This window comes from Rattus norvegicus, chromosome 1 (genome assembly GCF_021556685.1).
Source record: "Rattus norvegicus strain SHRSP/BbbUtx chromosome 1, alternate assembly SHRSP_T2T, whole genome shotgun sequence".
In the NCBI taxonomy this organism is placed as follows: Eukaryota; Metazoa; Chordata; class Mammalia; order Rodentia; family Muridae; genus Rattus; species Rattus norvegicus.
Window position 1 is genome coordinate 63,733,860 of NC_141534.1, and position 72,089 is coordinate 63,805,948.

General features: G+C 43.6%; 2 pseudogenes; both read right to left on the minus strand.

Annotated features, from left to right (window-relative positions):
• Positions 1-2,947: 2,947 nt before the first annotated feature.
• On the minus strand, positions 2,948-4,457 carry LOC148007124 (sperm motility kinase Y pseudogene; annotated as a pseudogene).
• A 12,316-nt stretch (positions 4,458-16,773) lies between these two features.
• On the minus strand, positions 16,774-43,339 carry LOC148007125 (sperm motility kinase Y pseudogene; annotated as a pseudogene).
• Between the last annotated feature and the right edge of the window lie 28,750 nt (positions 43,340-72,089).

Here is a 72,089-nt window from a genome sequence, read left to right on the forward strand (position 1 = left end):
CCCACACTGTCCTCTGCAGAAGTTTCACAGGGCTGCTGCTTTAGTCTCTCTGTTGCGCTATGGGGGTCCAAAGTCAAGTTTCTTAGGTCCCTAGGTGTCCCTGAAAAGGCTTTAGAACAAGGAAGAGGTGAAGAAATCAGGAAATAAACTCCTGCAGTACTTCATGACTACCACTGGAGGGCTCTACACCTTTCTGGTCCTAGTGTGCCACTCAGCAAGCCCTCTCACTCACTCTAAGGTTCTGAGCCTGATGGAGAGGACTCCTGCTAAACCCAGTGTTCCCAAGAAACTGGCTGTACCGGCAGGGCTAACTGTAGAGGATTCTCCACGACCCTGAGAACACAATTTGGAAATCTCAGGTAGGCAGGGTGTGTGGGGGAGCAACCAGGGCTGGATGGAGACCTTACCCAGAATTTGATCTCTAGCCCTGCATTCTGATTAGCATGAACTACACTCCTGTGAAGGTCTCTGGGTGGTTCCCGAAATTAGGTGGAGGAAGAGGAGGAGAAAGAGGAGGAGGAGGAGGAGGAGAAGGAGAAGGAGGAAGAAGAAGAGGAGGAGAAGGAGGGGGAGGAGGAGGAAGAGGAAAAAACAAGTAAGCAAGGACAAGACAGGCACGTGGCCCGTACTCACTGCAGTGGCCCATCGTATCCTAGGTGTTTTCCTGCCCTAACTGTGAAGCAGGAACCAAACACCACTCCTCATGGGACTGTCTGAGATGAGGCCAGCTGTGGGTCTGAACTGTCAGCAAGGACAGTAGCTGTCTGTGCCATACATCGAAGCATAGTGTCCCACATAAGCCCATCTCACAAATGATGCCATCTCCTCCCCAGAGTGGCTCAAGTAAGGGTTAGGAGTGCCTCATGAATGCCAAGCTCTCCCCTACTCCTGCGGACCCATGAATGGTGCCTTCTCAGGGCCCATCTATCCTGAGCCCAGGGAGCAGCCAGAGGGCATATTCATGCGATTTCATACTCAGGTCAATCTGCTATCCTGTACCCCATGAGTCGGGACTGAAACTCAGTGCTCAAGACCACTTGTTTTTTTCTGGACAAGACTTTCAGAATGTGGTCACACACAGTGTTAGTGACACATTGCATGCCCATGACTGGCATTCATTGTAGCCCTGAGCACCCAGGGATTCAGATCAGCATTGGCCAGATCAGACTCTTTGCTACCTGGTCCTATAGCTCACCTCCACTGTAGTTCCATGTGTCCTGACTGCTGCAGCTGCACCAGAAGCTACCAGATGTCTTCCCACAGAATCGTACTGTAATGTGGGCTCATCCACAGACATCTCACACTCTCCCTGCTGGGAGTTAGGTTGGATGCCTCCTGTGTGAGAGCTGCCTTGCCTTGTGGAGCAGAGAGAGAAGCAGTGGAGGAGATGTTGTCTGTTGCTCTTATTGTCCTCAGTGCCCAGGGCTTCCCTGCGGTTTGGGTTCAGATCCAGCTCCAGTGAATCACTGATTAAATTCAGCCCATAGAAGCTGCAAACACCATGGGGCACAGGGTAGACCAGGAATGAGGGGCAACCAAGCAATCCAGGACCCTGTGTGGACCAGGGAAGCCAATAATCCAGGTCACCTCTCAGGCAGGATGCAAGGCCAGGAGCTCTGTGTGCCCAGACAGACGTAGATGGGACCCTGACTCCCACAAAATGCTCCTTCAGAACTATTACATCATCAGCTTTGAGAAAGTCGTCCTCATTAAGAACTTTCCGCACAGCTTGCACTGCCATCTAACTCTGTCTTCCAGGGGTGATCCTCTTCAGGAATATTGACATGTCTTCTATGAATGGTTAATATTCTGATAATTTGTTTCATAAACATTGCTCAGCATAGTATCTGTCTCCAAAAGAAGTCATTCAGCAATTATCCCAGGACAGGGAAGCAAAGTCCTCCTCCTCTTCCTCCTCCTCCTACCCCTCCTCCTCCTCCTCCTCCTTCTTCTCCTCCTATTCCACTTCTCCTATTCCTTCTCCTCCAGATTTTTCTCCTCCTCCTCCTGCTCTGCCTCCTCCTCCTGCTCTGCCTACTCCTCCTCCTCCTCCTCTTCCTCCTCTTCCTCCTTCTGCTACTGCTAATGCTGCTGGTGCTATTGCTGTTACTCCTGTTGGTGCTGTAGCTTCTTCTGGTGTCTTTTCATTGGCCATGTGTCTGAAATCACCACCTGTTTACACACAGGATATGACAGAATTTCAAGATGGCACTGTGAAAGAAAAAAAGTATTTATTCTAAGCAAAAAAAATATGAGGTAGAATACTTAGATTACCATTTGCAGCTTTGATTGCTTTATTATTTTATTACTTCTTCTCTTCTACTTCTCAGTTAAGATTTTTGAAAGAAATCATTTAGAAATGTTACCAATCAGTAGGCCTTAGGAACAAAAAAAATCAGTATGCAAAAAACTATGCATGCATCCAGGATTCTGACCATCAACAATAACCCACAAACTAGGTTGTTGATACTTATTCAATGACAAACCTTGTTATTAATTTTAAGGTTTAATGGAATGGGACGTCACATTTGAAAAGATAAGACTCTGTTCTGCAGCACTTGGAATTGATGACCACATGTGCTAGGACCAGTAGCCCATGGAAGAGTCCAAGATCCCATGAACCTCTAGTCCTCACCCTGTGGGAGCTATTGGCCTAAGGGGGAGCTGGGGTCCATCTGAAGGGATGGGTCAACAAGACAACTCTGTAGAGTGGGGAACTCATCATTCATATTGGGTCCCTGCTGGGAAGAGGAGAAATCAAGAAGAGGCAGGAGGCTTGGTGTTGGGGAAACCTCATAAAGAACTTAGAGAAGATACAAGGTAAGAATTGTTGGGAAAATGGAAACCAGAGACAGAGGAAGGAGGAGCATAGAGCAAACTGGAAAGGACAAAGCACAAAGATACCTGGGCTATGCCTGCTGCTTGTTCTCTGGACTCTCCCTGTGGCTCATTTCTCGGGTGAGATGCTGTTCTGCCCCAGGCGAGGTTTCTTTCTCCTTGGCAAGCAGCAACAAAGATTAATCAGGGCATTTGCTATATTCATGGTCCACACCTTAAAACCTCTGTGCCGGACCCTGCTGGAGATGGGCTTATCCTCTAATGGGGCTCTGTGGGAGAGTAGATTATCTTCTTTTATTTCCTTGTTGCTACTCTTCTCACTGAAGATGCTTGTTGTTTGAATGCATGGGACACTCATGGCACATTTGTGATAGTGGTAGTGCCCTGAGAGGACCAGGCACAGTTGACCTTCTTCCTCCTTTTGGATGAGCCTTCTGGCCATACTGATATACTTGACTGTGGGAGAATGACACCTGCAAGGTGCCAAGGACTGGCAGGCTTCCACTCCTCTTTCTTTGTAATCTAAAAGCACCTGCAGGATCAAGGCTAGGAAATGGGGCTGCAATGGGACGCACTTGCTGTGCCTGGGCTGTGCAGCCATACCCCGGGAGGGCCTGCTGTTGTAGGAAGTAATAAGTTGCCATTTCCTCATTATATTTTCTTTTTATTAGGGAGTATTTTATTACAGAGGCTTGAAATCCCATGCATTTCATCGCACCCAAAATTTCAGGGTCTGGCCTGAGGGGAAGCAGTTCTTCACAACGACCTGTGAACCCCTTCCCGTGTTCTTTGAACCAGGCATGTTTCACCACCTCACTGGCTGTTGGTCTATACATTGGATTTACTGTTAGTAATTGAGTAAGGAGGTTCTCCAGTTCTTCTGAAACCCCACAGGGGGTAGGATACACCCCTGCAACAACTTGTATTTGTAATTCTTGGATGATCACTGAATCAAATGGAAGCTTTCCCACTACCATATAATACAAGACCACTCCTATTGTCCACATGTCATTCTTCATCCCGTCATACAGAAGTCCAAGGAAGAGTTCCGGGGAACCAAAAGAGTACGCACCGCAGTGCTGGTTTAGCATATGTCCAGGTTGTGTTTCGGTGCTAAGCTGAAAGTCGATGACTTTGACCTTTTTGTTTTTATTGATCATTATATTGTCCACTTTCAGGTCTCGGTGAACAATCCCCTTTCCATGGCAGTAGCTCACTGCTGACAATATCTGTTCAAATATTTGCTGGGCCTCATCCTCCTCTATGTGCCCTGACTCTCTGATGTACTGGTAGAGTTGTTGGCCTTCCACTAGCTCCATTATGAGGTATATTCTAGTTTTGTTTTCAATGACTTGTAAGAGAGAAACAATGTTGGGGTGGTTGATCTTTCTCATTATGTTTGCTTCTGTCATGGCTGGCTGGAACCACTGCTTGTTCTTTCGGAGAACTTTGACCGCCACTGGGGTTCCTGTGAGCTGGTGGTGGGCCAGGAGGACCTTGGCATGGCTTCCTTTTCCAATAGTCTTCAGTACTTTATATTGGGAATGAAAGGTTCCCTCCTGAGAGATACTGGGATCGGGCCTAGGAGGGGGTAACTCCTTCTCAATCTCTGTAGGCATTTTATCAGTACTAATGCTACCTAAAAATAACAAAAAAAATGGAATCAAATAATGAAAAAGATGGAGCAATTCAGGAACTAAAATTACACATGTGGAACCTAAAAGAAACAAACGAAACAAAAAGAAAAAAAATAAAAACAAAGAAAAGACTAGACTAGAAAAATAGAATAAAATTATGAAAAGGGGGAAAATATGAAGAATCATAAGTAAAAGCCACCCAAATAACCAACCCCAAAAGAGAAAGCCAAGAGCACACACATACTAAATGCAATGATGAAAATAAAAATCGTCACACTACAATAGGATTGGGCAGCCAAAGCTGATCAATACTGTGAATGGATGTAGTTTGAAGAAAAAGGTCAGATGAAAGAAACGGGAGGAGAAACAATTAGTATAAGACAAAACAAAGAAATGTAAAAAGCCAACACTTAAGGGAAACTCCATTGAATTTCAGGACCTAGTGATCCACAAAACTCCACAACTCTCCAGAGCAAAATACTGAAAATTAAAATTAAACAACCACAAGGAATAAGGCAGTTAAATATCAGTGAACAGTAAACCTTAAACAAAGTCTGAAGAGTCAAAATGTCACAAAGGGCAAATTTGTATCAAGACTAAGCCAATGATTGCTTGTACTCAATAAATAGAGAAACAGGAATAATGTAAAAGGATGAAACCGCAGGACATTGAAAATGGAGATAGAGTGAATCATCCGACTGCACAAATGTATATAATCAAAGCAGTAATATAGCATGTGAGAACATAAAAACCCCACCAAAAAATGAAACCAGCAATCCATAATGAAGAAAGATAGAAAGAAAGAAAAATCAAAACCACAATAAGGAAATAGCCAGTGGTCTTGAGAATATATGGCCTAATTCTATCTCTTAAACACAGAAAAAAAAAATCAAACCATAAATGAGCAGGCAGCCGTCTACGTAGGCCTTTAATCTGATATTATGGGGTTGGCATATCAAAATCCTGGGAGCCACTGGTCAGCCAACACAGGTACTTGGGCAGCTCCAGGCCAGTGAGAGAGCCTGTCTTGAAAATGAGGTTGATGACCTACCTTAGGAACAGGAGCCCGGGCTGACTTCTGGCCTCTACACTCGCTTGCACTGAGGTGAAGGTAATATAGATACAAGAAGGGGCAAAAGGGGATGGGAACGTGTGTACACACACACACACACACACACACACACACACACACACACACACAGGCACACACAGAAGCACACACAGAAATACACAAAAGTGTACTTATACTCACACAGACAAACTCTTACAAACACCCAGATTCACACAAAACCCAATCACATATGAACAGGTACACACATACTTACACACAAGCACACCAATAAAAACGCACATCACAGACACACACAAACATACACACAGGGACACACACATGCACAAGAAAACGTACACACATACAAACACATACACACAAACCTGTAAACTCACACACTCCTACATATACTGACAAACACGGGCGAAAGTGTACACACAGTCACACACAAGCAAATCTGTCAACACACATCATCCTACACACATAGACACATACACATATACACAGTACAGTAAAATCCGATACAACCACACACAGCTCACTAGATAAAACCAAGTCGCAGAGGGCTCCACTCCACACCTACTCTCAAAGCACTCAAAGAAATCCAGGCCTGGCTACAGCTTAACATCTGTTGGCTGGACCTCCTCACAGTCGCTCCTCATGAGGTCACAATAGGACCTGTCATGACATGGTTGGGAAGGGCTTCAAGGCTCTGGCTTCTGTGGGCTATGGAGAGACTAGGCTTTTAGAAATCAAAGCCTGTAAGATGTTTACCTCTCCTCAGTTCTCTGTTTTGAATATTTGCTGTGCCCCCTGCTTTAAAGTCCTCATGTCTATGCTCGCTGTGTCACTTTTTCTTTGAATTCTGAATGATTAGCCTCAAACTGATGGTACAGATTTTAAAAAATGAAAAAAGACAAAGCTGTGTTTCTAAACTGACCCATCAAGATGACACTGTTCTCATAAATCCTCAGAAAGGCTCTAGGTTATCATCAAACACCTGAGACAAAGCTGCAGGGATAGGCAGAGCACTTGCCTCCCAAGGGTGAGGACTTGAGTTTGAATCCCCAAAACCCCCATCAATGTTGGATGCATCAGCAAAGCCCACAAGCTCAGCATCTGTGGTGTGGGGAGGGGTTGGGGCTTGAAGACAGGTGGTCTGACATGCAGGCGTGAGGACCTGACCAGAGGATGGCCTCTGACAGGACATGGGGTAGTGGTATGCATGGACACCTAGGCACATAAGGGGGTATGCATACACATGCAGACACTTCCTCTCACACAGAGGTTGGCATGATGTATAGAAAACCAAGTCCATCCTGAGTGTAGGGCTCACTTTAAATATTAAGGTCCAGTGATGGAACAGGCGTGTATGAGGAAAAGGAGCTCTGTGCAACTTGGGACCAGAAGGAACAGAGTGGCTGTGCTGACACAGTTGAAATAAATTCTCAATCACAGTCTGTGAGAGCCAGGTCACAGGACCCAGGCAGCTGTGTTATTTGTGAGCAGCCAGTGCAGCCAGAAGCTAACTATTGAGCACTGACTGGCCCAAGCCCAGAAAGGGTCTCTGTTTCTCAGAGTGCTGGGGGCAGAGCAGTATGTAGCGCTTTCCTTCTGAAGACTCTTCTGGGGTTTTGAATCCCCTGGAGAGGACCCTCATGGCTGCAGACACTAAGCCTGGGAGGAAAGATCCTCATCTGTTGAGTTCATTGAAAGACCTGAGAGCAGAAAAGGAAAGAAACAGGAAAATGTGCCACCTCTGCTCACTGTGGTTCAGCTTCTGCCTTTGCAGCTGAGCTCAGGTGCCCTGGAGTCCTCCCTAGCCTGAGTCAGTGATCTCAAGTTCAAGTCCCTACTTCCTGGTTTGTAGTATCAAACACAGCACAGTTTCAGGCAAGAAAAGCTGTGAACACCATCTAGACATTGCTGTCTACATTTGGGGGGACTGTTGAGCCCCAAAGGGAGCAAGGGCTACAAGGTCAGGTATTACAATAATGGCCAAGGTTGGAATCCAAGTCCCAATCTCCCTTTGCTATGGGCAGAGGGTAGGCCTGGCAATTGGTTCTTGCTGTGTACATGGGGAGAATCAAAGGGACTTATGGGATCGCTGGCACAGACCGGCCCAAGCATGGCTTAGGGAGCCTCACACCAACTCAATATTTGATGTGTTCCCAGCTTTGTCTACCAACCTCAGCTCTGTGCCATTTTCCCTGCCTCGTGCAAGGGACTCTAAATATCTTCCTATAGAAGGCGATCAAGGAGGAGTTGCACAAGGAGAGGTGGCGCTCTGTTGGGAGGTTCACATGGGCTAACATATTAGAGGGCCACAGTCCCAGGACTGATACTGGGTGGACACTCTCCTCTGACATCCAACACAGAGATCTTTGACAGAGATCAAGAGAAGGCTTCTCTGAATAGCTGTGCAGAGCACCTCCGATTCATGGACTCAGGACTGACACCCATAGGATGCTTTTGAGGAGCCGATTGTGATTCAAGGGCTCATCTGCCTGGGTCCATGTGCCTCTAGAGATGAGCCCAGGACTTGGCTGTGGATGGTTATGGGGTCAGATCAGAGAATGGGAGGGGGCTTGTCCTTGGCTCCTGGGAGTAGTGCAATTTTTCTTTCCGTGCTCCTGCTTTTTTTGATTTTCTTTCCCTTGGCATAAGGAGGGACTGGAAGAAGTCTGTCTTTGGGGAGTGAGGCTGTCTGGGAAACTGCTCACTATTCTACATTATCATGCAGCTGGGGGCTTGGGGTTGTTGGCAGGATAACCTCTGCACCATTCCAGTCTGCTTCTCTCCACTTTATCCATGCATCCCTGTCCCAGGGCTGGGAGACCTGGATACAAAAGTCCCACCTGTAGCTTCCATCCAGGGATGGAGTCCCTCAGTGAATGGATTCCAGATGGTTCTCTGTAAAGCAGCATCGAACAGGGTAGTTACTGAACATGTAGGTACATGGAGCAGGATACTGCACTGCACCCACCCACATTTCATATAAAACCAATCCTCATGCTCAGGTACTAATTGGTTCTATTTACACCTTTCATCATTTTTGCTATTCACTGTACTGTGAAGGGTGAATTTTTATTGTTTCACTTCTGCAAAGAGACAGAGTTTAGCATTGGAGACTCCCTATAGCCTGGCTGGAAGGGAGGCCTTAACACCCATGTGTCCTTTCAGGAAAAAGCTCTTTCATAGGATGCCTCCCTGAGTCCCAGGATGTGTGGAGGGCTCTGGGCCCTATCCAGGGTTGACCTCAATATATTAACTGGAGCAGAGGCTTCTCTCTGATAGAACAGTACCACCCTCCTGCAAGATGTCTATGATGGTTTGTATATGCTTAGCTCAGGGAGTGGCAATATTAGGAGGCGTGGTCTTGTTAAAGTAGGTGTGTCACTGTGGGCATGGGATTTAAAACCCTTTTCCTATCCACATGCAAGCCAATCTTCCCCAAGCAGGCTTCAGATGAATATGTAGACCTCCCACATACTCTGGCACCATGACTGCCTGGATGCTGCCATGCTCCCAGCTTGATGATACTGGACTGAGTCTCTGAACCTGCAATCCTGTGTCCATTAATGTTGTCCTCATAAGAGCTGCATTGGTCATGGTGTGTCTGTTCTCAGCAGTAAACCCCTAACTGAGACAATGTCGATGTTCCCTGCTTCAGCTTCCTGGCTATAGAAGCTTCACACATGAGCGGCATTCTCTTGGGATATGGGCCTAATAGGCTCTAGGCTGTCTGCTTGATCTGAGAGTGCTAGGACATCCTGCTCCTATGGGCATTGTTACTGTTCCCATGCAATACTGTGAAAACATCAGCAGGCTCCTGCTTTCTTACCCCCCTGAACACAATGCTGCCTTTTCCAGGATTGGATCCAACAGCTCTCAGAACCTCCTCAGGAACTATGTGTTTCCCAAGGATTACCTGCACTTGCTTACACACCCCTATCCTGTGTTCTGAAAACTTTTCAAAGCCCATTCTTCTGAGACTGGTGAGTTCAGGACAGTAGTCCCAAGTGTCTTGTCCTACGCTGACAGTTCATTCTCATGAGGCATCACCTGCCCTTGACAGAGGATTTTTCCAAGGGGCATTGGATGTGCAGGAGAATTGTGTGTGCTGACTCCTGTCAGACCAGCACAGGATAGCATCAAGGCCCCATTTGCTCTTGATTTTGGAACTCATGGTCTTGGCACTGTCTTGTTGGTATTTAGGTCCCTGTCAGTCCCTAATTGAATTTAAGCATGGGAACCCAGGGCAGTTGTCTACAAAGATATTCCTAGTATGGACCACATCTTCACCGTGCCATACGTAAAGCACAACAAAACACCAGGCAGGCAGAGAACCCTCAGGGGCTGGAACTGGCATGTTCAAACACTCTGGCTTGACCTTGGCCAGCAGAGATTCAGAGAACATCTTCTATGTAGGAAGATCTCCTTCCTCCTCTCAGAGTTTAGGACATCTAGAGGTAGGCTAAGGTGCTGGCACACATGTGAGCAGGGTCAGCACTCTGGGCTTGTTCAGTGTCAAAGCCTCCCTGCCACCCCTGTATCACAGTCACAGCAGCCCATCTCATGAGAATTCTAGGGGTGCTGATATCCTGGATGAATAATCCATGTTCTGCTGCTAGTTTCTTTGCTTCCACATGGACAACTGAGAGAAGGGATTGATTAAATGTAGGTGAGGAAGCCCTGCAAACATCTACTTGGTGTTACTAAAGACAATGGGTTCTGACTGGCAAGATCTTTGAATTAGATTTTGAAAAATGCCACCTCGGGACAGTTAGTAGGTACTCTCAGGAAAGTGCAGCATGGTGGGCACAATGGGACAGGATCCCTGAGGCTGGTGCAGTGGGACAGGGTCGTTGGGGCAGGTAAAACTAAGTAGGAACCCTGAGCCAGGAACAACCGGGCAGGGACCCTTGTTCAGTTACAACAGAGCAGGGATCCTGGGGGAGATGCAATGGGGCAGGAGTCCTGGGGAAGGGATCTTGTAGTAGTGGCCCTGTGGCATGTGCAACTGACAGGGACCCTGGGGCAGGTGCACTGTGACGTGCACCCAAGCTGGAATGTTCAGACAGGTGTATGTTTGCTTCATGCAGCTGCTGTCTGAAGTAGAGGACACTGGCAACTGCCCCAGAGGGGATTTTGGGAAGTCCTTCCAAGAATCCCTCAGCTCCTAACTGAGAAACTATACATTCCACAGATGGGCCTTTATTTAGAGGAGCAGATTCTAAGGGGGCTCCCTTCAATGAACAGCCAAAGAAAGCAGAAATGTAGAACAAGCAATTGCAGCAGCCATGTCCAAGGTGTTTAGCTCAGAAAAGTAGGACTGGAAGAAACTGATTAAGTCAAATCACTTATCTGTCTATCCATCCATCCATCCATCCATCCATCCATTTCCCTGAGGGAAGTCAGCTTTTCTTTCTGAGAAGGTCAAAGCAGCGCTCCCTTGTGGTGACAATGAGGATTGCAGGCAGTGAGATAAGTGGGTATTTATTTATTTATTTATTTGTTTGTTTATTTATTTATTTATTTATGTATTTACTTATTGCATGATCTGTGATAGACTGCCACTTGTGTCCAGTCCCCATCTGCATCACCTGTACAACAAACCCAGTCTCAGTGTGACACAGAAGAGGCCTAACTGGAAAGTATGTCCTCTCTCTAAGGGACACTGTACGATAACATACTCTGGACTGCAGGTCAGACAAGGCCTGTGTTTAGGAGACTTGTGGACAGATGAATGTCTGTGAGTCTGGACTTAGACTCTGTGGAGGGCTCAGGTCACCTGACTGTCCTGAAGCTTCCCACTGTGATTTATTTCCCTCCTACAGAGCCAGACACCTGAGCAACTGCATTTCCTGGTTATCCCCTAATCCTCTTACACTGTGTAGAGTGTTCAATCTCAGGGAAGGCCTGGGAATCTGAGAGACACCACTGAGCCCCCTGGGCCTGGCTGACTCAACCTGAGGCTACTCTGTGTGTCTTCATTTTGCTCACCCTCCAGAGACCTCAAAAGGCAGCAGTGAGCTTGCTGAGAGGTCAGGAACCTCCATATTGGCCCAAGAGCAACTGTCCTTCTTACAGGTTAATCCACAGAGCTTGTAATTCTGATTGGTGAGACAGTCTGGAAGAGTGAAAGATGTCACCTCCCAAAGACAAGTGCTGTGCTAGTGGACACTGAGGAACTTCAGGGATCAAACCCTTCTACATTCTTCTCCACCCTCTCTTGTTCTTCCTTGAGATGTTTCCTGCAGATCTAAAAGATCCAGGCAATCCATGACATGGTTTTGAACATTTTCTCGACACTTTATTCATTGCCTGATAACTAAGACAGGGTAAAATGTATTTATTTAATTATTTATTTATTTATTTATTTATTCATTCTTTCATTCATTCAATCATTCGTTATACATACGTACAGGGTAGCTGTATTTAGAAAGACCAGAGAGGGCATCAGATGTCATTAGAGACATTTGTGAGCCTCCATGTGTTTGCTGGGATTTGAACTCAGGACCTCTGGAAGAGCATTCAGTGCTCTTAGCCACTTACCAATCTTTCCATTTTCCAGGCTAACTTTTTTAGTTCCAATAATTTCTTCTTTATTCAGGTTACATCCTGATCCCAGTCACTCTCCCTCTTCCCTTCCCAGTCCCACCTTAAAATCCTTTCTACCATAATGCTCTCCCTTCTCTTAAGACAAGGGGAGAGTCCCTTGGGTACCACACCACCCCGGGACTTCTAGTCCCAGGTGGACCGAGCACATTCTGCCCCACAGATTTACAATCAGGCAGTCCGGGTATGGGGAACAGATCCAATGCAGGCAACACAGACAGACAGTCCTGGATCTACTTGTCAGATGACCCACATGGAGACCAACGGCAGATAGCTAACCCGGCTCTGGGGTTGGTTGCACAGGCTCTAGCATACTCCATGGTCCAAGGTATCTGACTGTAGGGGACTTCTTGTAGTGTTTTAACCCAACCAGTTTGCTTGGCACTCTCCCCCACTCTTCCACAAGACTTCCCGAGCTCCATCTGAGGATTGGCTGTGGCTTTCAGCTGCTGAGTGAAGCCTCTGGAGACAGGTGTGCTACTTTTATCTGTCTGCAAGTAAATCAGAAAGAATATCATAAATAGCGTCAGAGGTTGTGTCTGTCACATGAGACAGATCTCACTTTGTGTCAGTCATTGATTGGTTGGTCCCTCAATATCTGCTTTACCTTTATCCCTGCACACTTATTGGCAAGACAGATTTCGAGTTGAAGGTTTTGTGAATGTATTGATGTCTCCTTCCTCTTCTAGAAGTCTTTCTTGTTACAGGAGGTGGCCATTTCATTTTCATGCTCTGGTAAGCCTGCAAGGGAGGCTTTGTGTTGCGTCCAGTAGTTAAAAGCAAGACCTGGGAAGAGGAACTGCAGAGTTGTAATCTAGGACTTCCTGAAGCAGCCAGCTCTGGGTCCTTGGAGCCTAGGCAGGCTTTGCAGTCATAGAGCTCCATCCACTGCCCAAGTCCCATCCTGACACCTTCTCCATCTCTATTACAGACCATTGTAATTCTGGCATAGTCGCTCTGTCCTGGGCCCGATAGGCCATCCTACCCTGGAAGAACAGAGAGTTCAAGGACGGCCAAATTGCACTTAAGCAAACTTGTTCTCAGACTGTGTGGTTGCTCTGTCTTAGCTCTCATAACACACTTTCCTCTACGTTGCCTTAGGCTGTATCCTCCAAGCATCCCACCATGCATCAGCTCCATATCCTGACAAACCTACCTTAGGGTCCCTGATAATTCCAGATACTTTAATGTTCTCCCAGGATGGACTGTGGGCTCTTGTATGGCTCACATTGATCCTAGAAGTCCTTGGGAGCCTCCATGCCATGGCATAGGATGTCTCTAAATCCGCACTGGCCTGAAGGATTCCATCTGGCACAGGATTCTCTCCCTATTGTTGAATTTTGGCACTTATGTTTTTCAGGAATGACTCTGCATGTGGTCAACACAAACTACCCTGGAAGACCAGAGAGTTCAAGGACGGCCAACTTTCACTTAAGCAAACTTTTTCACAGACTGTGTGGGTCCCATCAGCAGAGAGTAGCCTCCACATTGCAATGATGTGCAAACTTTTGCCTTTCAGCCATGATGGACTTTAGGATCTACCCTGAGGACCCTACACAAGCCACAGGTGGGTGATGGGTAAATTGGGCATGTTATTGGGTCAGGTCTTCAGTGCAGTGCCTTAAGCTGATAGCCTTTTGGGAGGGCATATGCGTCTCTATTAACTGAACTGGTTCCACTGTTGGCCTGGACTCTGCTGTGTCTGCCGCTCATGCTCTCCTCCAAGTCTCTAACTGTCCCTAACTCTCCTTGACTGGCTGGTCAATCAGTCTTCATTCTACTCTAGAGCCATTCTACAAACATAGATCCCAGACTGTCCTCTGCCGACGTTTAACAGGGCTGATGGTTTAGTGTCCTGGGTTCCCTATGGGGTTGCAAACTCAAGTTTCTTAGGTCCCTATGTGTCTGACAAAAAGCCTTTAGAACAAGGTAGATGTGAAGAAATCAGGAAATAAACTCCTGCAGTACTTCATGTCTACCACTGGAGGGCTCTACACTTTTCTGGTCCTGGTGTGCTACTCAGCAAACCCTCTCACTGGAAGGCTCTGTGCCTGAAGCAGAGAACCTCTGCTAAACACAATGTTACCAAGAAACTGGCTGTATCTTCATGGCAGCCTGTAGAAGATTCTCCACGACCTTGAGGACCCAGTTGGGAAAACTTAGGTAGGCAGGGTGTGGGAGCCACCAGGGCTGTATGGAGACCTTACCCAGAATTTAATCTCCAGCTGTGCATTCCGATTAACATGACCCACACTCCTATGAAGGTCTCTGGGTGGCTCCTGATATGAGTTGGGGGAGGGGGGAGGACAAGGAAGCTGGGTCAAGACAGAAGCACTGTCCTTACTCACTGCGTCTGGGCTTGTTCCTGCCCTAACTGTGAAGCAGGAACCAAACACCCACTCCTCATGGGACTGTCCGTGATGAGGCCAGCTGAGGATCTGAACTGTCAGCAAGAAAGACAGGAGCTGTATGTGCCACAAACCAGAGCACAGTGTCCCGCATAAGCCCATCTCTCAAATGATGCCATCTCCTCCCCAGAGTGGCTCCAGTCTGGGTTAGGAGTGGGTCATGTATTCTGAGCTCTCTGCTACTCCTGCAAACACAGCAATGGTGCCTTCTCATGCTCATCTATACTGAGCCTAGGGATCAGCCAGAGGTCATACTCATGGGAATTCAGACTCAGTTCAATCTGCTATCCTGTAGCCCATGAGTCTGGACTCAACTTTACTGGTCAAGGCCAGTGGTTTATTTCCTGTACAAGACTTTGAGAATGTTAGTGACACATTGTATGCCCTTGGCTGGCCTTCACTCTAATAGCCCTGAGTGACCATTCCAGCCTGTCCTCAGGGATTCAGATCAGCATTGGCCAGATCAGGCTCTTTGCTACCTGTTCTTATAGCTCACCTCCACTGTAGTTCATGTGTCCTGGCTGCTGCAGCTGCTCCAGAAGCTACCAGATGTCTTCCCACAGAATCCTGTAGTCCCTGTGGGCTCATCCACAGACATCTCACACTCTCCCTGCTGGGAGTTAGGCTGGATGCCTGCTGTGTGGGAGCTGCCTTGCCTTGTGGAGCAGAGTCAGAAGCAGTGGAGGAGATGTTGTCTGCTGCTCTTAATGTCCTCAGTGTCCAGGGCTTGCCTGTGGTGTGGTTGTGGTCCAGCTCCAGTTAATCACTGATATAAGTTCATCCCATAGAAGCTGCGTACCCCATGAGGCACAGGGAGGACCATAACTGAGGGGGAACCATGCAATCCAGGACCCTGTTGGTATCAGGGAATATTCCAGGACCCCTCTCACGCAGGATGCAAGGCTAGGAGCTCTGTGTGCCCTGACACAGGGGCATGGGACCGTGACTCCCATGAAATGCTCCTTCATACCTATTACATCATCAGCTTTGAGAAGGTCTTCCTCAGTAAGAACATTCCACACTGCTTGCCTCTGCCATCTTGCTCTCTTTTCCCGGGCTGCATGCCCTTAGGAACATTGACATGTCTTCTATGAAAATTAATATTCTGTTAAATCATTTTGATAAACAGTTCTCAGCATGATATCTGTGTCCAGAAGTAGTCATCAGCAATTCTCACGGGGACAGGGAATCAAAATATTCCCCCTGCTCTTCGTCCTCCTCTTTCTCCTCCTCTTCCTTCTCTTCCTCCTCCTCCTCTTCTTTCTCCTCCTCTCTTCATCTTCCTCCTCCTCCTCCTCCTACCCTCCTCGTTCTCCTCCTCCTGCTGCTGCTGTGCCTAATGCTGCTTCTGCTATTGTTGCTACTCCTGTTGCTGCTGTAGTTTCTGCTGGTGTCTTTTCCATTGCCATGTGTCTGAAATCACCTACTGTTTATACTGAGGACATGAAAGAATTTCCAGATGACACTGTGAAATAGACAAGACAATTTATTCCAAGCAAAAAAGACAGTGAGGTAGAATTCTTAGCTTACCATTTGGGGCTTTGATTTGCCTTACTATATTATAACTTCTTTTTTCTACTTCTCAGTGGAGGTCTTTGAAAGAAACCATTTAGAACTACAACCTATAAAATTCAATACATCACTAGGTCTTAGGAACAAAAAAAACCAGTATGCAAAATAATATGCATGCATGCAGGATTCTGACCATCAACTATAACCCACAAACTAGGTTGTTGATACTTATTCAATGACAAACCTTGTTAATTAGTTTTGAGGCTTAATGGAATGGGATGTTACATTTGAAAAAATAAGACTCTGCTCTGCAGCACTTGTGATTGATGACCACATGTGAAAAGATCAGTAGCCCCTGGAGGAGTCCATGAGCCCATGAACCTCTTGTCCTCACCCTGTGGGTGCTATTGGCCTAAGGGGGAGCTGGAGTCCATCTGAAGGGATGGGCCAACTAGAAAACTCTGTAGAGTGTGGAACTCATCAATCGTATTGGGTCCCTGCTGGGAGGAGAAGAAATCAAGAAGAGGGAGAAGGCTTGGTGTTGGGGAAACCTCATAAAGATCTTAGAGCAGATACAAGGTAAGAATTGTGGGGAAAATGGAAACCAGAGACAGAGGAAGGACCAGCATAGAGCAAACTGAAAAGGACAAAGCACAAAGGTACCTGGGCTATGCCTGCTGCTTGTTCTCTGGACTCTCCCTGTGGCTCATTTCTGGGGGGAGATTCTGTTCTGCCCCAGGCGAGGTTTCTTTCTCCTTGGCATGCAGCAACACAGCTTTATCAGGGCATTTGCTATATTCCTGGTCCACCCCTTAAAACCTCTGTGCCGGACCCTGCTGGGGATGGGCTTATCCTCAAGTGGGGCTCTGTGGGAGAGTGGGTTGTCTTCTTTGATTTCCTTATTGCTACTCTTCTCAGTGAAGATGCTTGTTGTTTGAATGCATGGGACACTCACGGCACATTTGTGATAGTGGTCCTGTGTAGGTGTCATCGGTAGAGGCCTGAGACGACCAGCCACAGTGGATCTTTTGCCTCCTTTTGGATGAGCATTCTGGCCATAGTGAGATACGTGACCATGGGAGGATGACACCCGCAAGGTGCCAAGGACTGGCAGGCTTCCACTCCTCTTTGGTTCTAATCTAAAAGCAGCAGCAGGATCAAGGCTAGGGAATGGTGCTGCAACGGGACTCACTTGCTGTGCCTGGGCTGTGCAGCCATCCCCCTGGAGAGCCTGCTTTTGTAGAAAGAAATAAGTTGCCATTTCCTCATTATATTTTCTTTGTTTTAAAGAGTGTTTTACTACAGAGGCTTGGAATCCAATGCTTTTCATGGCATCCAAAATGGCCAGGTCTGGTGTGAGGGGAAGCATTTCTTCATAGGGACCTATCAATCCGTTCCAGTGTTCTTTGAACCAAGGGTGTTTCATCGCCTTTCTTGCTGTTGGTCTAAAGTTGGGATTTACCCTCAGTAATTTACTAAGGAGGTCCTCCAGTTCTTTTGAAACCCCACAGGGAGCAGGATATACCCCTGCCACTACTTGTCTTTGCAGTTCTTGGATGATCACTGAATCAAATGGGAGCTTTCCCACTACCATACAGTACAAGACCACTCCTATAATCCACATATCATTCTTCGGCCCGTCATACCGATGGCCAAGGAGGAGTTCAGGGGAACCAAAGGAGTACGTGCCGCAGTGGTGGTTTAGCATTTTTCCAGGTTGAAATTGGGTGCTAAGCCCAAAGTCGATGACTTTGACCTTTTTGTTTTTATCAATCATTATATTGTCCAGTTTGAGGTCTCGGTGAACAATCCCCTTTCCATGGCAGTAGCTCACTGCTGACAATATCTGTTCAAATATTTGCCGGGCCTCATCCTCCTCTATGTGCCCTGACTCTCTGATGTACTGGTAGAGTTCTTGGCCTTCCACCAGCTCCATTATGAGGTATATTCTCGTTTCCTTTTCAATAACTTGTATGAGAGACACTATGTTGGGGTGGTTGATCTTTCTCATTATGTTTGCTTCCATCATGGCTGGCTGGAACCACTGCTTGTCCTTTCGCAGAACTTTGACAGCCACCGGGGTTCCTGTGAGCCGGTGGTGGGCCAGGAGGACTTTGGCGTTGCCCCCTTGCCCAATTGTCCCCAATACTTGGTATTGGGAATGGAAGTTGCCCTCCTCAGAGATACTGGGCTCCGGTGTAGGGGTTGGTAACTCCTCCTCAGTCTCTGTAGGCATTTTATCAGTACTAATGCTACCTAAAAATAACAAAAATGGAATCAAATAATGAAAAAGATGGAGCAATATAGGAGCTAAAATTACACTTGTGGTACCTAAAAGAAACAAACAAAAGAAAAAGAAAAAAAACAAACAAAGACAAAGTAAAAACTAGACTAGAAAAATAGAGCAAAATTATGAAAAAGTTAAGGGGAAAATATGAAGAGTCATAAGTAAAAGCCACCCAAATAACCAACCCCAAAAGAGAAAGCCAAGAGCACACACATACTAAATGCAATGATGAAAATAAAAATCGTCATACTACAATAGGATTGAGCGGCCAAAGATGGTCAAAACTATGAATAGATGTTCATTGAAGAAAAAAAAAAACAGATGAAAGAAACGAGAGGAGAAAGAATTAGTATAAGACAAAACAAACAAATATAAAAAGCCAACACTTAAGGGAAAACTCCATTGAATTTCAGGACCTAGTGATCCACAAAAATCCACAACTCTCCAGAGCAAAATACTGAAAATTAAAATTAACCAACCACAAGGAATAAGGCAGTTAAATATCAGTGAACAGTAAACCTTAAACAAAGGCCGAAGAGTCAAAGTGTCACAAAGGGCAAATTTGTGTCAAGTCTAAGCCAATGATTGCTTGTACTCAATAAATAGAGAAACAGGAATAATGTAAAAGGATGAAACCGCAGGACATTGAAAATGGAGATAGCCAGACCCGGTGAGAGAGAGACCCAACCGCCTGGTCAGGTGGGCACTCCTGAGGCTGCAGAGCGGAAGAGACCACCAACACTGCTCACCCCTGCCCACATCCCTGGCCCAAGAGGAAACTGTATAAGGCCTCTGGGCTCCCGTGGGGGAGGGCCCAGGAGCAGCAGGACACCTGCCAGAGACACCGCTGGACCCTGAAGGAAACAGACAGGATAAACAGTTCTCTGCACCCAAATCCCGTGGGAGGGAGAGCTAAACCTTCAGAGAGGCAGACAAGCCTGGGAAACCAGAAGAGACTGCTCCCTGCACACACATCTCGGACGCCAGAGGAAAAAGCCACAGACCATCTGGAACCCTGGTGCACTGAAGCCCCCGGAAGGGGTGGCACAGGTCTTCCTGGTTGCTGCCGCTGCAGAGAGCCCCTGGGCAGCACCCCACGAGCGAACCTGAGACTCGGGACCACAGGTAAGACCAAATTTTCTGCTGCAAGAAAGCTGCCTGGTGAACTCAAGACACAGGCCCACAGGAACAGCTGAAGACCTGTAGAGAGGAGAAACTACACGCCCGAAAGCAGAACACTCTGTCCCCATAACTGACTGAAAGAGAGGAAAACAGGTCTACAGCACTCCTGACACACAGGCTTATAGGACAGTCCAGCCACTGTCAGAAATAGCAGAACAAAGTAACACTAGAGATAATCTGATGGCGAGAGGCAAGCGCAGGAATCCAAGCAACAGAAACCAAGACTACATGCCATCATCGGAGCCCAATTCTCCCACCAAAACAAACATGGAATATCCAAACACACCAGAAAAGCAAGATCTAGTTTCAAAATCATATTTGATCATGATGCTGGAGGACTTCAAGAAAGACATGAAGAACTCCGTTAGAGAACAAGTAGAAGCCTACAGAGAGGAATTGCAAAAATGCCTGAAAGAATCGCAAAAATCCCTGAAAGAATTCCAGGAAAACATAAATAAACAAGTAGAAGACAATAGAGAGGAGATACAAAAATCCCTGAAAGAATTCCAGGAAAACATAAATAAACAAGTAGAAGCCCATAGAGAGGAGACACAGAAATCCCTGAAAGAATTCCAGGAAAACACAATCAAACAGTTGAAGGAATTAAAAATGGAAATAGAAGCAATCAAGAAAGAACACATGGAAACAACCCTGGATATAGAAAACCAAAAGAAGAGACAAGGAGCTGTAGATACAAGCTTCACCAACAGAATACAAGAGATGGAAGAGAGAATCTCAGGAGCAGAAGATTCCATAGAAATCATTGACTCAACTGTCAAAGATAATGTAAAGCGGAAAAAGCTACTGGTCCAAAACATACAGGAAATCCAGGACTCAATGAGAAGATCAAACCTAAGGATAATAGGTATAGAAGAGAGTGAAGACTACCAGCTCAAAGGACCAGTAAATATCTTCAACAAAATCATAGAAGAAAACTTCCCTAACCTAAAAAAAGAGATACCCATAGACATACAAGAAGCCTACAGAACTCCAAACAGATTGGACCAGAAAAGAAACACCTCCCGTCACATAATTGTCAAAACACCAAACGCACAAAATAAAGAAAGAATATTAAAAGCAGTGAGGGAAAAAGGTCAAGTAACATATAAAGGGAGACCTATCAGAATCACACCAGACTTCTCGCCAGAAACTATGAAGGCCAGAAGATCCTGGACTGATGTTATACAGACCCTAAGAGAACACAAATGCCAGCCCAGGTTACTGTATCCAGCAAAACTCTCAATTAACATTGATGGAGAAACCAAGATATTCCATGACAAAACCAAATTTACACAATATCTTTCTACAAATCCAGCACTACAAAGGATAATAAATGGTAAAGCCCAACATAAGGAGGCAAGCTATACCCTAGAAGAAGCAAGAAACTAATCGTCTTGGCAACAAAACAAAGAGAATGAAAGCACACAAACATAACCTCACATCCAAATATGAATATAACGGGAAGCAATAATCACTATTCCTTAATATCTCTCAATATCAATGGCCTCAACTCCCCAATAAAAAGACATAGATTAACAAACTGGATACGCAACGAGGACCCTGCATTCTGCTGCCTACAGGAAACACACCTCAGAGACAAAGACAGACACTACCTCAGAGTGAAAGGCTGGAAAACAACTTTCCAAGCAAATGGTCAGAAGAAGCAAGCTGGAGTAGCCATTCTAATATCAAATAAAATCAATTTCCAACTAAAAGTCATCAAAAAAGATAAGGAAGGACACTTCATATTCATCAAAGGAAAAATCAACCAAGATGAACTCTCAATCCTAAATATCTATGCCCCAAATACAAGGGCACCTACATACGTAAAAGAAACCTTACTAAAGCTCAAAACACACATTGCACCTCACACAATAAAAGTGGGAGATTTGAACACCCCACTCTCATCAATGGACAGATCATGGAAACAGAAATTAAACAGTGATGTAGACAGACTAAGAAAAGTCATGAGCCAAATGGACTTAACGGATATTTATAGAACATTCTATCCTAAAGCAAAAGGATATACCTTCTTCTCAACTCCTCATGGTACTTTCTCCAAAATTGACCATATAATTGGTCAAAAAACGGGCCTCAACAGGTAGAGAAAGATAGAAATAATCCCATATGTGCTATCGGACCACCACGGCCTAAAACTGGTCTTCAATAACAATAAGGGAAGAATGCCCACATATACGTGGAAATTGAACAATGCTCTACTCAATGATAACCTGGTCAAGGAAGAAATAAAGAAAGAAATTAAAAACTTTTTAGAATTTAATGAAAATGAAGATACAACATACTCAAACTTATGGGACACAATGAAAACTGTGCTAAGAGGAAAACTCATAGCGCTGAGTGCCTGCAGAAAGAAACAGGAAAGAGCATATGTCAGCAGCTTGACAGCACACCTAAAAGCTCTAGAACAAAAAGAAGCAAATACACCCAGGAGGAGTAGAAGGCAGGAATTAATCAAACTCAGAGATGAAATCAACCAAGTAGAAACAAAAAGGACCATAGAAAGAATCAACAGAACCAAAAGTTGGTTCTTTGAGAAAATCAACAAGATAGATAAACCCTTAGCCAGACTAACGAGAGGACACAGAGAGTGTGTCCAAATTAACAAAATCAGAAATGAAAAGGGAGACATAACTACAGATTCGGAGGAAATTCAAAAAATCATCAGATCTTACTATAAAAACCTATATTCAAAAAAATTTGAAAATCTTCAGGAAATGGACAATTTCCTAGACAGATACCAGGTATCGAGGTTAAATCAGGAACAGATAAACCAGTTAAACAACCCCATAACTCCTAAGGAAATAGAAGCAGTCATTAAAGGTCTCCCAACCAAAAAGAGCCCAGGTCCAGACGGGTTTAGTGCAGAATTCTATCAAACCTTCATAGAAGACCTCATACCAATATTATCCAAATTTGATAATTCCACAAAATTGAAACAGATGGAGCCCTACCGAATTCCTTCTACGAAGCCACAATTACTCTTATACCTAAACCACACAAAGACACAACAAAGAAAGAGAACTTCAGACCAATTTCCCTTATGAATATTGACGCAAAAATACTCAATAAAATTCTGGCAAACCGAATTCAAGAGCACATCAAAACAATCATCCACCATGATCAAGTAGGCTTCATCCCAGGCATGCAGGGATGGTTTAATATACGGAAAACCATCAACGTGATCCATCATATAAACAAACTGAAAGAACAGAACCACATGATCATTTCATTAGATGCTGAGAAAGCATTTGACAAAATTCAACACCCCTTCATGATAAAAGTCCTGGAAAGAATAGGAATTCAAGGCCCATACCTAAACATAGTAAAAGCCATATACAGCAAACCAGTTGCTAACATTAAACTAAATGGAGAGAAACTTGAAGCAATCCCACTAAAATCAGGTACTAGACAAGGCTGCCCACTCTCTCCCTACTTATTCAATATAGTTCTTGAAGTTCTAGCCAGAGCAATCAGACAACAAAAGGAGATCAAAGGGATACAGATCGGAAAAGAAGAGGTCAAAATATAACTATTTGCAGATGACATGATAGTATATCTAAGTGATCCCAAAAGTACCACCAGAGAACTACTAAAGCTGATAAACAACTTCAGCAAAGTAGCTGGGTATAAAATTAGCTCAAATAAATCAGTAGCCTTCCTCTACAAAAAGAGAAACTAGCCGAGAAAGAAATTAGGGAAACGACACCCTTCATAATAGACCCAAATAATATAAAGTACCTCGGTGTGACTTTAACCAAGCAAGTAAAAGATCTGTACAATAAGAACTTCAAGACACTGAGGAAAGAAATTGAAGAAGACCTCAGAAGATGGAAAGATCTCCCATGCTCATGGATTGGCAGGATTAATATAGTAAAAATGGCCATTTTACCAAAAGCAATCTACAGATTCAATGCAATCCCCATCAAAATACCAATCCAATTCTTCAAAGAGTTAGACAGAACAATTTGCAAATTCATCTGGAATAACAAAAAACACAGGATAGCTAAAGCTATCCTCAACAATAAAAGAACTTCAGGGGGAATCACTATCCCTGAACTCAAGCAGTATTACAGAGCAATAGTGATAAAAACTGCATGGTATTGGTACAGAGGCAGACAGATAGACCAATGGAATAGAATTGAAGACCCAGAAATGAACCCACACACCTATGGTCACTTGAACTTTGACAAAGGAGCCAATACCATCCAATGGAAAAAAGATAGCATTTTCAGCAAATGGTGCTGGTTCAACTGGAGGGCAACATGTAGAAGAATGCAGATCGATCCATGCTTATCACCCTGTACAAAGCTTAAGTCCAAGTGGATCAAGGACCTCCACATCAAACCAGACACACTCAAACTAATAGAAGAAAAACTAGGGAAGCATCTGGAACACATGGGCACTGGAAAAAATTTCCTGAACAAAACACCAATGGCTCATGCTCTAAGATTAAGAATCGACAAATGGGATCTCATAAAACTGCAAAGCTTCTGTAAGGCAAAGGACACTGTGGTTAGGACAAAACGGCAACCAACAGATTGCGAAAAGATCTTTACCAATCCTACAACAGATAGAGGCCTTATATCCAAAATATACAAAGAACTCAAGAAATTAGACCGCAGGGAAACAAATAACCCTATTAAAAATGGGATTCAGAGCTAAACAAAGAATTCACAGCTGAGGAATGCCGAATGGCTGAGAAACACCTAAAGAAATGTTCAACATCTTTAGTCATAAGGGAAATGCAAATCAAAACAACCCTGAGATTTCACCTCACACCAGTGCGATTGGCTAAGATCAAAAACTCAGGTGACAGCAGATGCTGGCGAGGATGTGGAGAAAGAGGAACACTCCTCCATTGTTGGTGGGATTGCAGACTGGTAAAACCATTCTGGAAATCAGTCTGGACGTTCCTCAGAAAATTGGACATTGAACTGCCTGAGGTTCCAGCTATACCTCTCTTGGGCATATACCCAAAAGAAGCCTCAAATATAAAAGAGACACGTGCTCCACTATGTTCATCGCAGCCTTATTTATAATAGCCAGAAGCTGGAAAGAACCCAGATGCCCTTCAACAGAGGAATGGATACAGAAAATGTGGTACATCTACACAATGGAATATTACTCAGCTATCAAAAACAACGAGTTTATGCAATTCGTAGGCAAATGGTTGGAACTGGAAAATATCATACTGAGTGAGCTATCCCAATCACAGAAAGACATACATGGTATGCACTCATTGATAAGTGGCTATTAGCCCAAATGCTTGAATTACCCTAGATCCCTAGAACAAACGAAACTCAAGACGGATGATCAAAATGTGAATGCTTCACTCCTTCTTTAAATGAGGAAAAAGAATACCCTTGGCAGGGAAGGGAGAGGCAAAGATTAAAACAGAGACTGAAGGAACACCCATTCAGAGCCTGCCCCACATGTGGCCCATACATATACAGCCACCCAATTAGACAAGATGGATGAAGCAAAGAAGTGCAGACCGACAGGAGCCGGATGTAGATCGCTCCTGAGAGACACAGCCAGAATACAGCAAATATAGAGGCGAATGCCAGCAGCAAACCACTGAACTGAGAATAGGTCCGCTATTGAAGGAATCAGAGAAAGAACTGGAAGAGCTTGAAGGGGCTCGAGACCCCAAAAGTACAACAATGCCAAGCAACCAGAGCTTCCAGGGACTAAGCCACTACCTAAAGACTATACATGGACTGACCCTGGACTCTGACCCCATAGGTAGCAATGAATATCCTAGTAAGAGCACCAGTGGAAGGGGAAGCCCTGGGTCCTGCTAAGACTGAACCCCCAGTGAACTAGTCTATGGGGGGAGGGCGGCAATGGGGGGAGGGTTGGGAGGGGAACACCCATAAGGAAGGGGAGGGGGGAGGGGAATGTTTGCCCGGAAACCTGGAAAGGGAATAACACTCGAAATGTATATAAGAAATACTCAAGTTAATAAAAAAAAAAAGAAGAAAATGGAGATAGAGTTAATCATCCGAATGCAGAACCGTAAATAATCAAAGCAGTAATATAGCATGTAAGAACATAAAAACCACTAAAAAATGAAACCAGCAATCCATAGTAAATAAATAAATAAATAAAACAAAAAACAAAACCCCAATAAGGAAATAGCCAGTGGCGTGGCAATATGTGACCTAATTCTTTCTCTTGAAGTCATCCAAAAATCAATCAATCAAGAAATAGGCAGCCAGCCATCTCCATAGGCCTTTAAACTGATATTATGGGGTTGGCATACCAAATGCCTGGGAGCGACTGGTCAGCCAGCCCAGATACTTGGGCAGCTGCAGGCCAGTGAGAGAGCCTGTCTTGAAAATAAGGTTGAGAACCTACCTCAGGAACAGCAGCCGGGGTGACTTCTGGCCTCTACACTCTCTTGCACTGAGGTGCAGGTAATATAGATACAAGGGGCAAAAGGGGATGGGCACGTGCACACACAGACACACACACACACACACACACACATACACACACAGGCACTCACACAGGCACAGGCACACACACAGGCACACACACAGAACTACACAGAAGTGAACTTATACTCACACAAACTCTTACAAACACCCAGATTCACACAAAACACGCATACTTACACACAAGCAAAGCTGGAAAAACACATGTCAGACACATACACACATACACACAGGGATACACATACGCACAAGAAGACATACACACATACAAACACATACACACATACAAACCTGTAAACTCACACACTCCTACATATACTGACAAACACACAGGCAAAAGTGTACACGCACTCACACACAGGCCAATCTGTCAACACACACTCTCTTACACACACTGATACATACACATATACACAGTACAGTAAAATTCGACACAACCACACACAGCTCACTAGATACAACCAAGTCGCAGAGGGCTCCACTCCACACCTCCTCTCAAAGCACTCAAAGAATTCCAGGCCTGGCAACAGGTTAATATGTGTTTGCTGGGCCGCCTCACAATCGCTCCTCATGAGGTCACAATAGGACCTGTCAAGACATGGTTGGGAAGGACTCTGAGACTGTGGCTTCTATGGGCTATGGAAAGACTTTATGGTGTTAGAAATAAAACCCTGTAAGATGTTTAGCTGTCCATAGTTCTCTGTTTTGAATGTTTACTCTGCATCCTGCTTTAAAGTCCTCATGTATACACTCAGGGTGTCACGTTATCTTTGAATTCTGAAGGATTAGCCTCAAACTGATGGTATAGTTTTCTTTTTTTAAAGACAAAGCTGTTTCTAAACTGACCCATCAAGAGGACACTGTTCATAAGTCCTCAGAAAGGCTCTAGGTTATCATCAAACACCAGAGACAAAGCTGCAGGACTAGGCAGAGACTTGAGTTTGAATCCCCCAAACGCCAAATGGATGCATCAGCAAAGCTCATAAGCTTTCTCTGTGGAGAAGTTAACATGGACCAACAGATTAGAGGGCCAGAGCCCCAACCCATGCTGGGTGGACACTCTCCTCTGACATCCAACACAGAGATCTTTGTACAGAGATCAGGAGAAGGCTTCTCTGAATAGCTGTGCAGAGCACCTCAGGCTCAGGGACTCAGGACTGACACCCATAGAATGCTGTAGTGGAACCCTTTGTGATTCAAGGGCTCATCTGCCTGGGTCCCTGAGCCTCTAGAGATGATCCCAGGACTGGGCTGTCTCTGCTTATGGGCTCAGACAGGGAGGTGCCAGGGGGTTTGCCCTTGGCTCCTGGGAGTAGAGCAGTTTTTCTTACCCTGTCCCTGCTTTTTGAACTTTTCTTTCCTTGGGAAAATGGAAGGACTGGAAGAAGTCTGGCTATGGAGAGTGAGGCTGGCTGGGAAACTGCTCGCTGTTCTCCATTGTCATCCTGCTGGGGGTTTGGAGTTGTTGGCAGGTTAGCCTCTCCACCATTCCAATCTGCTTCTCTCCATTTAATCCATGCATCTCTGTCTCTTCGCTTCGTGACATGGTTGCACAAGTCCTACCTGTAGCTGCCACTCCAGGGCATAAGTCCCTCAGTGAGTGAATTCCAGATGGTTCTGTCTAGAGAGAAATTGTACAGGGTCGTTGCTCAGTATGTAGGAACATGGAAGAGGATACTGCACGGGAACCACACACATTTCATATAACATCAATCCACATACTCTGGTACTCATCGGTTCTATTTACACCTTTCGCGATTACTGCTATTCACTGTACTGTGAAGTGTGAATTTTTATTATGTTTCACTTCTGCAAAGGAAGAGACAGTGTTTAGCACTGGAGATCCAAAGGCCTAGCTGGAAGGGAGGCCTTGACACACAGGTGTGCTCCTGGGAAATAGCTCTTTCATAAAACACCCCGTTGAATCCCATGATGTATGGATTGCTCTATGCCCTATCTAGGGTTGACCTCAGTGTATATATATATTAACTTGAGTAATTTTTATATACATTTCCAGTATTCCCTTTCCCAGTTTCCGTGCAAACATCCCCTTCCCTCCTCCCCATCCTGCCCCCCTTGTCGCCCTCCTCCCAACAATCTAGTTCACTGGGGGTTCAGTCTTAGCAGGACCCAGGGCTTCCCCTTCCAATGGTGCTCTTACTAGGATATTCATTTTCCATGTTCCCTTCCCCAGCTTCCAGACTTTAGATGACTGGATGCCCTGACTGATTTTTACACAGGATAAAAGTCGGCTACATTTGTGTTTGATTATTAACAGTGCCTCTGGAACTAAACTCAGATCATCAGCTATTCCTTTCACCTCTGAACCATCTCAAAAGCTCACACTATATATTCTGTTCTGTCCTCAGTGTATCATGTATTGCTATAATCACCAGCATTGTTAAAGCAAGCCAAAGGAGATTTATAAAATCTTCAGATTTTGAAATTTACATTCACACAAAGCTTGTGCTACACATCATTAATCCCCCTTTCATGAGAGAGAAGGTCTCTTTACTGTCCAAACCACCCTTGTGTACAGGGTGAGTTTTAGGACAGCTTCAGTTTGTGGTAACACTCTGTCTCAAATTAAGCACACAACAGCAACAACCCAACCACACTCACACAGAAACACATGCATGGAACACACACACACACACACACACACACACACACACACACACACACACACACACACACCGAGCACTTTCCAGTTGCTACCCTTCCCATTCCTCAAGTGAGCATTCAGTGTAACTGTACTTTAATCTCACCTACCTCAGTCCTTCCAGTCTGTAGGCTTCTCTTAAACCCTCAGGAATTGGCAACTGACATCAGGCCGGTTTCTGCTTGCGCTTGGGGAAATTGGGTTGTGTTGCTTTGTTAATCTGTACTCCCTCATCCATCTTCCCCAGGCCCTGAGAAGATTCCATTAACCTCCTTCAGAGTACTTCAGTGTTTTTAAGTCATACTCAACAAAGTAAGAAACCATTTGGTTTGATTGCAGCATTTAGGATTGTGTTGAGTAGGTACCAGCAGAATGTACACTGTTTATGAAGTAGGTCTGTGAGTAAGGGCTAGGTGTAATTTTATCTGCTGAGTGAGTGAGTGTTTGCTCCATATCGTTACCCATTTTGGCTTCTTTGGTATTTTTATTCCTATAGACTAAACGGTTTGAGTTTGTGTTGGCTTCTTCTGTGATTTCAGTATCCAGCACCTCTGGACTTATCCTATAAGTATGACCAGATTAACAGGGCTGTTGATTTTCCATGGAGATGCTTGTTTACATTTGTACTTAATCCACATCTTATGTTCAAGAGGAGGGAGAGCAGCTTGCTGGCTTTGCAGCAACACACATTGACCCAGAGTGAAGGTTCTCTCTGTTACTGATTCAAATTCCTGAATCATCATGACATTTTGCATGAGCTATCCTCCACTGTCTCGGGCATTTGCGTACTCCTTTCCCAGTTGGTGACTCTGTTTGGGAAGACTCAGGAGGTGTGCCCTTGCTGGAGAAAGAATGCCAGTGGGGCTGGGCTTTGAGGTTTTAGTGCTCTGCACCACTCCCTGTGCACTCTCTGCTTTGTACTTGTGATTCCAGATGTGAGTCCTCTGCTTCCTGCTCCTTCCACCGTGCCCTGTAGTCATGGAACTTAACCTATGGTAACTGGTGGTCTGTGAAATAGGATCACTAATCGCCTACATGTTTTATAGTTTGCTGTGCTCATGGCATTTCTGTCACAGAAATACAAAGGTAACTAATGCAGAAGGGGATGTAATAGAGCTGTGTGATACCTGACCATGCCAGTTTGTGCTTGTTACTTGTTTTGGAAAATATGCAAGAATTCACAACTTTGAACTAGAAGTGGCCCAGTGCTCTAAGAAGAGTTTAATGGGGTATACTGGCAGGAGCTTGGGAGTCAGGAGTGCCAAGACCTATCCAGAATGTGGAAGCACAGGACAAGGGGATTCAGAAGGCAATAATATTTGTAACTGGCCTGGTATAATTTGTATGATGCTTTTACAAAAATGTGGCTTCCTTCAGCCCACATCCTAAAAACCTACCTGAGGCTAAATTAAAAAGTAATAAACAAATTTCTTCGATGAAAATTTGAAGAGAGCCCAGTATGGCCTCTGTTATACTGAGGTTATAGGACTTCAATGAAAAAGAGCAAATGGGGCAAATAGAAATGCAAAATGTATAGTTTACAGAGAAAAAGACACTGGGAAGATTAATATTATAGCCAATGCCTAGGCCAGAAGAGAGCCTGCAATTACTTAGGAGATTAGAACCTTAATAAGAGGCCATGTCTCCTCAGGTGATGACATCACTCAATTAACCTCGTAATCTGTGGTAGAAAGTGACTTACTTAGGGTTTTCCTGCTATTAACAGACACCATGACCAATGCAAATCTTATAAGAAGAACACTGCTTTGGGTTTGGCTTACAAGTTCAGCAGTTTGGTTCATTATCATCAAGGTGGGAGCATGGCAGCATCTAGGCAGACATGGTACAGGAGGAGCTGGGTGTTCTACATCATCATCTGAAGGCCGCTACTAGAAAACTGATTTTCATGCAGCTAGGACAAGGAACATAAGGGTCACATCAACAGTGACACACTTCCTCAATCAAGGCTACACCTATGCAATGAGGGCTCATCTGCAAATAGTCCCACTCCCTGGGCTGAGCATATTCAAATCAACACAGGAACATTAGGCATTTTCAGTTCCTGAAATCACCTGTGATCAGAAGCTGCTGCTACTGTGGGTCATGGGGCCCAGGGCTTTCCAGAAATCAGGCATCTTCTCATGTACTCTCATCAGTCACTGGGAGTAAGGAAGCTCAGCAAAGGACTGCTGTGTGGGCTGAGAAAACTGAGAAAGTTTGCTTGGGAAGGTGTGTCAATCTTCATCTCCACATGGAGATAGCATGGGGGTTACCTGACCTTACCTGACCAGTTTCCATGTTTGATACCCCTGGATCATATTCATTGTCAGGTAGGAAAGTGTTATTTGGCACCCAATGTCATGTTGTGCTTATCATGTACCCAAAGTTGATAGATGACTTAAGAATGTAGGCGTGAAAGGTATCCAGTTTCTAATCTGGAAAGGAGAACAGCAGGCCTTAGAGGAACAGGCCTCATGTGCAGAGGGATGTACCATCTGTACATGGTTGGGAGAAGCTCACAGAAGGTTAGTCAAACTTGTCTATCCAGTAGAGGTTAGTTAACTGTGAAACTATCACTAACAGTAAAGGTAACTTTGAACTCTGAGGAAGAGAAGGTTTGTTGCCATTGTTTGTGGACCATGCTTCAGAGGTGATGAGACACAGAGAAGCTGTGTCTTGGGTTCATGCCACGAAGCGTGCTAGCTGAGCACTTCACATCTTAAGTTGTGTATGTCGTCAGGGCCCTTACACAAAGGTGATCTAATGACAGTGTCATGCTTTATTTGTAGCAATCACATGAATTTAAATTTCCTACTTGTTCTTGTTCTTAAAAACTCACTGATTAGTTTTAGCTGAGACTCCTGGGAGTCTTCTCTCTCACATGCTGTAAGTTTTAAAGATTTGGTGATTAACATAAATAACTATTCATAGGTCAACACAGGGCCCACACTGACCTCACCTTGCTATCTGGAACTGTTACTCCTGAGCCAAGGGTCTCAAGGGTCTCTGCCTCAAAAAGAAATGTGGTAAAGTGATTTCATAATCTATTCACATTCCTTGTGTCATCCAGAACATCTGCTAGAATGAGAGGATCCTACTCTGCTCAGGACAATGTAGATAATGATTCCCCAGGAGGAAAGAAAGGGCCACTACCTGCCTCTGTGGGGCAGTCCCTGGTGTTCACGGTAATGTCACCCAACAGTCCCACCTTGAATCTGCTGTTCCACTTGAGCATGGAGCCTCCCTTTTATTCTGGGAGATAAACAGGAACCTCCAGCTAGGAACAGTGGTCCAAACATGAGGTTAAGTGAAGGCAGTTAGAATGGGGTATATACATTAAGGGTTTCTGATTGAATGGTTCTGAACTTAATGTACTTCCTACTAGAGTCATCTGTAAGTGATATGTAAGCTTTGTATTAAAATGTACCTTTAGGTCCAAGATTTCATTGTAGGTTAATGCCCTACACTCTCTTAAAGATAATTTAAGAACTGCATAAAGAAGAGAAAATACTGATCAGAAAATGTTCCTAGGTGTACAGGATTGGTTTACATGTGCAAGTCTCTGTGCTCAACTCAAAGAGCACACAATATGCATTAAGAAAGTAGATGATAAGAACTCTCTTTCTTTCTCTCTCTCTCTCTCTCTCTCTCTCTCTCTCTCTCTCTCTCTCTCTACCTCACTTTCGATCTATCACTCTCTCATGGGTGTGTGTGTCTGTGTGTGTGTGTGTGTGCATGTGTTTGTGAATCTGTGTCTGTGTGTCTGTCTGTCTGTCTGTCTGTCTCTCTCTCTCTCTCTCTCTGTGTGTGTGTGTGTGTGTGTGTGTGTGTGTGTGTGTGTGTGTGAAGGTGAGCTGAGGGTCTGCATGCCGAGTTGGAAAAAGGATCCCATGTTGATTGACTCCCACCTTGACAAGTATCTTGTTGTTGGGATGACCAGCATGTGACTATTGGGACAAGATAGAAGTATTTACAAAGCCAACAGTTTTGACTGATTTATGCAAATTAGGGCAGATTTGAGAGTACACTTAAGAGGTTTAAACTTTGTTTGAAAAAACTAAACAGTGTTCTTGGAAGAGTTTCTTTGGAGTAGACCGCCAAAGGCCAAATTTTATCTGATTGCTGGTGAGCACCTGTGGGTTTTTGTGTTCCTTATGTAGTATCCCTTAGGTTTGGGTCAGACAATGTAAACCTTATCATTTCCACTGTTTTTAACATCTCAAATGATATCCAACGTTCTAGGTGCCAATCCACAAATGCCCACTCCTACATCTTCTCCCTCCTCCCTCCATTTTGCCACTATGATGCTGCTCCTAAACTCACCCAACTTTTCGAAACCCACCACTCCAGCCTCCTCCTATGTTCGAGCATCACATCTCCACAGGACCAAGGGCCTTCCATCCCATTGGTTTCAAATAATGCCATCCTCTGATATATATTGGTTGGTGGTCTATTTTCTGGAAGCTCTGGGTCATCAGCCAGCATATATTGTTCTTCCTCTATTGCAGGACCTCCTCTGTCACAGGACATCCACTGTTTAAGCACCACCACTACCTCAGGAAGTCCACTGTCTGTGTGTCAACTCCACTGTTACAGGACCACAAGTGTCTCAGCACTTCAACTATCACAGCACTTCTACTGTTCAGGAGCTCAAAAGTCTCAGCATCTCAAGTGTCACAGGACCTCCTTTGTCCAAGAACTGGACTGTCCAAGCAACACTACAATTGCAGGACTTCCACTGTAGGAGCACTACAACTATCTCAGGACACCCACTGTCCTATAACCTCCACTATCCCAGGAATTCCACTGTCATAGCACCACCAACTAAAGTGTTTCAGGACATCAACTGAAGCAAGATCTCCCATGATTCTGCAACTTCACTGCCACAGGATCTCTACAGTGACAGGAATACCCCTGTATCAGCAATTCCAATTTTGCAGGACCTCCACTGTAGCAGAACCTTCAATTGTGCAGCAGCTCCCCTGTAAGTAGATTGACCGCCATGATATCAGTGCCTCCACTTTCAAAGGACCTTCACTGTCACAGAACCGGCGCTATTCCATGCCTCCACTCTCGCAGGACCTACCTCTTCACAGGATCTGCACTGTTGCAGCAACTGTAATTTCAATTTTTCAAAGTCATTGCTGGTTATTAGATTTGAGGCTGAATGAAATGTGATGCTACTTTTGACAGCATAAGATTTTGTTCTATAGCTCTTGTGATAAATGCCATGAGTGCTAGGACCAGTAACCTATGGAAGACTTCATGAGCTCATACCACTCTCCACCTCACTTTGTGGAAGCTGGTGTTTTTAGAGTGTGATAAACTTCAGGTGAATGGATTCATTCAGCTGCACCACGCTCTAGAGTGGTCTACACAGCAGTCATATTGAGTCCTTGCTGGGAAGAGAAGAAATCCAGAAGAGGGAGAAGGCTTGGGTTGGGGGAAGAATCATAAAATACTTAGAGGATATAAGAAGGTAAGAATTATGGGGAACTGGAAAACAGAGCCAGAGGAAGAATGAGCACAGAGCAAACTGGGAAGGACAAAGTACAAAGGCACGTGGGTTTTGCCATCTGCGTGTTCTCTGGACAATCTCCCTTGGCCTCATTTCTGGGAGAAAACTCTTCCTCCACCCCCTTGTAATGTTTCATTCTTGAAGGAAAGCAGCAACACAACTTCATCAGTGAATTTCCCCATTGTAATTGGTTCATCCTTTAATGCCTCTGGGAAATCCCCAGCTGGGGAATGTCCTGCTCTCTGCTGAGAGACAGCCGGAAAGTAGGTTGTCCTCTGTTTTCTCGTTGCTACAGCTCTTCTAAGTGTGGATGATTGTTGAGTGAAGACACAGGACACTTCTGGTGTGTATGTATGCTTTGTTCACTGTGGGTGTTGTCGGGAGTGTCTTGAAAAGAAGAAGGGCATGCCCAATGGCTCTTTGCTTCCCCTTTGACTAGCCTTATGATCATAGAGATACACTAGGCGATTGGAAGATGAGGAGAACAATGTGTCTATGTTGTGTTCACTTCTATTCCTATTTAGTCCTAGAGGGAAATCAGCAAGGGTAGAGAATGGGACCGTAACTGGACAAAGCTGCTGAGCCTGTGTTGTGAAGCAATTCCTGTGTATAACTTGCTGTTATATTAAGCAATAGGATGCCATGTTCTGGTTATACCTTTTTGATGCAATGAATCTATAAAATTTTACCTCAAACCTCAATATATTAAGTTTCTTCCTCTTTTGGAGTATCTGGCATGGGAGGGATCACTTCTTCATAAGGATTTGTGAACTTCTTCCAGTTTTCATTGACCAGGGGTACATCATCACCTCTGAGACTGTCAGCCCATAGTTTGGATTGACTTTTATTAAGAGGCTAAGCTGCCACTTCTGACACCCCACAGTGAGCAGGGTACACACCTGCTACAACCTGTCTTCTGAACTGTTGTATGACAACAGAGTCAAATACAACAGTGAAATATAAGCCTACTCCTAAGATCCATACGTTGTTGTTTTTTTTTTTTTTTTTTTTTTTGCACCATCATAAAGTTGTCCTAGGAAGAGATCAGGTGCACCAATAGGGTAAGCACCATGCTGCCAGTTCAGCATTTGCCCAGGTTTGTCTTGAGTTGAAGGCCAAAGTCGATGCTTTTGACTTTTCCGTTCTTCTCTAACAGAATATAATCTGGTTTCAGGTCACTGTGAACTTATACAGTGCCCATAGCCATAGATAAAGCCTGCTAACATTTGCCTAAATATTTCCTTGGCTCCTTCCTCCTCTCGGTGGAAAGAATTTCAGATGTATTTGTAAAGCTGTAAAATTTCAACCAGTTTCACGATAAGTTATTAGAATTGTCTCAGACTCAATTGGAGAAGCAAGATGATGTTGGGGTGGATGAAAAACTTCATTATATTTGCCATGGTCATGTTTGGCTGGCACCATTGCTTCTTCTTTGCATGCAATTTGATAACCCCTGTAGCAGAACTTCCACTGTCCCAGCACCTGAACTATCCCAAGACCTCCACAGTAAAAGGACCAATATTGTGGTAGGGCTTCTGTGGTCAGGCAACTCCTCTGTCTCAGACCCTCCAAATTGCAAGACCTTTACGGGCACTGGAAGTCACTGTCCATAAACTTCCACTGTTGGAATACCTCAACTATAACAAGGACCTCTACTATTGTACAACCCCCTTGTCATAGCACGTCTATTGTTACAAAGTAGTCCACTGTCAAAGGACCTCCATGGTCTCAGCCTCACCACTGTTACAGGATCTCTACTGTCTTAGGACCGCTGCTGTTGGAGGACCTCCTGTCTCTCAGCAACTTCAGTTTGTTGGAGCTCTCCTATCAGAGGACATTTACATTTTCTGTACTTCCAGTGTCACAGCTGTTATAAGAACCTCCGTTCTCACAGGACCTCCAGTGCGTCAGTACCTCCACTGTCCAAGGACTTTTATATTGTAGGACCTCTACTGTCCTACAGAATGTCCACTGTCGCTAGATTTCCACTGTCACAACACCGCAACCATTACAAGAACTGCAATTTTGGCATGACCTCCAGTGTTCCAGCCCCTCCAGTGTCATAGGACCTCCACTATCACAGGACATCCACTGTCTCACCAAGGCCAATTTAAAGGACCTCTACTATAACAGGATATCCACTGTAGCTGGACTTACACTGTTGCAGTACCTCAACTGTTGCAGGACCAACAAGGTTGCAGGACATAGACCCTCTCAGCAGCTAGAATTTGCAGGACCTCTACTGGCACAAAAATTCCACAGTTGCTGGAGCTCCACTGTCACTGCAAATGCACTGTCTCATGATATTCACTGTTGCTGGACCAGTAGTGTGGCAGCACATCCATTTTTTCCAAGCCCCTCCACTGACGCAAGACTTCCACTTTTGTAGCACCTTCACTGTCCAAGCAAACCAACTCCTGCAGGATCTCCATTGTCTCAGGGCATTCACTAATGCCAGCTCTCCAATGTTGTAGGATATCCACTTTCACAACAGCTAGAATCTTGCAGGACCTCTACTGGCAAAGACAGTCCACTGCTGCTGGCTCTCTACGGTCAGTGCCAATGCACCGATTCATGACCTCCATTGTCACAGGACCTCCACTTTTGTAGGACCATCACTGTCCAGGCAAACTGCAGGATCTCCAGTGTCTCAGGACATTTACTGGTGCAGAGCCTCCCTTTATTCCAGACTTCAACTATTCCAAGGTCATCTACACTGTCTTAGGACCTCCAATATTGCAGGACCTCAAATGTCCCAGGACCTCAGGTGACATAGCACCTCCATTGTCCCAACACCCTTACTGTCCCAGAACCTCAATTTTCCCACGACCTATTCAGTTGCATGACCTCCAAATTTGGAAGAACTGCACGGTATGAGAGCCTCAACTGTTGTAGGACCTCCAATGTTGTAGGAACACAATATTCCTACACTGGACCTACACTGTCCATCACCTTCACTTTCCTAGCACCTCCACTCTCACAGGACCTACACTGTTGCAGGAACTCCATTGTCTGAGCACCTGCATGTCTCAGGACCTCGAATGATCCAGAACCTCTAATGGTGCAGGACCTCCACTGTCACCAGACTTCCACTGTCTCAGGACATCCACTCTATCACCAACTAGACTTTTGCAGAACTTCTACTGGAACAGGATCTCCATTGTGGCTGGTCTTACATTGTCTAAGGCCTCCACTATCACAGACTTTCAGATGAATTTGTAAAGCTGTAGAACTTCAAAGAGCTCCATGAGAAGGTATAGACGTGTCTCAGACTCAATTCCTTGGTGAAGCAATATGAATTTGGGGTGGATTAATATCTTCATTATATTTGCCATGGTCTGGTCTGGGTGGCATCCTTGCTGCTTCTTTCCATGCATTTTGATAACCATTGTAGCAGTACTTCCACTGTCCCAGAACCTGCACTACCCTAAGAACTCCCTTGTCACAGGACATCCACTGTGGTAGTACCTCGGCTGTCAGGAAACTCCACAGACTCAGTACCTCCAAACTGCAAGATCTCTACTGGCACAGGAATTCTACTGTCCCTGAACATCCACTGTCACAGCACTTCAACTGTTTCAAGGACCTCTATTGTCGCAAGACCTCCTATATCACGGTTATAAGGACCTGCATTGTCAAAAGACCTCCATTGTCTCAGCCCTTCCACTTTCTCAGGACCTCCAAGCTGCAGGAACTCTACTGGCACAGGTTATCCATTCACACTGCTTTTCCACTGTTGCAGGACCTCAACTGTTATAAGGACCTCCACTGTGGCAGGACTTTCAGTGTCTCATCAACTTCATGGTGAGCAACACCAATGTGCCAGACCTCTACTAGCACAGGATATGCACAGTATCTATACTTAGACTGTTGCAGTACCTTAACTGTTGCAGGACCTCCAATTTAGAACATGCACTCTTTTAGCAGCCAGACTTTTGCAGGACCTCTACTGTCACAATAATTCCTCTGTTGTTGGACCTCCACCATTAGTTCAATGGCACTGACTCATGACATCCACTGTTGCAGGACCTCCAATGTTGAAGGATGTTCACTGTTGCAGGGCATTCCCTATCAAAGGACCTCTGTTGATGCGGGATCTCCACTTTCACTGTTCTAGCAAACCAACTATTGCAGAACCTACAGTGTTGGAACAACTGCATTGTATCAGGACATTTACTGTTGCATGACGTGTAGTGTGGAAACACCCCCATTTTTACCAGATCTCAGCTGTCCCAGGCCCATCTCCACTGACTGAGGACCTCCAATAATGCAGGACATCCAATATTTCAGGACCTCAAATGTGCCAGGACCTCAACTGATGAAGGATCTCCAATATCGCAGCACCAAAACGGTCACAGGACCTCCATTGTCCCATCACCTTTACTGTCCCAGCACCTCCACTCTCACATGACCTACAATGGTGCATAAACTCCAATGTCCGAGCAACTGCACTGTCTCAGGACCTCGATTGTTCCAGAACCTCCAATGGTGCAGGACCTCCACTGTCACCAGATCTCCACTGCCTTAGAACATCCACTCTATCACCAACTCGACTTGTGTAGAACCTCTCCTGGCACAGCATCTCCATTGTGCCTGGTCTGACATTGTCTCAAAACTTCAGCTATCACAGGAATTCCACTGTAGCAGGACCTCCTCTGTCTAAAGACAACCCCTATTGCAGGACCTTTACTGTGCAAGGAACTCCACTGTTGCAGGACATCCATTCTTGCAACACCTGCATTGTCTCAGGACCTCCACTGTACCAATCCCATCTCCAATGTCTCAGGACGCCCACTCTTTCAGGACCTCCACTGTTGCATGATCTTGAATGTAAAAGGACCTTCGCTATCTCAGTGCCTCCACTGTTGCACGAACTACAATGTCTCTCAGTGCCTCCACTGTTGAAGGACCTACAATGTCACGTGTGCTGCACTGTTTTATCAACACCACTATCACTTATTACAAGGCTTTGCTGGTTATTTATTTTGAAGCTTAATGGAGAATGATGTTACTTTTGACAAAATAAGAATTTGTTCCAAACCGCTTGTGATTAATTGCCATATGTGCAAGGATCAGTTGCCCCTAGAAGATTGCATGAATCCATAGGCCTCTAGACCTCACCTTGTGGGAACCGTTTCCTTTTGGTGGTGATACCGTCCTGGTAAAGGCATGGGGTAACAGGACAACTCTGACGTCTGGGGTACACATCAGTCATATTGAGTCCTTGTTCGGAAGAGGAGAAATCTAGAAGAGGGAGAAGAATTGGCGGAAGAATCATACAGTACTTAAAAAGTTAAGACAGAAACGATTTTGCAGAAATGGATACCAGAGACAGAGCTAAGCAACACAGAGCAAACTGGGTAGAACAAAGCACAAAGGTACCTGTCCTTGCCTGCCTGCCGCTTATTTTTTGGATGCTGTCTCCAGCCCTCATTTCTCAGGAGAGATACTGTCCTGTCCCAGGAGAGTTTTCTTGCTTGATTGAGCACAGGAACACTGCTTCCTTTGGATATTGATAATTTCTTGGACCATCCCTTGAATCCTCTTAGCCAGCCACTGATGGGGACAGACTCGCCCTCTCCTCATGCACAGAGAGATAATAGGTTGTTTTCTGTGTTCTCGTTGATGCTTCTGTTCGGCCTGAGGCTGCTTGTTGAATGAAGGAAGAAGACACTCTGGCATGTATGTTTTGTCCAGGTCATCTGTAGTGGCCTGAGAAGAAAGCCAGTCCCAGTGGTTCTTCTGAAAGCTCTATGACTAGAATATGGACAAAGGCATGAATGAGGCCATGGGGTTGACAAGTCCAATGTGTCAATGGTGGGTTGGTTTCCACTCCTCTGCAGTCCAGTCCTACAGGGACAGCAGCATAATCATTAAGGGTAGGGAATGGAGCCATTACTAGACTCACTGTCTGAGCCTGGGTATGAAGCCAGCCATCAGAATTGCCTGTCCTTCCAGTAAGCAGTTGGATGCCATGATCCGCTTAGACTTTCTTTGATGTAAAGAATCTTTGTCTTGTGTTTTGAATGGAACATGTTGTACTACTTCCAAAATTCCAGGGTGTGGCCTGAGAGGTATCATTTCTTCATAGGGATTTGGGAAACGCTCCCAATCTTCTTTGAAGCAGGGGTGCATTATCATGTCTATGACTGATGTTTCTGGGTTTGACTGTTATTAAATGCTAAGCAGGTCATCTAGCTCTCTTGACACCCCACAGTGGTCAAGATGCACACCTGCCACAACCTGTCTTTTCAGCTCCTATATTAAAACAGAGGTAACTTTTTCAGCTACCATAAAATGTAAGACTAACATTCATATGTGGTTCTTTGGACCATCATAAGTATAACACAGGAAGAGTTCATGGGCATCAAAAGTGTTAGCACTGTAGTACAGGTTCAGCATTTGCTCTGGTTTGTCTTGGGTACTAAGGCCAATGTCGATGATTTTGACTTTATTGTTCTTATCCACCATTTTATTTGTTTTGAAGTCCTGTATTTATTCTGTGCCCCTGACAGTAGATCCAGGCTGCTAATATCTGCATAAGTATTTCCCATGCCTTGTCTTTCACTATGTAGCCATACTTTCAGATACATTTATGAAGACATTGAACCTCACACAGCTCCATGACAAGGTATCTACTTGTTTTCGTCTCAATTATTGAAGATGATGTTGGAGTGGTTAACCACAATTGTCATCATTGCCATGGTCATTATTGGATGGCATAAGTGCTTCTTCCTCACAAGGACTTGGAGGCCACTGTAGCAGGACATCCACTGTCTTAGCACCTGCTTTTTCCCCACACCTCCACTGTGCTGACTGTCCAAGCCTATTTTGTGCTGTCTTGCCTGTGAACTTCCTGCCTTTGCAGAAGGAAGTAGGATGCCATGGTCTGGTTATAATTTTGTTCAGTTGAAGTGTCCTTAGTTTCCAGCACTTGGAATCCTATATATTCCATTGCTCTTATACTTACAGGGTCTGGCCTGAGGGGGATCAGTTGCTCATAGGGATTTGGGAACTGCGTCTAGCCTTAGTTGAACTAGGGTTGCATCATGACCACAGTGACTTTTGGCCTATATCTAGGGTTGACTGTCATTAGAAGGCTAAGTAGGTCCTTCTGACACCACACCAGAGGCACCACACACTCCTGCTACAACCTGTCTTCTCAACTCTAGAATGAAGAGAGAGTCAAATGGAAACTTTCTGACTGCCATGAAATATAAAACTCCACCTAAGCGTCAAATTTAGTTCTTTGGAACGTCATAAAATTTGCCAAAGAAGAGTTCAGGAACACAAAAAGTATAAGTACTGCAGTGCTGGTTCATCATTTACCCTGATTGGAATGGGATACTAAGGCCAAAGTTGGTAATTTTGACTTTCCCATTGATGTACAACACAATATTCTTTGGCTTTAGGTGCCTGTGAAATATTGTGTGCCCATAGCAGTAGCTCATCACAGCTATTATTTACACAATATTTTGCTGGCCTTGCCTTGCTCTAGATAGCCATACTTTTGGGTGTATTTGTAAAGCTGTTGCCCTTCAAGCAGCTCCATGAAGAGATGTATTGTTTTGGTCTAAATTACTTGAAGAATCGAGATGATGTTGGGGTGATCAACCATCATCATCACTTCCATGGTCATTGCTGGCTGGCATTATTTCTTCTCTAATACAAGGACTTTGTTGGACACTGTCACAGGAACACCAGTGTGGTAGAAACTCTGTTGTCAAATCAACTCCACATTCTCAGGGCCTCCAAATTGCAGGGCCTCTCCTGGCACAGGACATACACTTTCCCTGTAATTCTACTCTCACAGAGTCTCAACTTTTCAGGACCTGAACTATTGTAGGACCTTCACTGTTGCAGAAAATTGATTCTCTCAGCAACTAGTATGTTGCAGGACCTCAGCTCGCAGAGAAATTCCACTGCCGCAGGACCTGCAATGTCAATGTAAATCTAGAGTCTCAAGACCTCCACTGTTGCAGGAGCTCCAGTGTTGTAGGATGTCCAATTTTGCAGGGCCATCACTGTCAAAGGACCTCCTCTGTCACAGCCTAGACCTTCAGACTTAACTCTAAAACTAGTGGCATTCAAATAGCACCATGACAAGGTACTATCTTGTCTCAGACTCAATTCCTTGCATAGTGAAATGAAGTTAGAGTGGTCAAAAATCATCATCGTTACAAGCACTTTGATGTGCACTGTAGCAGGACATCCACTGTTCCAGTGTGGCTTCTGTCCCAGTACCTCCACTATCACTGGACCTCCAGTGTCATAGGACCTTCTCACTAACAGCGGCTGCATTGTCAGGACCCTCAATTTTCAGGACATCTACTGTCACAGTATGTGTACTGTTGCTGGACTTTCATTGTCACTGCACCTAAACTGTCACAAGGTCATCCAATGTCACAGAGCAGTGTCTCAGCACCTCTACTCTCCCAGGACCCCACAGTCACAGGACCTCCAATAACTCAGGAAATCCAAGTTCCATTACCTCAACTGGCACAGCATGTCCACCCACTGATGTTGGACTTTCACTGTGGTAGCACCTCAACTATCACATGAAGCCCACTATTGAACGACCTCCACTTTTCAGGACATCTATTTCCTCTGAAACTAGAATTGGCAGGACCTCCTCTGTCACAGTACGTCTACTGTCAAAGCACTTCCACTATCACAGGACCTCTAGTGCTGCAAGGCTTTCACTATTATAGCATTTCTATTGTCGCCACACCTCTACTGGTTCTCCTACACCTGTACTGTCCCATCACCTCCTAGGTCAAAGATCCTGACTCGTGCATCAATTGAAGTTTTTCAAGACCTCCATTGTAGCAGCATATCCACTGTCCCAGCTGCTACTCCACTGTCAAAGGACCTGAAATGTCTTAGGAACTCCACTGTTACAGGACCTCAACTGATGAAGCACCTCAACTGTCACAGTACCTCCACTCTTGCAGTACCTCCAAAAACTCAGCCACTCCACTGTCACAAGTCTTCCAGTTTGAAGGAACTCGACTGTTGCAGCACCTCAACAGTTGTCGAAGCACCATTGATATGGCACTTCCCCTGTCCTGGGACCTCCATATCTTCTACTCTATATTCTGAGGACCTCAACTGTTGAAGCACATCCACTGTCCCAGGACCTCCATTGACAATGGACCTCATTGTGTCAGGAACACCACTTTTTTTTTATTAACTTGAGTATTTCTTATATACATTTCGAATGTTATTCCCTTTCCCGGTTTCCGGGCAAACATCCCCCTCCCCTCCCCTCCCCTTCCTTATGGGTGTTCCCCTCCCAACCCTCCCCCCATTGCCGCCCTCCCCCCATAGACTAGTTCACTGGGGGTTCAGTCTTAGCAGGACCCAGGGCTTCCCCTTCCACTGGTGCTCTTACTAGGATATTCATTGCTACCTATGGGGTCAGAGTCCAGGGTCAGTCCATGTATAGTCTTTAGGTAGTGGCTTAGTCCCTGGAAGCTCTGGTTGCTTAGCATTGTTGTACTTTTGGGGTCTCGAGCCCCTTCAAGCTCTTCCAGTTCTTTCTCTGATTCCTTCAACAGGGGACCTATTCTCAGTACAGTGGTTTGCTGCTGGCATTCGCCTCTGTATTTGCTGTATTCTGGCTGTGTCTCTCAGGAGCGATCTACATCCGGCTCCTGTCGGTCTGCACTTCTTTGCTTCATCCATCTTGTCTAATTGGGTGGCTGTATATGTATGGGCCACATGTGGGGCAGGCTCTGAATGGGTGTTCCTTCAGTCTCTGTTTTAATCTTTGCCTCTCCCTTCCCTGCCAAGGGTATTCTTTTTCCTCATTTAAAGAAGGAGTGAAGCATTCACAATTTGATCATCCGTCTTGAGTTTCGTTTGTTCTAGGGATCTAGGGTAATTCAAGCATTTGGGCTAATAGCCACTTATCAATGAGTGCATACCATGTATGTCTTTCTGTGATTGGGTTAGCTCACTCAGGATGATATTTTCCAGTTCCAACCATTTGCCTACGAATTTCATAAACTCGTTGTTTTTGATAGCTGAGTAATATTCCATTGTGTAGATGTACCACATTTTATGTATCCATTCCTCTGTTTAAGGGCATCTGGGTTCTTTCCAGCTTCTGGCTATTATAAATAAGGCTGCGATGAACATAGTGGAGCACGTGTCTCTTTTATTTGTTGAGGCATCTTTTGGGTATATGCCCAAGACTGGTATAGCTGGATCCTCAGGCAGTTCAATGTCCAATTTTCTGAGGTACCTCCAGACTGATTTCCAGAATGGTTTTACCAGTCTGCAATCCCACCAACAATGGAGGAGTGTTCCTCTTTCTCCACATCCTCGCCAGCATCTGCTGTCACCTGAGTTTTTGATCTTAGCCATTCTCACTGGTGTGAGGTGAAATCTCAGGGTTGTTTTGAATTCCATTTCCCTTATGACTAAAGATGTTGAACATTTCTTTAGGTGTTTCTCAGCCATTCGGCATTCCTCAGCTGTGAATTCTTTGTTTAGCTCTGAACCCCATTTTTTAATAGGGTTATTTGTTTCCCTGCTGTCTAACTTCTTGAGTTCTTTGTATATTTTGGATATAAGGCCTCTATCTGTTGTAGGATTGGTAAAGATCTTTTCCCAATCTGTTGGTTGCCGTTTTGTCCTAACCACAGTGTCCTTTGCCTTATAGAAGCTTTGCAGTTTTATGAGATCCCATTTGTCGATTCTTGATCTTAGAGCATAAGCCATTGGAGTTTTGTTCAGGAAATTTTTTCCAGTGCCCATGTGTTCCAGATGCTTCCCTAGTTTTTCTTCTATTAGTTTGAGTGTGTCTGGTTTGATGTGGAGGTCCTTGATCCACTTGGACTTAAGCTTTGTACAGGGTGATAAGCATGGATCGATCTGCATTCTTCTACATGTTGCCCTCCAGTTGAACCAGCACCATTTGCTGAAAATGCTATCTTTTTTCCATTGGATGGATTTGGCTCCTTCGTCAAAAATCAAGTGACCATAGGTGTGTGGGTTCATTTCTTGGTCTTCAATTCTATTCCATTGGTCTATCTGTCTGTCTCTGTACCAATACCATGCAGTTTTTATCACTATTGCTCTGTAATACTGCTTGAGTTCAGGGATAGTGATTCCCCATGAAGTCCTTTTATTGTTGAGGATAGCTTTAGCTATCCTGGGTTTTTTGTTATTCCAGATGAATTTGCAAATTGTTCTGTCTAACTCTTTGAAGAATTGGATTGGAATTTTGATGGGGATTGCATTGAATCTGTAGATTGCTTTTGGTAAAATGGCCACTTTTACTATATTAATCCTGCCAATCCATGAGCATGGGAGATCTTTCCATCTTCTGAGGTCTTCTTCAATTTCTTTCCTCAGTGTCTTGAAATTCTTATTGTACAGATCTTTTACTTGCTTGGTTAAAGTCACACCGAGGTACTTTATATTATTTGGGTCTATTATGAAGGGTGTCGTTTCCCTAATTTCTTTCTCGGCTTGTTTCTCTTTTCTATAGAGGAAGGCAACTGATTTATTTGAGTTAATTTTATACCCAGCCACTTTGCTGAAGTTGTTTATCAGCTTTAGTAGTTCTCTGGTGGAACTTTTGGGATCACTTAAATATACTATCATGTCATCTGCAAATAGTGATATTTTGACCTCTTCTTTTCCGATCTGTATCCCCTTGATCTCCATTTGTTGTCTGATTGCTCTGGCTAGAACTTCAAGAACTATATTGAATAAGTAGGGAGAGAGTGGGCAGCCTTGTCTAGTACCTGATTTTAGTGGGATTGCTTCAAGTTTCTCTCCATTTAGTTTAATGTTAGCAACTGGTTTGCTGTATATGGCTTTTACTATGTTTAGGTATGGGCCTTGAATTCCTATTCTTTCCAGGACTTTTATCATGAAGGGGTGTTGAATTTTGTCAAATGCTTTCTCAGCATCTAATGAAATGATCATGTGGTTCTGTTCTTTCAGTTTGTTTATATAATGGATCACGTTGATGGTTTTCCGTATATTAAACCATCCCTGCATGCCTGGGATGAAGCCTACTTGATCATGGTGGATGATTGTTTTGATGTGCTCTTGAATTCGGTTTGCCAGAATTTTATTGAGTATTTTTGCGTCGATATTCATAAGGGAAATTGGTCTGAAGTTCTCTTTCTTTGTTGTGTCTTTGTGTGGTTTAGGTATAAGAGTAATTGTTGCTTCGTAGAAGGAATTCGGTAGGGCTCCATCTGTTTCAATTTTGTGGAATAGTTTGGATAATATTGGTATGAGGTCTTCTATGAAGGTTTGATAGAATTCTGCACTAAACCCGTCTGGACCTGGACTCTTTTTGGTTGGGAGACCTTTAATGACTGCTTCTATTTCCTTAGAAGTTATGGGGTTGTTTAACTGGTTTATCTGTTCCTGATTTAACTTCGATACCTGGTATCTGTCTAGGAAATTGTCCATTTCCTGAAGATTTTCAAATTTTGTTGAATATAGGTTTTTATAGTAAGATCTGATGATTTTTTGAATTTCCTCTGAATCTGTAGTTATGTCTCCCTTTTCGTTTCTGATTTTGTTAATTTGGACGCACTCTCTGTGTCCTCTCGTTAGTCTGGCTAAGGGTTTATCTATCTTGTTGATTTTCTCAAAGAACCAACTTTTGGTTCTGTTGATTCTTTCTATAGTCCTTTTTGTTTCTACTTGGTTGATTTCAGCTCTGAGTTTGATTATTTCCTGCCTTCTACTCTTCCTGGGAGTATTTGCTTCTTTTTGTTCTAGAGCTTTTAGGTGTGCTGTCAAGCTGCTGACATATGCTCTTTCCTGTTTCTTTCTGCAGGCACTCAGCGCTATGAGTTTTCCTCTTAGCACAGCTTTCATTATGTCCCATAAGTTTGGGTATGTTGTATCTTCATTTTCATTAAATTCTTAAAAGTTTTTAATTTCTTTCTTTATTTCTTCCTTGACCAGGTTATCATTGAGTAGAGCATTGTTTAATTTCCACGTATATGTGGGCATTCTTCCCTTACTGTTATTGAAGACCAGTTTTAGGCCGTGGTGGTCCGATAGCACGCATGGGATTATTTCTATCTTTCTGTACCTGTTGAGGCCCGTTTTTTGACCAATTATATGGTTAATTTTGGAGAAAGTACCATGAGGAGCTGAGAAGAGGGTATATCCTTTTGCTTTAGGATAGATGTTCTATAAATATCCGTTAAGTCCATTTGGCTCATGACTTCTCTTAGTCTGTCGACATCACTGTTTAATTTCTGTTTCCATGATCTGTCCATTGATGAGAGTGGTGTGTTGAAATCTCCCACTATTATTGTGTGAGGTGCAATGTGTGTTTTGAGCTTTAGTAAGGTTTCTTTTACGTATGTAGGTGCCCTTGTATTTGGGGCATAGATATTTAGGATTGAGAGTTCATCTTGGTGGATTTTTCCTTTGATGAATATGAAGTGTCCTTCCTTATCTTTTTTGATGACTTTTAGTTGGAAATTGATTTTATTTGGTATTAGAATGGCTACTCCAGCTTGCTTCTTCTGACCATTTGCTTGGAAAGTTGTTTTCCAGCCTTTCACTCTGAGGTAGTGTCTGTCTTTGCTCTGAGGTGTGTTTCCTGTAGGCAACAGAATGCAGGGTCCTCATTGCGTATCCAGTTTGTTAATCTATGTCTTTTTATTGGGGAGTTGAGGCCATTGATATTGAGAGATATTAAGGAATAGTGATTATTGTTTCCCTTTATATTCATATTTGGATGTGAGGTTATGTTTGTGTGCTTTCATTCTCTTTGTTTTGTTGCCAAGACGATTAGTTTCTTGCTTCTTCTAGGGTATAGCTTGCCTCCTTATGTTGGGCTTTACCATTTCTTATCCTTTGTAGTGCTGGATTTGTAGAAAGATATTGTGTAAATTTGGTTTTGTCATGGAATATCTTGGTTTCTCCATCAATGTTAATTGAGAGTTTTGCTGGATACAGTAACCTGGGCTGGCATTTGTGTTCTCTTAGGGTCTGTATAACATCAGTCCAGGATCTTCTGGCCTTCATAGTTTCTGGCGAGAAGTCTGGTGTGATTCTGATAGGTCTCCCTTTATATGTTACTTGACCTTTTTCCCTCACTGCTTTTAATATTCTTTCTTTATTTTGTGCGTTTGGTGTTTTGACAATTATGTGACGGGAGGTGTTTCTTTTCTGGTCCAATCTATTTGGAGTTCTGTAGGCTTCTTGTATGTCTATGGGTATCTCTTTGTTTAGGTTAGGGAAATTTTCTTCTATGATTTTGTTGAAGATATTTACTGGTCCTTTGAGCTGGGAGTCTTCACTCTCTTCTATGCCTATTATCCTTAGGTTTGATCTTCTCATTGAGTCCTGGATTTCCTGTATGTTTTGAACCAGTAGCTTTTTCCGCTTTACATTATCTTTGACAGTTGAGTCAACGATTTCTATGGAATCTTCTGCTCCTGAAATTCTCTCTTCCATCTCTTGTATTCTGTTGGTGAAGCTTGTATGTACAGCTCCTTGTCTCTTCTTTTGGTTTTCTATATCCAGGGTTGTTTCCATGTGTTCTTTCTTGATTGCTTCTATTTCCATTTTTAATTCCTTCAACTCTTTGATTGTGTTTTCCTGGAATTCTTTCAGGGATTTTTGTGTCTCCTCTCTATGGGCTTCTACTTGTTTATTTATGTTTTCCTGGAATTCTTTCAGGGATTTTTGTATCTCCTCTCTATGGGCTTCTACTTGTTTATTTATGTTTTCCTGGAATTCTTTCAGGGATTTTTGTGATTCTTTCAGGCATTTTTGCAATTCCTCTCTGTAGGCTTCTACTTGTTCTCTAAGGGAGTTCTTCATGTCTTTCTTGAAGTCCTCCAGCATCATGATCAAAAATGATTTTGGAACTAGATCTTGCTTTTCTGGTGTGTTTGGATATTCCATGTTTGTTTTGATGGGAGAATTGGGCTCCGATGGTGCCATGTAGTCTTGGTTTCTGTTGCTTGGGATCCTGCGCTTGCCTCTCGCCATCAGATTATCTCTAGTGTTACTTTGTTCTGCTATTTCTGACAGTGGCTAGACTGTCCTATAAGCCTGTGTGTCAGGAGTGCTGTAGACCTGTTTTCCTCTCTTTCATTCAGTTATGGGGACAGAGTGTTCTGCTTTCGGGCGTGTAGTTTTTACTCTCTACAGGAGGAACACCACTTTTGCTTGGTCTGTCCCTAAAGCCTCTGGGCTGGCACTAGCTGAGGACAGACTTTCTCCCTACTGAGGCATACCAGGAGAGTAGATTGGCTTCTGTGTTCTTATTTTCATTGTTCTTCTCAGTGAGGCTGATTTTTTAGTGTATTCAGGCGACACTGGAGGCATGGATGCAGGTTTCTCCAGTGTGGGTGTCATCTGGAGTGGCCTGAAGAGAGAAGGGCAGCACCAGGTGCTCTTATGCCTAATCATGGACCAGTTTATGGCCGCAGGGAAACAGAACGCCATTGGAGGATGATGAGACCAGTGTGCTTAGGGTGGGGTAGCTTCCACTCCTCTTGAGCCCAAAGGGAATGAATCATTATCATCAAGGTTAGGGAATAACTGAACTCAATGTGTGAGCCTCTGTTGTACAGCCTTGCACCTGGAAAACTTGCCAGGACAGTAAGCAACATGATCCCATGGGTTGATTATACATTGTAATATCTTAGGCTCTGGACTCAATATGTTCCATGTCGTCCACAATTACAGGGTCTTGTGTGATGGAGCTCAGTCCTCATAGGGATTTGAGAAAGCCTTCCGGTCTTCCTTTAACCAGCGGTACATCATCACATCAGTGACTGTCATCCTATATTTCATGTTGAGTATCATTAAGAGGCTAAGCAGGTTATCCATCTCTTCTAACACCCAACAGGTGGCAGAATACAATTGCCACAACAAGTCTTTTCAAATCTAGTATGAATACAGAGTAAAGATCTTAACTTTTTAAGTACCATGTAAAACTAAGGTCCAAATGTCATTTTGTGGACTATCATAAAGTTTGCTGGGCAAGAGTTCAGGAGTTCCAAAAGACAAAGCACCACAGTGCCAGTTCGGCATTGCCCTGGTTCAACTTGTGTTCTAAGGTGAAAGAAAGTCTATGATTTTAACTTATCCATTTATGTCCAACATAATCTTATATGGTTTGAGTTCCCTGTGTACTATACCATGCTCATGTCATTAGCTCACAGTTGCTCTAATTTGCCTAAATATTTGCCTGACTTTATCCTCCTCTACCTTACCCCCATTTTCTGGTGTTTTCATAAAACTGTTGTCCTTCAATGAGCTCTTACTTGGGGAAATAAGATGCTGTTCAGGTGGTCGACCATCATCATTGTCTCTGCCTTGGTCATGAGTGGCTGGCACCATTGCTTCTTTAGAAGCAGTTTGATGGTCATGGGGCTGCCAGGGAGCTGATGGTGTGGTATTGGGACCTTGGTGTTGCTCCTGTGTCCCATGGTCCTTAAGTCTTTGTATTGACAGTGGAAGTATACCTCCTCAGAGATTCTGCTCAGGTCTAGGGTGTTGTAACTCCTCCTTACTATGTGTAAGCATTGTAGTTAAAAACTACAAATATTCCCTAGAAATAACTTAATAAGAAAAGAATAAAAATGATGAAAAAGATGTAGTGAAATTACTATATGTGTTAACTCAAAATGAGCAAAATGTCTTGTGGATTGCTCTTTGTATTTTTGCTTTCCCAACAGGGTGGACCTGTAGTGCAATAGATCACATATTCAGATGATGTCAGGTGAAATAGTAATTAGCCAAATAAAGGTTACTTCCTCTGATTGGACAATGGAAGGAAAAGGTAGAGCAGAATGCATTGGAAAAGGGAGAGAAAGAAAAATAGAGATGGAGGATGTGGGCAAGAAGTAGATGGAAGAGGAAGAGGTTAAAAATAGAGCAGACCCCTGTGGCCTGGAGGAGCCACAAGTATCTAGAGATTTCATAAATGGGCAATAGAGTAGTGTAGAGGTGTATTTGTCCAATCTAATCGCACACTTTGTCGTTGTATTATTGAGTTTTCTGTTCCTTGCATTGGCGTTTTTGGTTTGGAGATTTACCCATGTAAATCTGTTTAGTATAAACCTCTGGTATTTTCATTTCAAATGACGAAGGCAAGTCCTGTGAGAGGAACTTTACCCAGCCTTCTGCAGGCCAGCCAGAGTGTGTGGGTGGGATGAGAAATGCAACAGCACTCCAGGCACTTCAGTTAAAATTTGTTTGGTTAAAGTAGCAAACAAACAGCAGGAACCAAGACAAGATGGCTGCATAGAACTAGCCATGTAGGGTGAACCTAACCACTGATACCAGAGCATAGAATGAATTAGCATGGGTTTAATTTAAAACTACATGCAATAGATGACGTTGAGTGTGGTAGTCAACAATCCACTAGGGAGTTAGGATTCTTGTCCTAGGGATGAGAGAATTAGATTCCTGAATGAGCAGAGATGAGTCAAGGGACTCCAGCACATGGGAATCTTAAACACAGGGATAGACAGACCCAAATCAGGCTCTGAGTTCTCCTCCTGTAAAAAGAATCAGTATAATGAATGGCTCCAGGCAGAGAGGGAAAGTAAAGGGTGCCTGCTTTTAATAAAGTTTGGTTTAGTTGTTGCTAATTTGGTTTAATTGGATAGAAGAGGACACAATTTTGGCCTCAGTCACCTGGGGAATTCCTCCTGAGGTTCAGAGCTAACTCAGGGAAAATGGGCCCAGATTATCTGGGAGCTCCTGCTGTGCAGGGAGAAGCTGAACTAACAGAAAAACTACAACCTGCAAAGCAGACAACAGAGATTGGATGAGGATAAAATCCTCTAGGAAAGTCTCAGTGTCTCACAGGATGCTCCTGTTCTCTCAAAAGTGGGTTCAATATCCTGGCCTGGCAGATTAGAAAAGGCCGGAAAGAAAGGTTTCTACTGTGCTTGTTTGGTTTAGTTACTTTGTTGAGAAGTTAATTTTCAAAATGTGTGTGATTTTGAATTTTCTGGTTATTTTACTATTTTTCTGGGAAAGATGTCAAGCTAAAAATCTTTCTGGTTACTGGCTAAAGGACATGCTAGTTTGGGAGAAAGACCTTATGTTTCTGCTTATAGGAAAAGTAATTAGGCCCTGGACTCCTTCCAGAGTTCTCTGGATCAGAAAGGGCAGAGGGAGCCACCCTGAAGAACTAGAAAATTCTAGAGAACCAAACAAGAAAGGTAAAGATTCCTTATGCCATCCTTCACAAGGCATGAGCAAAGACTTATGATTGGTTATTATTAAATTTGGCTCATAAAAAGACTATCTTTTCACATGCTCAAACAAAGAGCAATTTCATCTTGAGTAGTCAAGGTATTTTATGTTAAACTGGTTCACAATCGGCTTAGCAATCGAGCCTTAGGATGCAGAGTAACAAGTGCATAGAAGTAGCCATGGAGGCTGCGTGAAACTCTGATGCCTGTGTTTAGCCAGATTTAGTGCTGGGTTATTTTAAAATTGCATGTAGCATAATGTGCTTGAAATGAACTAAAATCAAAGTTAGAAAAATAGACTATATATCATGGAAAGATATCAGGGAAAAGGCTAAAAACAAAAATCCCAAGTAAAATCCAAACAAATAACCAACTTTATAATCTGTTCAGCAGAGTCATGAAGCTCTCTAGAAGGAGACAAGAGAGGATGCAGCTGTTGGGCTATCTCAGGCAAACTCTGCACCAGAGCACCTGTTCAAAGAGATTAGGGCATCATTACTGTATCATGGATGTTTACTGGGAGAATTGAATGAATTAACAGCTGAGTTGTGGAATTCTATAGATCTATAAAATAATCCGCAGTGGATAATACAAAGTTATGAAATATCTTCCAGCTTCTTAATCAGAACTATAAATTTTCAATGTAGCCCATGGATGCTGAGGGTAACTGTGATTTCAAGGTCATTTCCAATCATCTATGTTAAGTGTTTTGACTCAAGGAAAGTGGCATTGCCATAGATGAAATCAGTTAAAGGCATATTTATTTCTGCTTTGCCAAGTAACTGGACAAAAGTCAGTTCAAAAAGTTGCCATTATTGAGTGTACTTTTTTCCTCTCAGTTACTTCATGTATTTTCTCACTTATTTAAATTTCCATACATCTATACAGTAAAATATGGTCTTATCAACCCTAACTTCTCTCCTCCAAATTCTAAAAGATTCCTCTCAGAATCCCCCTTTTGACTCTATAGCCCTGGTTAATCTGGGACTGGCTGTGTAAATCAGATTAGTCTAGAACTCACAGAGGTCCACCTGAATCAGATCCTGGGTTAAAAGTCAGCACCACAAATATCATCCTGAGTGAGCTAACCCAATCACAGAAAGACATACGTGGTATGCACTCATTGATAAGTGGCTATTAGCCCAAATGCTTGAATTACCCTAGACCCCTAGAACAAACGAAACTCAAGACGGATGACCAAAATGTGAATGCTTCACTCCTTCTTTAAATGAGGAAAAAGAATACCCTTGGCAGGGAAGGGAGAGGCAAAGATTAAAACAGAGACTGAAGGAACACCCATTCAGAGCCTGCCCCACATGTGGCCCATACATATACAGCCACCCAATTAGACAAGATGGATGAAGCAAAGAAGTGCAGACCGACAGGAGCCGGATGTAGATCGCACCTGAGAGACAGCCAGAATACAGCAAATACAGAGGCGAATGCCAGCAGCAAACCACTGAACTGAGAATAGGTCCCCTGTTGAAGGAATCAGAGAAAGAACTGGAAGAGCTTGAAGGGGCTCGAGACCCCAAAAGTACAACAATGCCAAGCAACCAGAGCTTCCAGGGACTAAGCCACTACCTAAAGACTATACATGGACTGACCCTGGACTCTGACCCCATAGGTAGCAATGAATATCCTAGTAAGAGCCCCAGTGGAAGGGGAAGCCCTGGGTCCTGCTAAGACTGAACCCCCAGTGAACTAGTCTATGGGGGGAGGGTGGCAATGGGGGGAGGGTTGGGAGGGGAACACCCATAAGGAAGGGGAGGGGGGAGGGGGATGTTTGCCCGGAAACCGGGAAAGGGAATAACACTCAAAATGTATATAAGAAATAGTCAAGTTAATAAAAAAAAAAAAAGTCAGCACCACTAAACCACCCCTCTGTGTGTGTGTGTTTGTGTGTTTGTGTGTGTGTGTGTGTGTGTGTGTGTGTGTACAGAAATACACATAAACACATTTTTTGTATCTCAATAAGCCCTGTTAGACCTGGTCAGGCTTGCATACTGTGTGTACAGCTGTTCACTGGGAGTCGTACCAATGGCCTTCCCCCAAGGAAGAATGAATTTCTATCAGCTGCTGTTAACTGCAGCTCCTCATTTGATGCAAGGGCTTATAATTTCTTCTCCCACCCATGCATGATGTGCAGACAAATGCCACATCTGTCACTTTACTCGGTTAATATATACTAATAAAATGTTGTGGTGTTTTCAAATTTATATGTATATATATATATATATATATATATATATATGTATGTATATATATTGTGCATGTATAATGACACATCGTATATACTCGTAGTGGCTATTCCTGGTTGTGAACTTGATTATAAGTGGAATGAACTACAACCCAGAATTGTAAAGCTCACCTTTGATCCTGATGTTGAGGCTGGGAGATACAAGTTTCTGAACTGCATCTTGGCATGGAGATCATGAGGCAAAGAGGTTAGGAATCTCAGGAGCTTAAGGCAAGGAGGTCTCTGAGTTCAAGGTCACCTGGGACAAAGCAAGTCCCAGATCCAGCTGTGGTTGTATGCACCTTTAACCTGGGACACACCTTCTGCTGGGGATTTACATGAGGACATTGGAAGAAGGAAGAGTCTCTCTTTTTCACCTGCCTGTCTGCCTGCCTTGTGGGACTGAGCCACTGCTAGATCCTTGGACTCCCATTCATACCTGCTGCTGATCATGGTTGGGGAGTTGGACTACAGACTGCAAGTCATCAACAAATTGTCTCTCTGTACAGAGATTACCCATAAGTTCTGTGACTCTAAAGAACCCTATATAAGACAATTCTCTTTTATAATATATAATTTCTATTTATATATTAATGTACAATGTAATTTATTATTTTATTCATAATTTTATTACATACATCCATATATTTATATGTAAATAAAACACAGGTTGTATGCCTATGAAACAGTAACACACTGCATACTTGATGACTGCTGCCTTGTCCCTACTCCCTACTGCAGGGGAGAAAATGGACCAGTCTCACCAATGAAAAAGGTAAACTAAAATGTTAACTACAGGGTGGAAATACAGATGATGTGCATATAAAATAACATCTTCTTGATTCCTTCTTTAGAAATTTTTCTTCATTTCTTGAAGTCACTTTTTATGATACATTATTATATGATATACTATCTCACAGTTATTATGGTAAGTTATTTTTATTGTTAGTACAAAAGTATACACATAATGTTGTGCTAATTCCAGTAATGTCCGGGTAAGGCTTCATGCACATGACTGCATTGTATAATATTTCCCTATGTGATCCAAAACTCTTTTGTTGTTATATTATGATCTCTAAGCAGAATATTGATAATCCTGAAATTATATACCATACCTAAGATTTTTCTCAAACATTTCATTAGCTTTCCATAGAATGCTATTGTAAGTGCATTTGACTGTTCAGTTCCAGGGTATGAATTCCAGTAGAGTACTTTCTGGATAATAGTTCCTTACAAAATGCTGTTAACTGCTTCCTCCAAGAAGTTAATTTCTTGTTTTAAAATTTATAAATTATGTTTAAATGGAAGATAGAGAAGGCAGATGCTGGATTATTTAGTACCAAGCTGGTTTTCTGTCCTGATGTGGGTAAGGGCTGGTCACTTGTTATGTTTCTCATTCCTTTAGATTTGTAGCTGTTTTAGACTTTATAAATAATCATTTTGAGTATTCCAAGTCCATAGGCATTTTCTGACCCAATTGTCCATTTTACAGGAGTATTTTTCTTAGAAGTTTGGAACCATAAAATAGAAATTTTCCTAACTAGTCAAGATTCCAGGGTATATGTGGGTAGGATTTTGCTCATTTCCTGCTGTGTGATTTCATTGTGCTGTTCTGACCTTGTTTTTGCATAGGGTGCTGGCCGGTATAAACTGGAAATGTATGTTAAGTCGTTGTCCAAGGCAGTGTTGCAGATGTGGCCAGTATTTGTTTTAAAGGAATCAGTGAAGGGCATTCTGCACTCGAGCTTTGTGAAAAAGTGTGCAGATGCTCATGGCTGTGGATGCTGTGTGGTGTGAAGAACACTGCAGTTCATTGACTATGGTGTGAGGAATGCTGCTGTGCACTGACTGTGTGGTGTGAGGTATACTGCTGAGCACTGACTGTGTGGTGTGAGGAATGCGGCTGTGCACTGACTGTGTGGTGTGAGGAATGCGGCTGTGCACTGACTGTGTGGTGTGAGGAATGCTGCTGTGTACTGACTGTGTGGTGTGAGGGATGCTGCTGTGCACTGACTGTGTGGTGTGAGGAATGCTGCTGTGCATTGATGCTGCCTTTTTTCCCCACTGTTTTTTTTATTAACTTGATTATTTCTTATTTACATTTCGAGTGTTATTCCCTTTCCCGGTTTCCGGGCAAACATCCCCCTCACTCCTCCCCTTCTTTATTGGTGTTCCCCTCCCCATCCTCCCCACATTGCCACCCTCCCCCCAACAATCTTGTTCACTGGGGGTTCAGTCTTAGCAGGACCCAGGGCTTCCCCTTCCACTGGTGCTCTTACTAGGATATTCATTGCTACCTATGAGGTCAGAGTCCAGGGTCAGTCCATGTATAGTATTTAGGTAGTGGCTTAGTCCCTGGAAGCTCTAGTTGCTTGGCATTGTTGTTCATATGGGGTCTCGAGCCACTTCAAGCTCTTCCAATTCTTTCTCTGATTCCTTCAACGGGGGTCCTATACTCAGTTCAGTGGTTTGCTGCTGGCATTCGCCTCTGTGTTTGCTGTATTCTGGCTGTGTCTCTCAGGAGCGATCTACATCCGGCTGTCAGCCTGCACTTATTTGCTTCATCCATCTTGTCTAACTGGATAGCTGTATATGTATGGGCCACATGTGGGACAGGCTCTGAATGGGTGTTCCTTCTGTGTCTGCTTTAATCTTTGTCTCTCTATTCCTGGTCAAGTGTATTCTTGTTCCCCTTTTAAAGAAGGAGTGAAGCATTCACATTTTGATCATCTGTCTTGAGTTTCATTTGTTCTAGGCATCTAGGGTAATTCAAGCATTTGGGCTAATAGCCACTTCTCAGTGAGTGCATACCATGTGTGTTTTTCTGTGATTGGGTTACCTCACTCAGGATGATATTTTCCGTTACACCCGTATGCCTACGAATTTCATAAAGTCATTGTTTTTGATAGCTGAGTGATATTCCATTGTGTAGATGTACCACGTTTTCTGTATCCATTCCTCTGTTGAAGGGCATCTGGGTTCTTTCCAGCTTCTGGCTATTATAAATAAAGGCTGCGATGAACATAGTGGAGCACGTGTCTTTTTTATATGTTGGGGCATTTTTGGGGTATATGCCCAAGAGAGGTATAGCTGGATCCTCAGGCAGTTCAATGTCCAATTCTCTGAGGAACCTCCGGACTGATTTCCAGAATGATTGTACCAGTGTGCAATCCCACCAACAATGGAGGAGTGTTCCTCTTTCTCCACATCCTCGCCAGCATCTGCTCTCACATGAGATTTTGATCTTAGCCATTCTCACTGGTGTGAGGTGAAATCTCAGGGTTGTTTTGATTTGCATTTCCCTTATGACTAAAATGTTGAACATTTCTTTAGGTGTTTCTCAGCCATTCGGCATTCCTCAACTGTGAATTCTTTGTTTAGCTCTGAACCCCATTTTTAATAGGGTTATTTGTCTCCCTGCGGTCTAATTTCTTGAGTTCTTTGTATATTTTGGATATAAGGCCTCTATCTGTTGTAGGATTGGTAAAGATCTTTTCCCAATCTGTTGGTTGCCGTTTTGTCCTAACCACAGTGTCCTTTGCAGTTTTATGAGATCCCATTTGTCGATTCTAGATCTTAGAGCATAAGCCATTGGTGTTTTGTTCAGGAAATTTTTTCCAGTGCCCATGTGTTCCAGATGCTTCCCTAGTTTTTCTTCTATTAGTTTGAGTGTATCTGGTTTGATATGGAGGTCCTTGATCCACTTGGACTTAAGCTTTGTACAGGGTGATAAGCATGGATCGATCTGCATTCTTCTACATGTTGACCTTCAGTTGAACCAGCACCATTTGCTGGAAATGCTATCTTTTTTCCATTTGATGGTTTTGGCTCCCTTGTCAAAAATCAAGTGCCCATAGGTGTGCGGGTTTTTTTCTGGGTCTTCAAATCTGTTCCATTGGCATATCTGTCTGTCTCTGTACCAATACCATGCAGTTTTTAATCACTATTGCTCTGTAATACTGCTTGAGTTCAGGGATAGTGATTCCCCCTGAAGTCCTTTTATTGTTGAGGATAGTTTTAGCTATCCTGGGTTTTTTGTTATTCCAGATGAATTTGAAAATTGTTCTGTCTAACTCTTTGAAGAATTGTATTGGTATTTTGATGGGGATTGCATTGAATCTGTAGGTCGCTTTTGATAAAATGGCAATTTTTACTATATTAATCCTGCCAATCCGTGAGCATGGGAGATCTTTCCATCTTCTGTGGTCTTCTTCAATTTCTTTCTTCAGAGTCTTGAAGTTCTTATTGTACAAATCTTTTACTTGCTTGGTTAAAGTCACACCGAGGTACTTTGGTATTTGGGTCTATTAAGAAGGGTGGTGTTTCCCTAATTTCTTTCGCAGCTTGTTTCTCTTTTGTGTAGAGGAAGGCTACTGATTTGAGTTTATTTTATACCAAGCCACTTTGCTGAAGTTGTTTATCAGCTTTAGTAGTTCTCTGGTGGAACTTTTGTTATCACTTAAATATACTATCATATCATCTGCAAATAGTGATATTTTGACTTCTTCTTTTCCGACCTGTATCCCCTTGACCTCCTTTTGTTGTCTGATTGCTCTGGCTAGAACTTCAAGAACTATATTGAATAAATAGGGAGAGAGTGGGCAGCCTTGTCTAGTCCCTGATTTTAGTGGGATTGCTTCAAGTTTCTCTCCATTTAGTTTAATGTTAGCAAGTGGTTTGCTGTATATGGCTTTTACTATGTTTAGGTATGGGCCTTGAATTCCTATTCTTTCCAGGACTTTTATCATGAAGGGGTGTTGAATTTTGTCAAATGCTTTCTCAGCATCTAATGAAATGATCATGTGGTTTTGTTCTTTCAGTTTGTTTATATAATGGATCACGTTGATGGTTTTCTGTATATTAAACCATCCCTGTATGCCTGGGATGAAGCCTACTTGATCATGGTGGATGATTGTTTTGATGTGCTCTTGGATTCGGTTTGCCAGAATTTTATTGAGTATTTTTGCGTCGATATTCATAAGGGAAATTGGTCTGAAGTTCTCTTTCTTTGTTGGGACTTTGTCTGGTTTAGGTATAAGAGTAATTGTGGCTTCATAGAAGGATTTCTGTAGTGATCCATCTGTTTCAATTTTGTGGAATAGTTTGGATAATATTGGTATGAGGTCTTCTATGAAGGTCTGATAGAATTCTGCACTAAACCCGTCTGGACCTGGGCTCTTTTTGGTTGGGAGACCTTTAATGACTGCTTCTATTTTCTTAGGCATTATGGGGTAGTTTAACTGGTTTATCTGTTCCTGATTTAACTTCGGTACCTGGTATCTGTCTAGGAAATTGTCCATTTCCTGCAGATTTTCAAGTTTTGTTGAATATAGGCTTTTATAATAAGATCTGATGATTTTTAGAATTTCCTCTGAATCTGTAGTTATGTCTCCCTTTTCATTTCTGATTTTGTTAATTTGGACACACTCTCTGTGTCCTCTCGTTAGTCTGGCTAAGGGTTTATCTATCTTGCTGATTTTCTCAAAGAACCAACTTTTGGTTCTGTTGATTCTTTCTATGGTCCTTTTTGTTTCTATGTGGTTGATTTCAGCTCTGAGCTTGATTATTTCCTGCCTTCTACTCCTCCTGGGTGTATTTGCACCTTTTTGTTCTAGAGCTTTTAGGTGTGCTGTCAAGCTGCTGACATATGCTCTTTCCTCTTTCTTTCTGCAGGCACTCAGCACTATGAGTTTTCCTCTATACCACAGGTTTCATTGTGTCCCATAAGTTTGGGCATGTTGTACCTTCATTTTCATTAAATTCTAAAAAGTCTTTAATTTCTTTCTTTATTTCTTCCTTGACCAGGTTATCATTGAGTAGAGCATTGTTCAATTTCCACGTATATGTGGGCATTCTTCCCTTATTTTTATTGAAGACCAGTTTTAGGCCGTGGTGGTCCGATAGCACGCATGGGATTATTTCTATCTTTCTGTACCTGTTGAGGTCCGTTTTTTGACCAATTATATGGTCAGTTTTGTAGAAAGTACCATGAGGAGCTGAGAAGAAGGTATATCCTTTTGCTTTAGGATAGAATGTTCTATAAATATCTGTTAAGTCCATTTGGCTCATGACTTCTCTTAGTCTGTCTACGTCTCTGTTTAATTTCTGTTTCCATGATCTGTCCATTGATGAGAGTGGGGGTGTTGAAATCTCCTATTATTGTGTGAGGTGCAATGTGTGTTTTGAGCTTTAGTAAGGTTTCTTTTACGTATGTAGGTGCCCTTGTATTTGGGGCCCAGATATTTAGGATTGAGAGTTCATCTTGGTGGATTTTTCCTTTGATGAATATGAAGTGTCCTTCCTTATCTTTTTTGATGACTTTTAGTTGAAAATTGATTGTATGTGATATTAGAATGGCTACGCCAGCTTGCTTCTTCCGACCATTTGCTTGGAAAGTTGTTTTCCAGCCTTTCACTCTGAGGTAGTGTCTGTCTTTGTCTCTGAGGTGTGTTTCTTGTAGGCAGCAGAATGCAAGGTCCTCGTTGCGTATCCAGTTTGTTAATCTATGCCTTTTTATTGGGGAGTTGAGGCCATTGATATTGAGAGATATTAAGGAATAGTGGTTATTGTTTCCCTTTATATTCATATTTGGATGTGAGGTTATGTTTGTGTGCTTTTCTTCTCTTTGTTTTGTTGCCAAGACGATTAGTTTCTTGCTTCTTCTAGGGTATAGCTTGCCTCCTTATGTTGGGCTTTACCATTTCTTATCCTTTGTAGTGCTGGATTTGTAGAAAGATTTTGTGTAAATTTGTTTTTGTCCTGGAATATCTTGGTTTCTCCATCTATGTTAAGTGGGAGTTTTGCAGGATACAGTAACCTGGGCTGACATTTGTGTTCTCTTAGGGTCTGTATGACATCTGTCCAGGATCTTCTGGCTTTTGCAGGTTCTGGTGAAAAGTCTGGTGTGATTCTGATAGGTCTGCCTTTATATGTCACTTGACCTTTTTCCCTTACTGCTTTTAATATTCTTTCTTTATTTTGTGCGTTTGGTGTTTTGACTATTATGTGACAGGAGGTGTTTCTTTTCTGGTCCAATCCATTTGGAGTTCTGTAGGCTTCTTGTATGCCTATGGGTATCTCTTTTTTTAGGTTAGGGAAGTTTTCTTCTATGATTTTGTTGAAGATATTTATTGGTCCTTTGTGCTGGGAGTCTTCACTCTCTTCTATACCTATTGTCCTTAGGTTTGATCTTCTCATTGAGTCCTGGCCCAATGTTTTGGACCAGTAGCTTTTTCCGCTTTACATTATCTTTGACAGTTGAGTCAATGATTTCTATGGAATCTTCTGCTCCTGAGATTCTCTCTTCCATCTCTTGTATTCTGTTGGTGAAGCTCGTATCTACAGCTCCTTGTCTCTTCTTTTGGTTTTCTATATCCAGGGTTGTTTCCATGTGTTCTTTCTTGATTGCTTCTATTTCCATTTTTAATTCCTTCAACTGTTTGATTGTGTTTTCCTGGAATTCTTTCAGGGATTTTTGTAACTCCTCTCTATGGGCTTCTACTTGTTTATTTATGTTTTCCTGGAATTCTTTCAGGGATTTTTGCGATTCCTCTCTGTAGGCTTCTACTTGTTTATTAATGTTTTCCTGTGTTTCTCTAAGGGAGTTCTTCACGTCTTTCTTGAAGTCCTCCAGCATCATGATCAAATATGATTTTGCAACTAGATCTTGCTTTTCTGGTGTGTTTGGATATTCCATGTTTGTTTTGATGGGAGAATTGGGCTCAGATGGTGCCATGTAGTCTTGGTTTCTGTTGCTTGGGTTCCTGCGGTTGCCTCTCGCCATCAGTTTATCTCTAGTGTTACTTTGTTCTGCTATTTCTGACAGTGGCTAGACTGTCCTATAAGCCTGTGTGTCAGGAGTGCTGTAGACCTGTTTTCCTGTTTTCTTTCAGCCAGTTATGGGGACAGAGTGTTCTGCCTTCGGGCGTGTAGTTTTTCCTATCTATAGGTCTTCAGCTGTTCCTGTGGGCCTGTGTCTGGAGTTCACCAGGCAGGTCACTTGCAGCAGAAAAGTTGGTCTTACCTGTGGTCCCGAGGCTCAAGTTTGCTCGTTTGGTGCTGCCTATGAGCTCTCCACGGTGGCAGCAACCAGGAAGATCTGCACCGCCCTTTCCGGGAGCTTCCGTGCACCAGGGTTACAGATGGTGTTTGGTGTTTTCCTCTGGCGTCAGAGATGTGTGCAGAGTGCAGTCTCTTCTGGTTTCCCAGGCGTGTCTGCCTCTCTGAAGGTTTAGCTCTCCCTCCCACGGGATTTGGGTGCAGAGAACTGTTTATCTGGTCTGTCCCTTAAGGTTCTGGCGGTGTCTCAGACGCAGCGGTCCTGCTGCTCCTGGGCCCTCCTCTGCAGGAACCCAGAGGCCTTATACAGTTTCCTCTTGGGCCAGGGATGTGGGCTGGGGTGGGCAGTGTTGGTGGTCTCCTCTGCTCTGCAGCCTCAGGAGTGCCCACCTGACCAGGCGGTGAGGTCTCTCTCCCACAGGGTTCGGGAGCAGAGAGCTGCTGCGTTTCGGGATCCGCGGGTTTGGGACTCTAGGTAAACCCCGGAAGTGCCTGGTCCTAGAGGATTTTTGCCTCTGTGTGTCCTGAGTTCACCAGGCAGGTCTCTTGCAGCAGAAAAGTTGGTCTTACCTGTGGTCCCGAGGCTCAAGTTTGCTCGTGGGGTGCTGCCTATGAGCTCTCCGCAGCGGCAGCAACCAGTGACGCTGCCTTTTTTCTTTTCTCCCTACACCCTTCTGGTGGCTCAGGTTGGACAACTAGGTGCCCATGACCAACTCCTCATTGTGGATGAATTTAGTCTGGATGGACTTTCTCAGGAAAGGTATGACTAATTGGTCACTTAAACGCGTCAACTAATTGGTTAGTTTTAGTGTACTGAAGTGATAGTTTGCATTTAATTTTGAAATTTGAATTCAAAAAGAAGTGATGTAAAAGCTCTTTGTGTTTACTCACCTTCACTATAACCCTAGTTCTTAGAGCACATGAATCTCATTTTGGGTTCACTCATAAGAATGTATATAGTATAGAACATTTCATTAAATAATTATATAAATATGTATACATATACTTAGAGCTTGTAAAATCTTTAAATATCTTAATGTTTATATTATAGAATAGAATATATTTACCTGTTTTATAATTAATTATCATAAGTGATGTGGACAGGACATAATCTTCTGAAAGTCTGGTTTATTTCCCCAAACAGCAACCAGGCTGAGGAACCTAAGCACAAGTATTCTGAACATAGACTCCTCTATAACAGTGAGCACTGTTTCTTTATATTTTCTTCCTAGGGCAGCAGAACGCATGACTACAACCAGTTCCATGGTTACACTGGAAGTTGCAAATCAAGGCATCCTCTCTCACTGCCTGTCCACCTGTCTTACCCAGCCATTGTCCTCCATGGTGCAGAGAGGTAAGAGCTAGTGACTCAAGCCAGGTTAGCCAACATATAGTAATCCTGTATTGAGATATGGCTCCTCCTAAAAGTTATCAAAATCAGGGGCTGGAAAGATGGTTCAGTATTTTACCACACCAGTGTTAGCTCACAACTGCCTAAAACTCTAATTTCAGGGGATTTGAAACATTCTTCTAAGTTCTTTGGACACCAGTCAAGCATTCATGTGCACATATGCTGGGCAAACACTCATACACATAAATTATTTTTATAAAGTGAGACCCTAAAAGTCCCATGTAGTAGCTCCTACCACAGCTCTTGCTCAGCTTTTCAAGGAAGAAGTTAGTTGAGACTGAGTGCATGATGCTGAGAAATACTTCTGGATCATGATACAGATCAGATCTGATGGTACGGTTTACTAGATATATTCACAGTCTGTTAGGTGCAGTATTGTGAATCCTCTTCTGCCCCTGACTCAGCTTTTATTTTTACTTTTTATTTTTTCAGTTTTATTTTTATTACGCTACTCAAGTAAATTAATACTAAATTAATGAATCTGGGAAAATGAGAATTAGTTTAAATGAGTAAATAAGAAAATGTGAAATGTTTTTTATTGAAAGCATAGTGTCAAAATTATAGTTTTTAGCAGGGCATTTAAAATACATGCTTTTTAGAAAACCATTTATTTATTTCCTTTACAATCCTGTCTTCCCAGTAACCCACCATACAAATCTTCCCTCCATCACACTTTTCCTGAAATGGCAAAGCTTGTTTCGGGGTGTCAACCCCCATGAATGCTTTTTAAAAGATTGTAAAACAGATACCTGAGGAAAAAGTACGCCTTTTATGCAGTTTTAAGCATCTGATTGTTTACTTCTTTACATTTCACAAGAACAGACCCCTCTACCTAGACCTGAAGTTAGGAGCTAAATTTCAGGAGTGGCAATGCCACAAACAGCATGCATCAGTGTATAGAAAAATTCTTTTTATTCCTTTGTAGACACAGGAACAGCTGGCTACTTGGCCAGTGAGCCATAAAGCAGTGTCAGGTCTGGTTATATAACCATTCCCCAGTTTTTGTTACCTCCTCTGTGAGGAAGAAACATGCATGAAATTTTGCTAATATCTCTGGTGAGTCCCTGAAGTAGTATAGCTTCCTCTTTTCTTTTCTCAGCCTCTTACCCCATCCAAGGAAGAGCTTCAGGAAGTTTAACCTACTTGAGCTCCACTGAGTAGAGGCTGGCAAGGGTCTCTAATGTGACAGTGATATGTGGATCCAGAGGTCCTCAGTGGAATCTAGCACATGCAGCCAGGAGCACCTGAACTCTTCCTCCAAGTCAGTTGCCCTTGCTTCCACTCTGACCAAGAGTGGTCCTGGCCATTGGGAAACCCCAGCAGAGGTGCTGCCCACCCCTGTGACTGTCTCCCAGCCCATATGAACAGACCTCCCTCCACCACCTCCTCTACCACAGGTCCACTACACCAGATATTGGTGGCATTTCAGTGGATTTGCCACTCCCCCCTCCTTCTGCAAACAAGGCAGCATCCCAGTCTGCACAGGTGGCTGGGAAAAAAGAGTGAGGAGCAGCAGTGGTGGTCTGAGATATAGAAGGCCTGTCTGGACAAGGAAGCAGAGAGGAAGCACAGGGAGCAGGAGAGGAAAGGGTGACAGATGCACTCTCATTCCCTGAACTTGCTTCCTTCTCTTCTTTGACCACACCGACCAAACCAGGAAAACCTTCCACACTGCAGAGGCCCCAAGAAACAGTCATTCTGGTGTTGTAGTCCCTGCAGCAGCCCCCCACTATTGAGCACAGGGATCTGCAGTTCATAACTATCAGAAAAGAGGTGCTGTCCTCTGGGGAGTCTGTCTCCAGACCCATAAAAATAAGATGTCAGGAAGAAGCTGGAGAAGCAACAGCAAATGCACCTTGTGCATATGCTAAGCAAGGAGATCCATGAGTTGCAAAACAAGGGGGACAGTAGTGCAGAGGAGACTGACTGCCTGTGGACGCTTATGCTGGAGTGGCAGTTCCAGAAGAGACTTCAGGCCATATTTCTTGCGTTTCTCCCAGGTTCATTTCATAAAACTGTTCAAGAAGCACAACATTTGATGTTTCCATAGTAGAAATTTATAACAACAATGTTTTTGCCCTTCTGGCCTTAGACAGTTCTACAGTGGTGTCTATGGTTAAGTGCCAGGCAGTGAGAACCCAGGAGTGACATTCAGAGGTACACAGGATGACCAGCAGGTGAGGTGCTTCTGGGGCCCAGTGTCCTGAGTGCAGGTCCTCAACCTTACAGCTGCCCACTCCAGCTGTGCCTGGGATGGAGCCAGTGCTACCAACCTAGGAAGCAGCTCAGGGAGTGTGCTTAGTATGTGCCCCATTGCTTCAGTGCATGACAAGGTTAATCTGCAGGAGTAGCAAGGATTTTAGCCAGCTCGCGTTCTGTATCTGCGGAAGAACATGTCTTTAAGAACATCAAGATGCTCACCTCTAGCACATATCAGCTTTATATATCAAAGATATCGTAATAAAGCTGTTTAAAACATAAAAAGTTATAAGGTAGCTCAAGGGTAGGATTACTGACCCTGAGTATTATATCTAATTACACACACACACACACACACACACACAAACACACACACACACACACACACACACAGAAAGAGCTACAAAAGTTGGAAAAATAAACGAATATTAAAAATATATAAATAAATGTATAATTATTAAAATCTATATGAGAGTCAATGTTTATCACCCAGCATTGAGGAAGGGGCTTAGAGAAATGAATTATCCCCCTCCAACCTCAAAAAACATACGCACACACACAATCAATGACATGTGTAATTATACCAGGAAATACCCGTATTTTATAGAATGCCATAATCGAAAGTAAGAACCATCTTTTTTGTTAAGGGTTGCCAATACATTCTTTTTCCAAGGTGTGTGCAGCTGTGCCAGTCTTGTTCACTATGGGATGGAAGAGGTCCCTGACCTGTGAGCCTAGAGGTGAGCAGGGGATCTTTGCTCCATTCTGAGACTGAGAAAGGCAGGATGCCCACTCAAGGGTCCATAGCAGGGAAGGTTTTCAAGCTATGACAGTGCTGGAAAAGCCTATACAAGGCACACAGTTAGCAGTGATGTGTTTGCAGGGAGTCCAAGGAACCAGCTTTTTACTGATGCAGGTGGGCAAGCATTTATCATCCACCTCCCACTATGACAGCAATGAGAGTATTGCTTAAGTTTTATTTCATAGATTTGATCCCTGACCAAAATACCAAAAACTGCACCCTTAATGATGTAGCAAATAGAATAGTGGATGCTAGGCCAGGAACCTATGATGCTTCTAATACCATTGTTTATTTCCGAGCAAGGAAGGAGAGGTATCAATGGACAGCAGTCTGTTTCCCCACGAGTACTCTACCACTGAGTTAGTAGCCTTAGCCCTCCTCACCTCTAGAAAAAGGGTGTCACTAAGTTGTCCAAGCTGATCTTAAACTCATGATGTAGACCAGGCTAGCCTTGAAGTTCTGATCCCCCTACCTACTGTGTGTCTTGAGTGTCTGGTATTACAGGCCCGTTTATCTATGGATTAGTAGCCCATGGAAGAGTCCATGATCCCATGACCCTCTAGTTCTCACCCTGTGGAGCTATTGGCCTAAGGGGAGATGGAGTCCATCTGAAGGGAGGGTCAACAAGACAACTCTGTAGAGTGGGGAACTCATCATTCATATTGGGTCCCTGCTGGGAAGAGGAGAAATCAAGAGGAGGGAGGAGATTGGTGTTGGGGAATCCTCCTCTTCCTCCTCCTCCTCCTTCTGCTGCTAATGCTGCTGGCGCTATTGCTGTTTCTCCTGTTGGACCTTCTTCCTCTTTTTGGATGAACCTTCTGGCCATAATGAGATACGTGACCTTGGGAGAATGACACTTGCAAGGTGCCAAGGTCTGGCAGGCTTCCACTCCTCTTTCTTTGTAATCTAAAAGCAGCAGCAGGGTCAAGGCTAGGAAATGGGGCTGCAATGGGACTCACTTGCTGTGCCTGGGCTGTGCAGCCATACCCCGGGAGAGCCTGCTGTTGTAGGAAGTAATAAGTTGCCATTTCCTCATTATATTTTCTTTTTATTAGTGAGTATTTTATTACAGAGGCTTGAAATCCCATGCATTTCATCGCACCCAAAATTTCAGGGTCTGGCCTGAGGGGAAGCAGTTCTTCACAACGAACTGTGAACCCCTTCCCGTGTTCTTTGAACCAGGCGTGTTTCATCACCTCGCTGGCTGTTGGTCTATACATTGGATTTACTCTTAGTAATTGACTAAGGAGGTTCTCCAGTTCTTCTGAAACCCCACAGGGGGCAGGATACACCCCTGCAACAACTTGTTTTTGTAATTCTTGGATGATCACAGAATCAAATGGAAGCTTTCCCACTACCATATAATACAAGACCTCTCCTATTGTCCACATATCATTCTTCATCCCGTCATACAGAAGTCCAAGGAAGCGTTCCGGGGAACCAAAAGAATACGCACCGCAGTGCTGGTTTAGCATTTGTCCAGGTTGTGTTTCGGTGCTAAGCTGAAAGTCGATGACTTTGACCTTTTTGTTTTTATCAATCATTATATTGTCCACTTTCAGGTCTCGGTGAACAATCCCCTTTCCATGGCAGTAGCTCACTGCTGATAATATCTGTTCAAATATTTGCCGGGCCTCATCCTCCTCTATGTGCCCTGACTCTCTGATGTATTGGTAGAGTTGTTGGCCTTCCACCAGCTCCATTATGAGGTATATTCTAGTTTTGTTTTCAATGACTTGTAAGAGAGAAACAATGTTGGGGTGGTTGATCTTTCTCATTATGTTTGCTTCTGTCATGGCTGGCCGGAACCACTGCTTGTTCTTTCGGAGAACTTTGACCGCCACTCGGGTTCCTGTGAGCCAGCGGTGGGCCAGGAGGACCTTGGCATGGCTTCCTTTTCCAATAGTCTTCAGTACTTTATATTGGGTATGAAAGGTTCCCTCCTGAGAGATACTGGGATCGGGACTAGAAGGTGGTAACTCCTCCTCAGTCTCTGTAGGCATTTTATCAGTACTAATGCTACCTAAAAATAACAAAAAAAATGGAATCAAATAATGAAAAAGATGGAGCAATTCAGGAACTAAAATTACACATGTGGAACCTAAAATAAACAAATGAAACAAAAAGAAAAAAATAATAACAAAGAAAAGACTAGACTAGAAAAATAGAGTAAAATTATGAACAGGGGGAAATATGAAGAATCATAAGTAAAAGCCACCCAAATAACCAACCCCAAAAGAGAAAGCCAAGAGCACACAAATACTAAACGTAATGATGAAAATAAAAATCGTCATATTACAATAGGATTGGGCGGCCAAAGCTGATCAATACTGTGAATGGATTGTTTGAAGAAAAAGGTCAGATGAAAGAAATGAGAGGAGAAAGACTGAGTATGAGACAAAACAAACAAATGTAAAAAGCCAACACTTAAGGGAAAACTCCATTGAATTTCAGGACCTAGTGATCCACAAAAATCCACAACTCTCCAGAGAAAAATACTGAAAATTAAAATTAACCAACCACAAGGAATGAGGCAGTTAAATATCAGTGAATAGTAAACCTTAAACAAAGGCCGAAGAGTCAAAGTGTCACAAAGGGCAAATTTGTATCAAGTCTAAGCCAATGATTGCTTGTACTCAATAAATAGAGAAACAGGAATAATGTAAAAGGATGAAACCGCAGGGCATTGAAAATGGAGATAGAGTTAATCATCCGACTGCAGAACCGTAAATAATCAAAGCAGTAATATAGCATGTGAGAACATAAAAACCACCACCAAAATGAATCCAGCAATCCATAATAAATAAATAAATAAATAAATAAATAAATAAATAAATAAAACAAAACCACAATAAGGAAATAGCCAGTGGTCTTGAGAATATATGGCCTAATTCTATCTCTTAAACACATAGAAAAAAAAATCAATCCATAAATAAGCAGCCAGCAGTCTACGTAGGCCTTTAATCTGATATTATGGGGTTGGCATATCAAATTCCTGGGAGCCACTGGAGAGCCAAGACAGGTACTTGGGCAGCTGCAGGCCAGTGAGAGAGCCTGTCTTGAAAATGAGGTTGAGAACCTGCCTCAGGAACAGGAGCCAGGGTGACTTCTAGCCTGTACACTCTTTTGCACTGAGGTGCAGGTAATATAGATACAAGGGGCAAAAGGGGATGGGCACGTGCGTGCACACACAAACACACACACACCCACACACACACACACACACACACACACAGGCACACACACAGACAAACACCCAGATTCATACAAAACACACTCACGTAGGAACAGGCACACACATACTTACACACAAGTAAACCTGGAAAAATGCACATCACAGACACACACACACACACACACACACACACACAGGGACACACACACACACAAAAGAAGTGGTACACACATACAAACATACACACAAACAAACCTGTATACTCACACACTCCTACATATACTGACAAACACACAAGCGAAAGTGTACACACACTCACACACAGGCAAATCTGTCAGCACACAATCTCTTACACACACTGATACATACACATATACACAGTACAGTAAAATCCAATACAACCACACACAGCTCACAAGATACAAACAAGTCGCAGAGGGCTCCACTCCACACCTCCTCTCAAAGCACTCAAAGAAATCCAGGCCTGGCAACAGCTTAACATCTGTTGGCTGGGACGCCTCACAGTCGCTCCTCATTAGGTCACAATAGGACCTGTCATGACATGGTTGGGAAGGGCTTCAAGGCTCTGGCTTCTGTGGGCTATGGAGAGATTTAAGGCTTTTAGAAATCAAAGCCTGTAAGATGTTTACCTCTCCTCGGTTCTCTGTTTTGAATGTTTTCTATGCCTCCTGCTTCAAAGTCGTCATGTCTACACTCAGGGTGTCACTTTTTCATTGAATTCTGAATGATTAGCCTCAAACTGATGGTACACTGTTAAAAAAAAATAAAAAAAAACAAAGCTGTGTTTCTAAACTGACCCATCAAGATGACACTGATTTCATAAATCCTCAGAAAGGCTCTAGGTTATCATCAAACACCTGAGACAAAGCTGCAGGGATAGGCAGAGCACTTGCCTCCCAAGGGTAAGGAATTGAGTTTCAATCCCCAAAACCCCCATCAATGTTGGATGCATCAGCAAAGCCCATAAGCTCAACATCTGTGGAGTGGGGAGGGGTTGGGGCTTGAAGACAGGTGGTCTGACATGCAGGCGTGAGGACCTGTCAGAGGATGGCCTCTGACAGGACATGGGGTAGTGGTATGCATGGACACCTAGGCACATAAGGGGGTATGCATACACAGGCAGACACTTCCTATACACAGAGGTTGGCATGATGTATAGAAAACGAAGTCCATCCTGAGTGTAGGGCTCACTTTAAATATTAAGGTCCACTGATGGAAGAGGCATGTATGAGGACAAGGAGCCCTGTGCAACCTGGGGCCAGAAGGAACAGAGTGGCTATGCTGACACAGTTGAAATGAATTCTCAATCACAGTCTGTGACAGCCAGGTCACAGGACCCAGTCTGCTGTGTTATTTGTGAGCAGCCAGTGCAGCCAGAAGCTAACTATTGAGCACTGACTGGCCCAAGCCCAGAAAGGGTCTCTGTTTCTCAGATTGCTGGGGGCAGTGCAGTGTGTAGCGCTTTCCTTCTGAAGACTCTTCTGGGGTTTGGAGTCCCCTGTGAGGACTCTCATGGCTGCAGACACTAAGCCTGGGAGGAAAGATCCTCATCTGTAGAGTTCACTGAAAGGCCTGAGAGCAGAAAAGGAAAGAAACAGCAAAGTGTGCCACCTCTGCTCACTGTGGTTCAGCTTCTGCCTTTGCAGCTGAGCTCAGGTGCCCTGGAGTCCTCCCTAGCCTGAGTCAGTGATCTCAAGTTTAAGTCCCTACTTCCTGGTTTGTAGTATCAAACAAAGCACAGTTTCAGGCAAGAAAAGCTGTGAACACCATCTAGACATTGTTGTCT